Here is a 72,089-nt window from a genome sequence, read left to right as displayed (position 1 = left end):
CGCTCAAAGTGTATGTGGCAGCCATTGCAGCTTCTCATGCTCCGGTGGCCGGCCTATCACTGGGAAAAAACGAACTGGTCATTCGTTTCCTTAAGGGAGCTCGTCGGATGAACCCTCCCCGACCCCCTTCAATCCCTTCCTGGGACCTGTCTACGGTCCTAGAGGCCTTAAAGGGCCCCCCTTTTGAACCGCTTCAGTCTGTCGATATGAAGCTTCTTTCGTTCAAAACCGCTTTTCTACTGGCTCTGGCCTCAGTCAAGCGAGTGGGGGATTTACATGCGCTATCTGTAAGCGCTGACTGTCTCGAGTTTGGGCCTAATGACTCCAGAGTCATTCTCAGACCAAGACACGGCTATGTCCCCAAGGTGCTCTCAACACCGTTCAGAGCGCAGGTCATCTCGCTGTCAGCCCTTTCCTCGCAAAGCGACGAAAGCAACGCGAGCTTCATCTGCCCCGTCAGGGCTCTTAAAACCTATATTGCGCGCTCCGCCTTATTCAGGAGGTCGGACCAGCTCTTCATATGCTTTGGTGGGCGCACCCGAGGTCTCGCCACCACGAAGCAAAGCCTATCGCGATGGATAGTAGACACTATCTCGCTGGCTTACAAATCTAAGGGCCTTCACTGCCCGTTCGGCATCAGAGCCCATTCCACCCGAGGTATGGCCTCGTCATGGGCGTGGTCCTGCGGGATACCACTGGATGATATCTGTGCGGCGGCAGGCTGGGCCTCTCCGTCCACATTTATTAGATTCTATAATCTGCAAGTCCCTGCCCTGCAGGCCAGGGTACTTTCTATATAGACGTGCTAAGCCTTATCACGTCCCCCTTTTTTTTCGTTCCCTATATAAAGCTCACTAAGGTTGGCTGTTGGGACTGGGATTTCTCCTGCTATAAAGCCCCGAGCTCTCGCCTCGGGCTGTGACAGGTCGAAGTTCCCATCTCAGGGAACCGAGGTTACGTTAGTAACCGAGTACGTTTTCTGTGAGGGGTAGGCTTATGTAAGGTTGGTGTTGGGCGATAGAAAAAACAGTTTGTAAAATATAAAACCCATTAAACTTATGGAATGTCCCCATAAAACATGGAAACACAAATGTTTGTGTTTCTTACATTTCCCTTTTTCTTATGTACTGTACCTCATTTATGCCAACGGCAGCCACTTTTATCCAAAGCAATTTTCAATGCATTCAAGGTAAATGTTCTCAGTTCATGGATTCTCTGGGAATTGAACCCATAACCTAGGTGTTGCTGATTTCACTTAAGTCTCTTTCTTTGAAGAACTTAACATCAAATACCATGATTTACTTCAAACTGGAATTGCTGTTATCTTCCCTGGAAAGGTAATTTTAGTTCTTATCCACTAGTAAGCTGTTACACTGCAACTCTTGTGTAGGGCTGTATTTCAGAGTGAGAGAATCCATCAGAAAATGTCAGTCTCCAGTAGAATGTGTGCCATACTGGTGTTGGTCAGACTCATTTGGCACAAGCCTCATCTGTGACTCACAGGTGCAAACCCCAAATGAACCTGGCACAAGAGTTTGGCAAAAAATAAAATTGAACACTATTGTCCTGCTTTGCAATTGTGAAGAAATAAACGAAGCTCATCAATCAAACAACTTGGGTCGTTCAATTCACAATACATATATGATTGAGAGAAAAAATGTGTGAGGAATACAAATCACCACCAATACACAAAAATGTATGTGTAATAATAATTTATGAGTTTTTGTTTGTTTATGCAAAATGTAAATCATGTATCATGTTTTTTTTTTTTTTTGCAGTGACATCCGCTAGCCGGGAGATAATTAAATGGATTGTGGTGCATGAAATCAGAAGAACTTAGTGGGCTGTGACTTACTGTACCCTGACACGAGTGCTCAGATGTCAGCTACAGAGGGAGTTGATTATAAACTGGTTTAGATGGTATATTAATTGTCTGACATATTCTCCCCATCACTTTCTTGCAGACAAGTCAAGTTTTTCTCACTTCTCTGCTTTTCCTACTATTGCTACTATTGACTATTGTTATTACGACTTTTTGCTTTTTAAGCTAAAGACCTGGAAATCAAATGTAATGTCCAGAGTTGTGCAGCACTTGTGCAGTTTATATGAGAATTCAGCTTTAGTTCAATTCCTGAATTCAATTTGCACTGAGGTAGCAAACCAGATAATATAGATCCAAGATGGTGTTGCATGCACACGCTGCGGCTTCTCTCTCTCCCGTCAGAATGGTGTTTTCATGTTTTTCGTCTTGTTAGTCACAGTGTTTTGTACATCTTCATCGCGTCTACCTGTCTTTAAGTGCCCATACAGTCATGAGTTTCTGCTCAATGTTGGCAGAACCACATTTTTAGAGTTAAACTGCATGCCGAAGAGCTGTGGGATCACGGTCTGCTCTGGAGGCCTACACCATCACTGACCCCCACTACTACATCTCGCCCACAGTGGAGGCGCCACAAGTGGTGGGAGAAGAAGCAGAAGAGGGGTAAGCACGGAGGTATCCGGGCTAAGCTAATGGCTATCCCCATCATTGTACTGGCTAACGTACGCTCTTTGGGCAATAAAGTGGACTACATCCCACTACTATGCTTAACTCAGAGGACTGTGAGAGACTGTTATGTTTTTGTGTTCACGGAAACATGGCTCAGCAACCGCGTTCTGAACTGCACTATTCATTTCGATCAGCTGACATGCTATCGAGTGGATAGAGTTCCCGTCGCGGAAGAGGTGTTTACATTGATGATGCGTGGTGCCATGATGCTGTTGTGGTCTGCAAACACTGCTCCCCCCTGTTGAAGTTAGACAGCACAGCCTGATGCTTTTCTCATCTTAGCTGGGGATTTCAATCACGAGAGTGCTCCCAAAAAATACATCAACGCATATACTTTCTAACACAGGGAAACAACCCTTCAGACTTTGTTTACACCACCCAGAGAGGAGCTTACAAGACCCTCCCCCACCTTGGTGTCTCAGGCCACATCATTGTCATGCTAATGCCTGCATACAGACTGCTCGTTAAAGTCACCAAAACAGTTCACAAACAAAAACAATTGTGGAGGAAGGGTGGTCAGAGGCTCTTCAAAGCACTACTTTAAAGCCATGGACACACCAAGCCGACGATCGTCAGTTTGCCATCGTTGCGCCGATGGCCAACGATGGTCGGGCTAGTTTGTTTGGTGTGTTCCACTTGTCGGCTCTCGTCGGCTCTCATCAGGCTTATGTAGGCCCGATTCAGCATGTTGAATCGGCATTGGGACATCGACGAGAGAGCGTGCTCTGATTGGCTGTTAAGTTACGGTTCAGCTAGCGAATCAAAGCACAAGGAGAAAAATGGAAGTGGCAAACCAAGCAAACGACGAAGTCAAGAGGGACCACAAAGAAGCCGGCTGTCATTTTGTCACATTTCTCATTAAATATTTGCAAAGGACATGGCCGTGTGGAACAAGGCAGTTGAAGATGAACTGATCTGCTTGATACAGGAGAGGCCAGCTCTGTACAATATCACCGCAAAACAATATGCAAACTGAGTGGCAAAAGCAAACTTGTGGCATGAGATCGAAAACCTGTTATATCAGGTAAGAATTATTTTGAGCTATTATGTCTTTAGCAGAAATGTATTAATTTTGCTTTGTTCGCTTGGGCATAATACATAGCATTTCATGTATGTGTGTGCTTGCCAAAATTCATTTTTTACATAGGCAGTTGTTTTGTGTACTAGTGTCTAGATCCACAAATATAAGAGCCAAAATAACTCTTGTTGGTACAGCAAATGTGATATCAACATAGTAAAATTATACTTTATCTTTCAGAGAAAGAGCTCAGAAAAAGGTGGGATTCTCTTCGAACCCAGTATATCCAATACAAAAAACTTGCACCTTCCGGAAACAGTGGAGCTCAGAAGACAGGAATTGATCCTGACCCGGCTGCAGTTTTTGGAGCCACACACACACACAAAAAGGAGAGCAAATCCAATATAAATATTTGGGTAAGTTTACAGAATAATTAATTTATTTTTGAGTAAAAAATGTATTGCTTCTTTCATTTACTTAGTTTAACCTGCACCCCCCATTTTGGTACTGACAGCTTAAAATGACCTACCTAACATAAAAAAGAAGGAAAAAAGAAGAATTATTTGTGCAAAAAGCCAATTGCTATGCCCCTATCCTTATTGTTATACTTGGTAAACATTTGTAGTAATATAATTTATTTTAAGGAACTTCAAAATGTACGGGCCCAGATGCAGCCGACACGAGGCGACAATACAGTCGGCTTTCGTCCCCACTAGTTGGTTGACGTCGGTTTGGTGTGTTCCTGGCTTAAGCAGGCTGCCACATACAATAACACCACAGACCTCCAACAGTACTCAAGAGACTGTCACTGCCTACATCACCAAGTGTATTGATGATGTAACAGTCACAAAGACTATCACTGTCTGGGCCAACCAGAAGCTGTGGAAGACAGGGGAAGACGCAGAACGCTGCCTTAAGAGCTGGAGATGAGGTGGGCCTAAAGACAGCTAGGGCCAACCTGTCCCACGGCATTAGAGAGGTTAAGAGACAGTACTTCAGGAGGATAGCCCATCATTTTAGCGACAGCAAAGAACCTGTAGGAGATACAGACATTACGGACTACAAGTCCCCACCATGGACTTGTGACAGCACAATCTCCGTGTTGAACGAGCTGAACGCCTTCTTTGCTTGCTTTGAGGCACATAACAGCACCACTGCACAGAAGACTCCACCACCTCCCGGCGACCAGGTGATGATGCTGTCCCCAGACAGCGTGAAGAGATCCCTCAACAGGATCAACGCACTCAAAGCTCTCAACAACATTCCTGGGCATGTACAGAGAGACTCACTGATGTCTTCACAGACATTTTCAACATCTCACTAAGTCAGGCTGTTGTCCTCACATGCTTCGAAGCTACCACCATCATTCCAGTCCCGAAAAAAGCCGTCTCCATCTTGCTTCAATGACTACCGTCCAGTTGCACTTACTCCTATTCTCATGAAGTGGTTTAAACGGCTGGTTATGCACCACATCAAATCAGGAAGCTGAACTCCCTCCTGACCTTGCCCCACCCCTTTGCCCCAGGCACCATTGAACTCTGATTCCATTCTTTTGTAGAAGAATTGACAATAAAGCAAACTTTGACTTTGACAATAAGTGTCATTTGAATTTTAAGAAAGAATAATTAAAATGGAATTTAATACACATCAATTAATTATAATACTCTGTATATGCATTACAGTAGATTTATTTAATTGTTATTATATAAATGAAATACATTCACTTGAATAATAAAATATAATAAATTAATAAAATATCATATAAAATATCATAATATAAAATAATTTAATTGACAATATATCAATAGATTCAGTGTAAATATTTCTGTTAATAAACCTATCTGAAACTGATGTGGTGAACTTTTTGTGGTTTTCTTTATTGTGGTGTGTTTACTGTATTTTGATTCCTTGTATATTGTTTTGACAGTACTAAACTTAATTTACAGAAATGTGTCTAATCAGAAAAAAATAGGGGAATATTTTTGTTACACTATAGAACAGGACCCTTAAAATGACATATTTGTTCCTTTTTTACCCCTAATAGGTAGGCCTAAAAATTAGTACCTTAAGGGTATGAATTACTATTAATGTGTGCGGTGTACTGCTACGGTGTCAAGCTGTTGAACCCAAAGAGGTAACATTTTGGCCGATTTTTTCTGTGTGGCCTGGATGAGTGTGAGATTTCCCGGCCTGAAATTGCATCCCAGTCCGGCCCTGATAGTAATTCATTAAATCCCTCTGTCTCTCAGTGTAAATTGTAATTCATGAATTGTTTTTCGTGAAACTTTTAGTTTTGCTTTACTGATGCCAGTGATGTGGTGTTTTTAATGTTCCAAAAATGAATGTATGTAAAATATCTCAGAATACTCACATGATGATTTCAGGAGGTAAAATTTAGAAGGAAATCTGACCTGTTGAGTCTTGAAATGGACATCAATTATTGCTGCCTGGTGCTGTTCAAAATAATTTATAGATCTCATGTTGAGCAGACTTTTTGTCAGTTTCTGTATCTTTGTATCTCTGCTTCCCTGGATTCTGTTTCACTGTTCACTATTCCGAGTTCTGCCCTGAATTCAATCTCTTTGGCAGCAATTCATACCTGAGGTCTTTAAAACATCCCTCATCTGAACACAATGAAGCTCATAAGCACACAAGCACTCATCTTATCACATTCGCTTCTCTCTCTCTCTATCTTCCACTCATAGTTGTTTTGGACCCATATGACCTTCATCTGAATGGATAAAATGCTCTGCTGAAGTCAATTAACTCCTGAAACAGACCAAGCTACTTTTGTCTGTTTGGAGTTGAGCTCAGAGTGCGAATAATAAGCTCTTCAAAGAAAACCTATTGACAGTTTTTCCTCGCTCTTTCGCTGTGTGATTTACTTTAAATAGTTCTAATACAATTTAATCTATATTGGCAGTATTTGAGGCCTAATATCAATTACAACAGAGAACAAATTACATAACCCTATTTAAGGCTGAGTAATGGCAGGTGTCATAGTGACAACTTACCCCATGACAAGATTCCCAATGGGGCACATCAAAAAAGCTTAATGTGGTTTCATTCGACTATATCTTTTAAAATAATCTGTTTTGGATAAAAATGAAAAAGCTTTTAGCATCACTCGCTGGACATTTCACTTTGAAAGTGTAACAAAACATGCAAGAAGCAACAACGTAATGTAATTTGCAGAAATGTTACCACAGCCTGGATTGGTTTATACAGAAATTGACATTCAAAAATAAACCAAGAAATATTACATCAAAGTGTGACAATGGTGACAACTAGCCCATAGACATTGTTTTAAAAGCATATCGACAAGACTTAAATATCATCCATATTAACATGAGATTAGTGCGATAGAAATCCCACTTACTTCGTCTGTGTAACTCCTGTCCTGACCAAAAATGGTAAACCCTGTCTTTCACAGAATGCAAAAGAAGGACTGTTTAGGAAAAAAATCCAAACACACGGACTAACTGATGAATAACTAAAACTTCACTAGTCACATTGATTGAAAGAAAGTGGCATGGACTTTTTGATTTTGATTAAATTCTGAAAATTAATTATACATAAATTCATAAAAAATAAACAAATGTATTGATAAATTGTTCATAATGTCAGTATTTTAGAAAATATATAATGTGAATTTCATTTCAAGCAGAATTATTCTTACGTTTTGAAGCAACAGCACAAGTGGTGTCTAAACAGCTCACAAAGCGCGGGAATAGAATGTGTTTTATTATCTTTAAACTTGTTTTGCAATAACTATTATTAGAATATTTAACTTATTACGTTTTGTTATGGGATGTTAAACACTACTATGTGATCATTAAACTGTGACTTAGAAGTAATTATTCAAATTAAGCGAGTTAAACTAAAACAAACAAAAAATGAATAGTTTGTTTATGGCCTTACTTAACCCTTAAGTCGTCAGGAATGAGAGACATAAGAGATTTTTATGTTGGTCAGTGTGTCTGCGATATGAAGTTACAAACAACTAAATGCTTGGTATTCTGCCTTACATCTTTACAAATCAATACAATATTACAAAACACAGACAGCTGCATGGTTTTGGACTGAGAATATAAGTGTTTTGCCTTTCTAGTGTGACTTCATTTTAATATTTTATTGGAAAACATCAAGCTATTCGAGAAATCAATACCACACTGTCACTGACTTTTTACTCTTCAAACATTTTTCAGAGTCCTTTGACATTCACTGCTTTGTGAGTAATCGCTTCTGATCTGATTTCCCTGTTGTTAAGTTGTTTTGCCTCCTGTGGTAGTGATTGCCAGCCTCGGTGGAAGTGAGCTCCCACTCTCTTCCAGGAAATGAAAGAGTGATTTTAGTCACACCGATTAGAGGAGGACATCCAGCTTTCCTTGTCTCTCCTCTACTCTCTGCCTCATGCTGAGATCACATCACGCCTGAATGGCAGATCTTGGCATGTTATTCACCCCATCATTGTGTTGTGCTGCTGTTATAGACTTCCTGTTTTGATGAACAATTTCTCAGAAACTCCATAATGACTATTCTTCAGGAGAAGCAGGTACATGAATGACTATAATTTTGTTCTGTGGTACAACTTCTACATCTCCTTCTTGATTCCTTAGATGTTGCTTCTGGGTGATGCACTCATCTTTTCCAGTTGCAAGTGCATGAATTATATAAGCAATTACAGGGTTAATTATAGATGTAAGATTTTGAATAAACAAATGAAGAGCTTTAACATGGTCACACTGCATCCTGGCAGTCATTTAAATGAGATTAAATTTGTGTTAGCATTATTAGAATTTCTAAATTGTAATATTATTAGTTCACCCAGGACACTTATTATGTTTCAAAATTTGTTTTATTTTTAATTTTTAGTAATGATGTGCATTTTATGTGAGAAGAATGATATATGTATATATTTTTTCCATAGTGTAATAGTGTAATTTTATAATAAGTCATAAAATTAAAAAAATGTATTCATCATTTCTTCATCCTCGTGTTGTTCCAAACCCCTTTCTTGTGAACTGTTGGTGACCTTATATAAATGATCTTATTATTTTAGAATAAATGATCTTATTCTTAATTACTCAAAGATGAACAACTGATATATTTCATAATTTTACATGGAAGGAAGGAAAGAAAAAAATGAAGGACAAGGAAGACATTTTTCAAAATCTTTTTATCATTATAAAATATTTCTTTGTGTACTGTATGTTTCTAATAATATCCAGCTCATTTTAAAATCCCAATCCTACACCCTTGATATATATGTATAAATATATCAAATCTGTTGGTTCACTTCACTTGCTCATGCTGATATAGGTGTGAAAGGTGTGTGTGTGTGTGTGTGTCTTGAGAGCTGGTGTCAGAAGGGAACTGACTGTCTTCTTGATGCTCTCTAAGCTTGATCACTCAGTGACATATGGAGAGGCTGTTCTGTGTGAGATTGACATGAAAGACCTGACCTTCACAGCCAGCTTCACAGCCACCGGAGATGTCTAATGCCTTTAACAAAAGCTGCTTTGACGGTGACCATATGAAATGGGTGTTTGTTTGTGTATATGTGTGTCTTCAGCTGTATTGAATTTCATCATCTGATCATCTTTCTCTGTTTGGGGGAGTGACATTTATTTATGTCTGTATGCTTGAAATGGGTTATTTCTGTATATCTTGTATACAGAAATACAAGATGCAGAGACAAGTTTGCCCAGTTTGTGCATAACTAGAACGTTTTGTCATAATTACTGATGATTGCTCTAAGAATTTACACTCAGATCATTTTGCATCCCTTGTTTCTGTTTTCAAGATTTCACCTGTGACAGCTTGACTCCAGTTAACAGATTTAAACAATTCTGCTTGGAAAATGGAAAGCACTCCTGCCTATGTACAGGAAATAGTCTGCTGCTTCTCTGTTTGATGTTTACTCTATAGTCCATTCTATAAGTGCTGGCTAAAAGGCCTCATCGTGTTGAGGGAGAGGGGCTGATCACTGTTCAATCACCCCTGCTCTCTGTTCTCCTCCAGCAACAGCAGGGACAGTTTACACAGTGGATAAAACAGATGGCTGAGTGAATTACCTTAAAAAAAAATGACTCCATTTTTGTGAGGTGGTTAAGATAGATAGATGTGAGTCCAACCATATTACTTCAATCCCCTAACACACACAGAAGGATCTTATGTGATAGTGCATGAGTGTGTGTTTGTGTATGTGACTCTGTGCCTTCAGGCTAATGTTTCAGTGCTATCATGACACCAGTAAGGAATGTTTCAGTTCCTTCTATAAACTACTGTAAATGTATATTCTCTTAGGTACTCTTGAGTCTCCCTGTGCTATAAATCCATGCATATACTACATACACTACCTTTAAAAGAATGGAGTCAATAAGATACAGTGTATTTAAAGGAATTAATATTTTAAATCAGCAAGGGGGAATTACATAGATCAAAAGTACATTGTTACATGCTCTTCTTTGTACGTTCTTTTAGATCAAAGAATCCTTAAAAATGTATCTTTGATTCCATATAAATATAAAAAGCAGCACAACTGTTTTCAACAATGATAATAATACACAATGTATCTTGAACCTCAAATCAGCATGATTTCTACAGGATCATGTAACACTGAAGACTGGAGGAATGATGCTGAAAATTTAGCTTTGAAATCACAGAAACAATTACAGAATTAAATGTTTAAATAAATCATTTTCTTTTAAATCAAATAGAAAACAGTAATTTTAAATATAATATTTCACAATTTTATTGTTTTATTTTATTGTTAATAATAAATGCAGCATTTGTGAGCAGTTAATGTAAGATAATTGTGCAGTTAATGTAATGAACAAACCAATATTTAAATCATAATTCATGGACACTCTTCACTTCCAGCGACCTGTTGACTACTGCGAATGGATCACTGAGTCAGTTGAACATTTGTGAATGAATCATTTAGACAGTTTTGGTGAAGCAGTTCAGTTAATTAATTGAAAATAACTCAATATATATAGCCTCCTTCTTTGTAATAGAAATAGTAAAAATAACCACAGGATGTTACATCCTTAATCTATTTGTGTTTGACATTTTGGCCTTGTGTTTGACCTCTCTAATGATCTCTAGCATGTGCCTATATCTTGACAAGCTCATTTTCATTGTGCATTCTGTTATTAGGCAAAAAAAAAATCAAATGGACTGTCAGTGATTAAGTAGAACAGACTGTACTTTTTCACTGCAAGGATGCATTTGAAGACCAAATAAAACATGCACATACATACATGTACAAACTCAATTTATTTATTCATTTATTTTTTATTTTTTTGCAAACTAAGACTGCATTGCAAATCCCAGGGGAACAATAATTAGCAAATACTATACTATACTATACTACAGTATACATGCCAGCATCATTAATGATGAGCATTTCACTGATTGTTTGGATTAAGATAATGGATTGATCTTCATTAAATGTCTGCCTTGAGCAACCATAAGAGGTAAGCCTCTTATTTACAACAATAATAATAATTACAACAATCTTATTTCAACAATATTTCCTGAATTTGTGAAGATATTGTAGTCACTTGAAATCCACCTGGATTTAATCTTGGGCAGAGCTGTAATGACAGCCGTCATTTATTATTTAGTTTCACTAAGATTAATGGTTCTGTCGTGCAGACATATTCTCATGGACTAATCTTATTTTACAGTACGATGATCCATGACGAACAACTATGTCGGGTATTCCCTGTCTTCTGACCTCACATAAAGCCGTGCATTCATTAGAATGTAAATCTCAATTCTAGCCCTGCCTTTCTCATCTGAGTGTTTTCATTTGCATCTTAGCTTTTCCTCCACGGCCACGAAAGCCTCTCCATTCCTTTTGACATCACCTGAAACATTTGCTGTCCTCTAAAGATATTCACCTTTTATATTTATTAATGTATATTCCATGCTAATTGATTATTTTTAGCTTGAACATTTTGATGTTTTACAATTCAAGATACAAGTTAAAGATTTGCAAATCTAATGACAAGATGACATTTTCCAGCAGAAATCCTTATGTTTTGAGAATTCTCTTCAGAGCATGATGTTAAACCATCTATATCTCTGTGTTCACACAAGTTACATCAAATACTATCTCTTATTATTTCTTACAACCTCTTTTTATGAAAGAAACCTCGTCATTTCAGTTGTCGGGGGAATATTTACGACATCTAGTGGCAACAACAAACAGTGAAATGACCAGACGCACGTGAACGCCTTTAAAACTTTTTTTTTTTTTTTGCTCTATTTACTCGACGAGCTGAAGCAACAAAATTCTTAACCGTTTTGCAAAAACTATTTTCTTTATGTTCAATAAAATTTATTTTAAAAGTTCATCTATTTCAATTATTTTTGATGGCATTTAGCCTGCGAAGCTACTAACTGGCTTCTATTAACACATGTTTCCATCGGACTGGATAGGAAGATTAAAATGTTTCTGAGTAAACGGATAGACTTGCTAGTGCTGTTATTTTGGAGTGTTGTGTTATGAATTTTTGTGGTTAGTGTGCTGAACAGTTGTGCTATCAGCTACTTAGAGACTAAGGCTTATAGACTGTGAGCAGTAGCTGTGCTAATTAATTAGATATTGCATATGAAATTGAGAGAAAAAATAAAATTAAACCTGTAAAGTCTGATGAACTTGAAAGTGGCTAAATGTTTACATGGCTTTAGTACATGATCTAAATTGACCCAATCTAACTAAAGTAAGTTGACTCAAATAAGTTGATATATTCTAAATGAAAAACATTCAGTTATGTGTAAAATATATATTCTATATTCCAGTTGTTTAATAACTCTGCTTTAAAACATTCGGTGGGGCCTCAAAGTTTGATGCTGTATTTAAAAATTCAGTTTTCACATTTATTTTAAAACTCAAAATATATTTTTAGGATTTTAAAAACAAAGAATGTTTTGACCAGATGAACAAGAAATAAACCGTGCACTTAGATTCCTAGGTCACTAAAGCAAATTTGTTCATGTGTCTTTGTATAGACACTGTGTTTGTGTACATGAATAGACAGATAAAAAGTAGTTAGGAATAAAATATGAGTTTGCTTGTGTTTGTTTTTGGGTTGTTGCTTAAAACATCTATCGAAATGTCTGCATGAAAAATGACTTTATAAAGAAAATACCAAAACTTATTACAAGTGTTTTGAAACTGTGGTTAAAAATATAAAATAAAATAAAATACAGGAACAAATATCAATAAAGACAATAACAGGCCCACTTGCGAACTCCTTTTGTGACACAAGACACATTTCATTTCAAGTCATTGGAGTAAAAAATACACAAGAACCAACACAAATTCAAATACAAATATCATGTTACTCTTTGTTGTTGTATGTTCAGTTTCATTGTGCAAATCCTCAATTTCCAATCATCATAGGCATTCAGCATTTGTCATCAGAGATGTGATGTAATCCATCAAAATCCATTAAAGCAGGGAAAAAAAACAATATAATAATAACAAGAGACATTAGAAAATAATCCTAACAAATGCATTTAATAATAAATAAAAACCTCTACATAAAGTATCATTGGTGAGATGGTTTAGTAGCACTTAATATAAGCAAATTAGGTTCATGTGGCAAATATTTGTTATTTTTTATTATTTGGATTTAAGCAGCTTGGGGTACTTTTATGTAAAAAAAAAAAATTATAAAAAATTGCTGCATGATTATTTTATGAGCAACCGAGAAAGTATCCTTTGAGTAATCTCAAAGTGAAGTGCTTTTCAAAAATATCCCATCTTGGGTGGTATTTTTCAACCTGGTATACAGTTACAAAAAGTTCATTTTGTAAACTTGTTGCCTTTTCGTCTCTCACTTGCATCTCTATGAGACCTCACACCTTGAAGCCTTTCTGTCCTGCTCAGTCTTGAGCTACAGTATTTTGGTACATTTTAAAATGTTACAAATATTCAGAATTTATGAAAATCAAATACATGAATCACAAGTCATACATGCTTTAGATGGTATCAAAATGTGGACTAGAATTGTGTAATGTTGCATTGGTTTAATGGTATGTTGTTCAATACTGTACATGGTTCAGATGTATATTTCCATCAGTGAAGTGAGTTTAAAGTGCAATTTAGAGAGATTCAAGGGTTTGCAAGTTGAAAATTTTAATGGTTATTTTGTTTGTTTTTTCTGTACTATCTCTTTCAAACTGTGCTGACTAATGCAAAACTCATTTTAAAGGCACAGTTTATAATTTTCAGTTTTTTTGTACAACTGAGCAGCATTTGAATTCACTATATTTCATAACAGCTTAACACTTTATAACACCTGCACAGTTATATTACTCTCTTTCCATAACATTTATATTAAGTGCTCTTTTTCTATATCATCTATGGCTTTTTCTTTTAAAAAATGATCTAAATTGACATTTAAATTATATAAATATTATCAGTTTATACGCATAAATAATCTTTTGTCAAATTACAATTATGTTTGCTTTTGGTAGGTTCTGTTTATGTAACATATATGCTCTGATTTCACCTTTGACTTTTGGTCATTTATTGTGACATAAATGCTTTTAGTCCTCATGTCTGGGTTGGTAACTCTGAGACTGGTGGGCCAATGACAGTATATGGGAACATATCACAAATGCATGTTGGGAACGATGTACAGCCAGCAGGAAGGGGCACAGTCAACAGTGATGGTGTTGACTTTATACACAACACACATGCACACAGAGGCGTACACACACACTTTGAGCTGAGGTGACGGTGTATTTGTAGACTGAGGTCATAATTTGGCGTGCCGGTTGGGAATGATCTCAGCGGGGACGTCTTTGATTGGCAGGTCTCTGGCTTCGCCCCCTCCCACATCTGTGCTCTCACAGCTGCTCTGAGGAGTCTCGGGGGGCGGCTTGTAGAGCATGGCAGCCAGAAAAAAGAAAATAGTGCCTAAAACCTGAGAAAAAAAGCGTAGCTTAAGATTTGGCTTTTATGAAACTCTTAAAACTGACTTGTCAACATACAGCTGATATTTTCAGGTGTGTTTTTCTCTACCTTGTAGATGATGCCTGCGATGAGTGTATACTGGCTCATGTCTGAGTTGTGGTACAGGTAACAGGAGCCGTATTCCCCACACTGCTCCTCCCACAGCAGGCAGGAGATGTCAATCACAGAGCCGAACGCTATAGGCCCTGGGATCCCACCTAGAGTCCTTACTACGATCCACTGGATTCCAAGTCCAAACGATTTCTGACTGTCAGGAACACACCTGCAAGAGAAGACAATTACATTAGGCTATCAAGACAAACACCTGTTCTATAAAGTAAGCCATAAGAGATCCTACTGTCTTCTGTACATTTGGAATGGAATACTACAGTAGCTTACTACTTAATAAACTTTTATTATTTTTTATTGAAAAGAGTAGCTATTATTTTATAATACAGTTACGGTTTGAAACAGCAGTATGCTAATTTGTTGTCATATAACCTCATCACGTTTATTTAGCATTTTAATCTACACTACCATTCAAAAGTTCTGGGTCTTTTCTTGTTGTTATGATCACCAAAAGTACAAGAATGGATTTATTTGATGAAAAATACAGAAAAAAATGGGTTTTTAACTTTTTTAATGAATATGAACTTCAAAAGAACAACATTTATTTGAAATATAAACCTTTTCTAACATTATAAATGTCTTAACTGTCAGTTTTGATCAGTTTAATGCATCCTTGGTAAATAAAAGCTACATTTTCTGATCCCAAACATTTGTGTCACAGAGTATATACAGTGGTCATACCTGAGTGTGGCAGTAAGTGCAGGGATGCTGCAGAGGAAAGTGAAGAAGATGACGACGAAGAGGAAGGTGAGGAAGGCCGGCATGTGATTGCAGGATGACACACACCTCCCTTCTTCAGCAAAACCTTGTTCTCCCCATGATATATTTCCCACCACACAGCTGCATCCAGAGAACACCTATGAAAGCATAAACGCACCATAAAACCAAATATAAGATATACTGTAGATTCACATTTATTTCTGAGACCTCTTATGAAAGATAACTTTTTCAAAAACATTTATGCAGCTTCATTTTAAAGGGATCCCTGGGTATAAATACATGTATAGCTTAATATACCATAAATGATGTCTCTTATTGAAATATGTAATAGAAAACCCACGAAACATGTATGTTATTTTATTTAAAAATCACATAGTTTTTCTTGTGTTTATTTTCTGAGTTGTGTCACGGTAAAAAGCGCCAGTAGCTCACCGAGTGCAACCATTTGACATCATCAATGCAGAATGTACTGTACACATAAAATAATGGCGCCCCCCACAGTGTAAAAACGATGTAGATTTTTTAAAATAACATACATCTTTCACAGGTTTTCTGTTACATATTTCAATAAGAGACATAATTTCTGTTATATTAAGCTATACATGTCTTAATACACGGGGATCCTTTTAAAACCTCTGTGTAATATCGTGTTCTGAAACTTACAATATGCCTTCATAGTACAAGCTCATAAATATCAATTCCGTGACACTGGGAAAGTGTCGAACATGGGGTCTGTGTACCTGTCTGCCTCTGGGGCTGTCTGTGTGGCTGAGGGAGCTACAGCCAGCATGGCAGGGAGAGAAATACATCACTCCATCCGCACCACACACGGGGTTAAACAACTCCTCAACACAGTGACAGTCAATGTTACAGAATGCGGTCAAATTGCCCAGATCTGAGAAGCTGAGAGGGAGAGGAAAGGATTTTAGTTTTGAATTTCACCTCAACCAATCAATAACACATTGTCAGTCAATCTCTTTGTTCCTGCTCTGGGTATTAATTTAAACCATTAGCTTGTCAGCCAAACCTCTTTAACCTAATGCGTTTACTTGGAGTCCCCCTGACATTTTAAGATACTGTAAGTTCATTTCAATTAAGTAACACAATTGCATGGTCACAGTTCTTTGACATTAGTTAATGGTCACAGATAATTTGAATTTTTTTTTTTTAATTATTAGCTTTTCTTTAAACACATAAACCCCCTGCAATTTCTTTACGAACCTCAGTTTAGGAAAACTTGATCTTTAATGTACTTCATGTTGTTAATTACAACAAATGGAATATGTTTTCTTTTTTTATATCAAGATGATACAAAATCAATGTGATAAACGAGCTAGCTCAAAAGTAATCTAAGAGTAGTGTGCTTATATTACCTAAAATGTGTAATGTAATGGATTATGCTACAGACTACAATTTTTGTCATGTAATTTGGAATCAGTAACGGACTACAATTTGTAAGTTACCTACCCAGCACTGCTTATAACTCCTGCATACTGTAGATTAATTGACTTTTGTTGTTTGTATAAATATGACATATATTCCTGATTCTAGAAAACACAGGATGAGATGGAGACTCCCTGTGCGAGCACATGCGAGTAACTGGTGGACTTGTCGGTGAATGGTGGATGGTAGATAAAATTGAAAATGCATTGGTAGTGAACCGATTCTCTGCTGATTCATTCTATCAAGTCTGCGCAGCAACAGAACACCACTAAGTTGATGATCAGGATACAAAAAAACTTCCAAAGATTTAGGGCCAGATTTACAAAACGGGACAAATTAGCTTTAGAGCACAATTCCATAAAAGCACAAATGAAAGGGAAAAATTCTGCAGGTGATTTACTAACAATGCATACATTAAAGAACACAGACACAGCCAGATCATTTCCATAATGACCAGCGCAATCTACCAAGAGCAGTGCCAAATATCGCCTGCTTTAAGACATGCTTTTTTGGGCATTAAATAATGGTGCAAATGCCAGTAATTTGATGAGTGCAAATGTGAGTAAATCACATTGGGCGATTCTTTTTAATACTCTCCTCCCTTTTCAGTGCTGACATTACAATTTTAACGGCAAAAGAAGGTTTGTGTTGGAGAAAGCTGTAAGTAAATCTAGCCCAATACAGGTGCTGGTCATATAATTAGAGTATCATCAAAAAGTTGATTTATTTCACTAATTCCATCCAAAAAGTGAAACTTGTATAGTATATTCATTCATTACACACAGACTGATATATTTCAAATGTTTATTTCTTTTCATTTTGATGATTATAACTGACAACTAAGGAAAATCACAAATTCAGTATCCCAGAAAATAGGAATATAACTTAAGACCAATATAAAGAAAGGACTTTTAGAAATCCAACTGAAAAGTATAAACATGAAAAGTATGAGCATGTACAGCTCTCAATACTTAGTTGGGGCTCCTTTTGCCTGAATTACTGCAGCAATGCGGCGTGGCATGGAGTCGATCAGTCTGTGGCACTGCTCAGGTGTTATGAGAGCCCAGGTTGCTCTGATAGTGGCCTTCAGCTCTTCTGCATCCTTGGGTCTGGCATATCGCATCTTCCTCTTCACAATACCCCATAGATTTCCTATGGGGTTAAGGTCAGGCGAGTTTGCTGGCCAATTAAGAACAGGGATACCATGGTCCTTAAACCAGGTACTGGAAGCTTTAGCACTGTGTGCTGGGTCCTGTTGTAAAATGAAATCTACATCTCCATAATGTTGATCAGCAGCAGGAAGCATGAAGTGCTCTAAAACTTCCTGGTATACAGCTGCGTTGACCTTGGACCTCAGAAAACACAGTGGACCAACACCAGCAGATGACATGGCACCCCAAACCATCACTGACTGTGGAAACTTTACACTGGACCTCAAGCAACGTGGATTGTGTGCCTCTCCTTTCTTCCTTCAGACTCTGGGACCCTGATTTCCAAAGGAAATGCTAAATTTTAATAAGACAACATAACTTTGGACCACTAAGCAGCAGTCCAGTCCTTTTTGTCTTTAGCCCAGGCGAGACGCTTTTGACGCTGTCTGTTGTTCAAGAGTGGCTTGACACAAGGAATGCGACAGCTGAAACCCATGTCTTGCATACGTCTGTGCGTAGTGGTTCTTGAAGCACTGACTCCAGCTGCAGTCCACTCTTTGTGAATCTCCCCCACATTTTTGAATGGGTTTTGTTTCACAATCCTCTCCGGGGTGCGATTATCCCTATTGCTTGTACACTTTTTTCTACCACATCTTTTCCTTACCTTCACCTCTCTATTAATGTGCTTGGACACAGAGCTCTGTGAACAGCTAGCCTCTTGTGCAATGACCTTTTGTGTCTTGCCCTCCTTGTGCAAGGTGTCAGTGGTCGTCTTTTGGACAACTGTCAAGTCAGCAGTCTTCCCCATGATTGTGTAGCCAACAGAACCAGACTGAGAGACCATTTAAAGGCCTTTGCAGGTGTTTTGAGTTAATTAGCTGATTAGAGTGTGGCACCAGGTGTCTTCAATATTGAACCTTTTCACAATAGTCTAATTTTCTGAGATACTGAATTTGTGATTTTCCTTAGTTGTCAGTTATAAACATCAAAATGAAAAGAAATAAACATTTGAAATATATCAGTCTGTGTGTAATGAATGAATATAATATACAAGTTTCACTTTTTGAATGGAATTAGTGAAAAGCTTTTTGATGATATTCTAATTATATGACCAGCACCTGTATCCAATAGTGATGGATTAAAATGGTGTCATACCTGTTGTTATGGATCTCTGTCTGCAGGTAGGGGGCGTTGTAGTGGTTGTGTTTTAAGTTATTGTAGTATGGGGCAGTTACTCCTGCCATGGGCACATTAGGACAGTGTACCAAAAAGATGAAGATAGCCATCAGACTGACCACTGCGCACAGCATGCAGAAACGGATAATCCCGCGGCAGCGAAGGTTCAGCTTCTTTACAATGAAGCCACCCAGGAAGGTGCCTCCTCCACCAGCTGGTACCACCATATAACCTGGAATGAGAAGATGGAGTTAAAAACAACTCCGTGTAGTTGTTTCTGATACGCTAAGAGTAATTTGAGCAAAAGTGTGTGGCATTGAGTTTGAGTGACGTGATTCTTACCAAACCAGGTTGCTGCCTCTGAAGCACTCAGACTAAACTGAGACTCTAGAAATTTGGGGCCAAACGTGGACATTCCAGCTATGAGCGTGGCCTCTGTGGCACCAGCGAGACACAGAAAGATGAAGGTAGGGTTCTTCAAAAGAAGCAGCACTGACCTACAGTGAAAAATGATTATTCAGTCAGTTCAACGATTTCTTGCAAACAACACAACTTTCTGAAATTTACAATGTAATTCCTTGTAAAAAAAAAAGAAATTCAATCATTAAATGTACTTGCAGATAATATTGATAATAGACTGCTCCTTAATACTCTTAAGTCAAAAACAGTTTTTAATATAACTAAAACTGGATTCATCTGAAAGAAGGAAGTCATATATGCCTAGGAGGCCTTGAGGGTGAACTATGAACTTTGTAAAACATGCATTTTAAAATATTCTAACTAGCATTTTCATGATGTTCAGCTGACATCTCTTGGCCAACTATTCCAACATTTCAATTTTATAGATATTTGTGTGTGGATAAAATACAACAGCATCATCTGACAGCATTGATTTGTGCTTTTATTTGGGTCGAAAGAATAATTGATGAAATGAGGCAATTGTCTTTTAGTTGCCTTTGAATACTGGACAGAGGAGCGGAAACAATTGAAGGTTTTAATGATATCTTGTGGAAACTTGCAGCCAAATGAAAACTAGCAAACTAAATGAAAATCGACAACCCAATAGCTTGTACGTGGCAGTTTGTTGGATCTTTAAAAGTAGTGTCAGTGAAAAGTGCTAATTTCCTGGATCCTTAAAAATCGTCTAGGGACTCATCACTCTGAATTCGCTGAATTTGCCAGACAAGAAAACTACAACCGCAGCTACTTCCCATCAATGAAGTGTCTGATTATAAACATGGCAGTACAGAACATGATAATAGATGGTGAAATGTGGTATATAGTCACACAAATATGGCTTTTAATATATTTGAAGGTCCAGCAGAGGAAACAAGCCTTCCTCTCCATGTTTCATACCTGGGCATGTCCTTTACTGTTTTGCCAAACTGAGGATCAGCTGCAGTGACCTGACTGCCGTCCTTCAGCTGGTGGGCCTCTGAGACCCGCATGGCCACATACCGCTGAGAGCCTACAAGATATAGAAAGTGAGACTGTTATTCGCACTAATACTATACTGTACTGCAGTCACTTGACTTATTTTAAATTGCGCTTGTGGGTAGCACCTGGTAGCTGTCGTGGATAACCCAGTATAGGCAGAGCGATAACCAGAGCTGCCGCTCCTCCTGCCAGGAAACCAATCCACCAAGCTCCCACCCACAGCGGATTTTCAGGAGTTAGCTCTGTCCTAAGAGAGATAGAGAGAGAAAATTTAGCTTTAGAATGTGCAAAGTTTAGTATTTAAAACAACATTTTCATGTTTTTGTTATTTATATGGGCTTATGTTAGATTTTAATCTGTATTCTTCATCATGTAAATCACAAGGTCTAAACCAATCCTAGTCTGTTACAGAAATGTAAATTGCATTTCTGCTATGTAGTTTCTTATTTATGTATTCATATTTTGTGATATTTATATTTTGGACACGTGCAGGACAGTTGTAAGTGGTCAGTGACAGTTATATTTATATTAGTTCTGTCAATAAAAAAATAACAAAATAGAAAAACACGAATTAAACGTTAAAAAAATTTCTGAAATGAATCACAATTAATCCCACAAAACATTAAAGATTTTTATTGCAATAATTTCACATTCAATCTTCAAACTAATGTAGAAACAAAAAGATAGTGTATTTTTTATATTTGTTTAATGGAATCTTTTTTTCTGACTGAAGGCAAGTATCACTGAATCCAATACTACTGATGTCTATAGGAAATTTGTATTTTTTCATAATATTTAACCACTGACTTTATGTAAGGTTGACTATACTAACATTACAGTATAATTGAGAGCTATTTTTTTTTTACCATTTATAAGACGTAAAAAAATAAATAAATAAATAATTAAATGACCTTCAAAAAAATCTTCACATTAACCCATTATATATTTACCTGTGCCCTTCAGCAAGTAGGAAGCATAAAGAAATTGAATAAAGTTATCAAACACTAAATTCTAAATTAAATATTTATTTCCACTTTTTTTATTTTGTTCTTTGATTAACAGACATCACAGCAGCTGGGTTATGAAAAGGTTCCCGTGGTGTGAAAGGCCCTTATGTTTCGGGGTTCAAATAAAAATTAGATGCAATTCAACTACTTAACACTAGGAGTCTGAACCTTTTCAGGAATAATTCATCCAAGAATGCTTATTCTGTCACTGCTTATGTAATGCTGTATATGACATCTGTGAATTATAGATAAATATGGCCTAAAAATTAACTTTTTCAGTTAGCTTGAACAACTTATTTGAATAAAGTTAGTATTCATTTGATGAAATGTTTATTTTCTTACTCATTAGCCACTTACGTTTGGCCAATTTCTGTGTAGATGTTGAGAAAGAATCCACCCAGCAAGTATCCAGCCGCAGGTCCTACAATGGCAGCTGTGTAGAAGATCCCTTTGAAAACAGAAGAAAGCATATCAAGTCTTTGTGGCTCCCTCCTCTGCTCCCTGAGTTATATGAAAGCTGGTCTACTGGAGATTCATGTTTTTGATCAAAAGACTCAATAAGATGCAGTTTGTGTGCCTATGTCTGGAGAGGGGCAAACAGGGTAGCGATTGTCTTCAATGGGCTTTGAAAACTGGACGTTGGGGAAAAAACAATGGAAGGAGGTTTTATTGATGTCTGAGCTGGAAACTAGTGGCTCTCACTGATAACAACAAAGAAAATTACTAGGTGTGTCAAAGCCTGAGTGGGACAAACTGACAGGGTTCAATGAGGGCAAATATCAATTCTTGAGTTTTCCATGTAATGCAAAAGATAAAAAGATTTTAGAATATATATCTGAATGCTGAAGTACTTTTAAAATCGGCTACACATTAACAACAAAACCCTCTGACAAAATCAAGTCTTATTAATACAGGGATGCACTGATTTTAGGGGCTCCAATTTAATTCCATTTTAGTGCTGCAATTGAATGTCAACAACAATAAGGCCCTAGGAAATCTGTTTAGTTTTTCCCCAAATTCTGATATAATTTTTCAAGATTTCGGGGTTTTATCATCAAAAATGGTACTGATCAATTAAATTTTATAGAAAAATAACCACTTAATCAATCTTTAAGCTAGTGAATATTAGATGATGGAAAAGGTTATATAAATGTAAAAATATGGAAAATGGTCAAGCAGAACAAAGTTTCCAATATAAGCCACAGTACATATTTTCATGTTTTTATGGCGTCATCACACTCACCTATATATACAGGTGCGTAGTTTGACTTGACATTCTCATCTAGGTACGTGACCCCGAGGGTGTACAAAGGGGTTGCTCCGACCCCATGCAGAAACTGGCCCAGCATAAAGATGTAACGATAAGCCGAAAGCCCACCTTCCTCGCCAACACATGCCTCGGTTTGATTGGCTGAGCACAGTCCCATACGCTCCGGGACTCTCACCTGATAAGGAGGTGTGGTGAAATGGGGCAGGGCAAAGACCAGAGAGCCCAGTGCCATGATGAGCACACCCCAGCCCAGCCATCGAGGCTTATGACCAGTACCACCAAAGTAGCTCACGAATATCAGACACACACAAGCAGCAATGTCATAGGAGCTCGCAATGAGTCCCGCCTGCAACGGCAACAAAAACAACACAATGTGTTAAAAATGCTGAGGTGTACATAAATCCAAATTTGAATAGTCTATCCCATAATGTGTGAGTCTAGTATTACCCATAAACCATTGCAAGAAAGTTGCTTCTCTGATTTAATATTCAATTTAATTTATCAAAAGTGACAGTAAAGACATTTGTTACAAAATATTTCTATTTTAAATAAATGGTGTTCTTTTGAACCATATATTCATTAAAGAATCTTGAAAAAAAGGAGCACATTTCCCCCAAAAAATATTAATATTAAACATTAATAATAAAAGTTTCCTTGAGCATCAAATCAGCATATTAGAATGATTTCTGAAAGATCATGTAACAATGAAGACTGAAGCAATGACTAATGAAAAAAATTGCTTTTCACAAGAATAAATTAAAATAGTTAAAAATAGATTAAAATGGAAAACAGATCTTTTAAATTCTAATATTTAAAATATTACTGTTAATACAGTACTTTACAACTATATTATAGTAAGTTATTATACAACTATACAAATTACAGTTTATAACAGAACCTGGTAGCTGCGCAGGTCAAAACGTCTCTCAATGGAGGTGATGACAGTGTTGATGAAGCCATTGATGATCATGCCCTGGAGGAAGGAGGCCACACAGAGAAAGAAGAGAACCCAGCGTGGGGTGTTGAAGGTCTGGATACACCGTGGGGTCAGTGCTCCCCATCCACAAAGATTCTCAGAGTCTGCCGGAACAAACTTCACCCCATTGGGCGGCTCTATGAGGTCAATCCCCTTTTTGTCTGTGTTGTGGAGTACAGTGCAGGCATCTCCAGATGGGCTGCCTGGAACAGAGCCCTGGGACTCCACTGGGCTGGGAGTGTCCAAGCTGGGTCCCAATGGACTGTCATGTAGGACCAAGAGCTCTTGCTTGGAGCTGAAGGAAGTGTCATTGTTCAACAGGTGGGGCATGGCCCCAGAAGGGAGCACTGTGACAGACTTTGTGAAGAGTAAGAAAACAAAACGTTTCCACAGGAAACACAGATTGGAGTGATACGATTGCAGTCTTTGAAAAAAAGATCCCTTAATGGAGTTTCTTACAGTTTAAACTGAAGTCATACAGATTTTTAAAAAAATTCTGCAAAAAAGAGTGAGAAAGAGTAAGTTAGTCACCAACTTAAGTAAATTCACAGTAAATCATTTAACTCCGAAAACAAATCTATTCAAGCCTGTATCCACCACAAAAAAAATATAATTGTGACTTTTCATCTCAAAATTTGGACTGCTCACAATTCTAAGAAGACATCAGAATTTGTAAGATATAAACTAAGAAAAAAAGATCTGAGTTTAAATTGTGCAATTCTGACTTTATTTTGAGTTCAAATCACACTTTTTTATTCCATCACAGAATAAAAAATAAATAAATAAATACAAAATGATTTTGGACTGGCATCCTCGGTAGTTCGGACTTTGAGCATTCGACTCGGGAGTGTGATGTCCGTGACGACGCGAATCTGGTAAATCTGCAAACAGCAGCGTACTTGATAACATCCATCAGCTCGCCTTGGCCGTTTTCATTTGAACATAATAATAGCCGCAGAAATGTACTTAGTTCAGGGAAATGTGTATATATACAGTCATTACAATGAAACAAAATATTAGATCAATTTGCCTTTTTTATTTTCATTTTAACATATAGATAAATTGAATACAGACCAAAGATAACCTGTTAGATTTGCCCAAAACAATTGATATTTTATGTTTCACCACTAAAGAGACATCAGAGCCAGCGGCACATATCAGAAGGTCTAGCCGAGGTGAGGCTGCTCTCGGCGGATACATGAGCACTGAGCTCCAGCTGATCGCGTGGAGCTCATCGTCTCCGAAATCAGTGAAAAACATTTTTAAAGGTACAATTTGTAAGATATTTGCAGTAAAATATCCAAAAACCACTAGGCTAGTGTTATATATTTTGTCCAGCTGATTACTAACAATATCTCTAATGTTTTCAACTACTTGTAAATCATGAGAAAATTCCCATTTTAAACAGTGACACGGGGCAGTGCAGTCGCCTGTCAATGGTGTTAGTTACCCTTTGTTACCGCCTTTACTGACATAGAAACCACATGACAACAGTATGATGGGACAAATGCGGAACTAGTGTCTAGCCTCCAGCAAATCACTAGCTTGCTTCAAGCAGTTCCTTATTTACTTCTTGCACGTTTTATGGTGGATTGTGTAACTTATTTATGGAACATAATTACTGTTTACCATCGGCCGCTGGTTCTGTCGACAAGGACAGCTCCCATAAACGTAAGCGTACGATCCATAGTCTGATCGCGTCTTTGCATTGACTTTGTATGTAATCTTCTCACACAAATCGTTGAACTCGCGTTTGCGATGTATGCCCAATTATTGTGTTTGAATGTACACGAGTGTATATATTTGTTGAACAAGTGGAAATCGTTTTCATATTGTCTGATTGATGGCCGTCAGCGGTTGGGTAGAAGACAACAAATCCCATCATTCCACGCTCCTTCTTAGCATCATCAAACCACGCAATTGTTAGTGTTTTGGTAGTGCGCCCTCTAGTGGCAGGTCCTACAACCTGTACCTTTAAGTAGGTACTGTCTTTATGAATAAACCACAGATTTTAGTTTTAAACAACTACATTCTCACCTGAAATACTTTTCAAATTACATTTCATTTATAATAACAGTAATATTTTGAAAATTATCCAAAGAAATGGTGGTTGAAATCACAATGCTGCATGAACTCAACCAATCAGCATTTTTAGTGCCCAAGTCCCGCCCCCGAAAGTTCCTGAACTTTGAAAAAGTACTGCCTCGCCAGCAGGGACTTTCTGAGGGGCATTTTTTTTTTTACCAGGAACTTTATTTAATTCCTGGTTCCTGCGGTGGAAACACACCGAGTACCGGCCCAAAGTCCCTAGTTCCTGGGTAAAGTTCCTGCGGTGGAAATGCTGTTTTAGTATCAGCGCAGATGAACGGCCAGGCTAATAATCGGTCGACCCTTACTCACAATTCTAACTTTTTTTTCTTAAAAATGCAAGTTATATTCTTCTCAGAATTCTGAGTTTACATCTTACAATTCTGAAAAAAAGTATAAATTCTGAATTGCGAAGAGAAAAGTCTGAATTATGAGAAAAAAGTCACATTTACTTTTTTTTATTATTATTATTATGTGTCAGAAACAGCTTCCAAACTCTCTCAGAAAAAATGTGCAAAAACTGTACCTATATAGGCACAACAGCTTGTCACTGGGGCAGTCTCTTTAAAGCGACACCTTTGTCCCTTAAGGGAATGTTCTTTAACCCTTAAGGGTTCATTCATAGTAAATACCATGATGGTTTACTACCTTAAGGATACATATTAGTACTCTTAGGCACTAATATGCACCATTTATGACAGTGTACCAATTAAAAGGCATAAAATAATTTCTCTTTATCCAGTGAAGTCAACCGTGACCTCCTAGCAGACCACAAAAACTCTAATGAACAGTGATTAGTTCTGCATGCCATCTACAGTCCAAAAAACACTCTTTTGGGACAGACACGCTGTTGGCAGGCACAGCATGTTAGACTCACACTGTGCTCTCTGTGGCAGAGCCTTTATGTCACCTTCTCCAGAGTGCGGCAGACCTACGGTAGCCCACAGGACCGTTAAGAGATTTTGAATATTGAAAATTATGTTTCAATTTATGTTGCACACACACAGAAGTTCCACACATTGAGGGGTTAAACAATGCTGCATTCATTCATTACACATGTGCTACACCAAGAGACTTGTATCAAAATGTTTGACTAAAAATATCTGTACCGTTACAGTCTGAGTTGACATCAGAAGATATTATAATTAATTCCCCAATGTAGCTGATTGGACCTAAACGGTCTTAAAAAAGCATACAAATTCAAGGTGAACTATTTTAGGTAAGCTTTTACCTATGCAAGATCATTAAGTGATTTTCAAACTTGTAAGTCTTCAACTGTATAAGATCAATTTAAGTTAATAAGCTGCAGACATACAGTACATACTAAATATATGAAACTGAATACTCTATTTGTATGCACTTCCTTCAAACTTTTGTCAATTTTTAGATATAGACTTACTTGTGTGTTGGTTATAGTATAGTTCCTTGATCTTGCGAACAACTGATTAACTAAACTAAATTTCCTTGTACATGCAAATTAACCTGGCCAAACATCTCTGCTCACAGTCAGATTTAGTTTTTGACATACTTACCAGCAGCTTTGTGATTCATGCATTGTAAAATAATTTATGACCATTATCTGAACAAAGTTCAAAGTTTAAAGTTCCCACTCTAAAGAATTGCACCCATGCAAAACATGAGACAAATGAAAATACTTTTCTATTATTGCACTTTGCAGATGCTTTAATCCAAAGCAAGTTCCAGTGCAATAAAGTTACACTGTACATTTTATGAGTACATGCATTCTCTAGAAATGAAACTTAGGACATAAATGTTACAAAACATAAAAACAATACATACTACAGCCAATAACTGCATTACAGTTGTAACACTAAAAGACTAGCAACTTTGCCTACCTCAGTTCCTCAGATACTTCATTGGTGTTAAAGCGTCTGAGAGTTTGATTGTGCAAAAAAACAGAGAGAAATCAAGCAGTTTAAGAGACTAGAAGCAAGCAAGACAGCCCCAAAATGGGGAGTTACCCTAGCCTCTCACTCCTTCACATCTATCACTGAAGCAGCACAGTCCTGCCCACTGTAAAAAAATAAATGAAAAATGACATGTGGCCAAGTATGGTGACCCATACTCGGAATTAGTGCTCTGCATTCATCCCATCCAAAGTGCACACACAGCAGTGAACACACACCCAGAGCAGTGGGCTGTCACGTTTTGCTGCAGTGCCCAGGGAGCAGTTGGGGGTTCAGTGCCTTGCTCAAGGGTACCTCAGTTGTGGCATTGAAGGTGGAAAAGCACACTTCAAGCACATTCACTGCCCCCACCTACAGTCCCTGCCAGTACAAGACTCGAACCCGCAACCTTTGGGTTACGATTCCAACTCTCTAACCATTAGGCCACGACTTCCCACGTGGGAATGCCTAATGGTATCTACCTGACATACAGTAGGGCTGTTTATTGCCAAGATTCTGGCGATATGATACAGGGGTTGCGATACGATATGTTGTGATACATTGCGATACTGTAAGCAAGGAGATAAATTGGGATATTTCAAATTTTAGGAATAGTATATATTCTAAGAAAAGCTTTAAATAAAAACGCACCACCATATGCAAACCTTAGCATAAAATAAATAAATTAAAATTGTTTAACCAGAACACAGAGAGCATTTGCAATAATCAGTCCATGTAACATTCAACATTATTGAACCACTCTTTGTGTAGTATGAGTAAAGGGGATAAATTATAGTGTTTGCAGGATCCTTTAGTTAAATGTATAATACGTATAAAATGTGTCTAAACACTAGCTGTTTATATATATATTAGACCCTGCTTTAAAGGTTCAGTTTCAGTGTACAGTTGTCACAAAATTAATACAGATATTGTACCTTTCCACTTGGATTTGACAGGTTTTTACATTTACATGTAGTCATTTAGCAGACGCTTTTATCCAAAGCGACTTATAAATGAGGACAATGAAGGAATCAAAATCAACAAAGGAGCAATGATATATAAGTGCTAAAACAAGTCTCAGTTCGCTTAAACGCAGTACACATAGCAAGGGCTTTTAAATAATATAATAAAAAGAAAACAAATAGAATAGAAAAAGAATAGAGCAAGCTAGTGTTAGTGTTTTAATAAAGAATAGAATTAGAATAGTGAGTGTTAAAGTTAGAGGGTCTAATAAAGATGGTAGAAATGTGTTTTTAGCCGATTCTTGAAGATGGCTAAGGACTCTTGAAGAAGGTCATTCCACCAGGAGGGAACATTTAATTTAAAAGTCTGTAAAAGTGACTTTGTGCTTCTTTGGGATGTCACAATCAAGCGACGTTCATTTGCAGAACGCAAGCTTCTAGAGGGCACATAAGTCTGAAGTATTTCCATTTGTATTTATTTTCCGCGTGGAAATGCCTTTTAAGAAACGATACAGTATCGCCAAACAAAATATCGTGATACTCATGTGTATTGATATTTTCTTACACCCCTAACATACAGTATGATGATCAGCACCTCAGGAGTCTCTTCTTAACTCATCACACTTAACAATTCATGAATATATTTATCTATCAAACCAAAGATGAAGAAGTTTAATTTATGCTGTCCCAGTTAACAGCTTTCTCCAGGTATTATAGTTTCCCAATAACACTTTCCACATGCAGAGAAACAGAGCATTGCACATTGGTGGATATAATGAGATGCAAACAAGAGTTTGATAAATGCACAAGCTCTTTATATAAACCAATATGCCGAGTGTGATCACATTTTCTTTCAGTTAATCTTAAAGAGAACAGGAAATTGAACAAACAGCAAAAGCGAAATGCATATCCTCAAACCAGTATTGTCAAAAAATTTAGGAACTGGGTCTATGCTGTTGCAATCCCTGGTTTTCATTTGACTCATTAGCATGCATCTATGAATAATGAACACATGGTTGAAAAGCTGTGGGGTTACTATAGCGTTAAGAGGATTGGTGGTGCAGCTGAGACTGTGTGAGCGAATCATTTCACAGCTCTGTCTTCAAAAGAGCTTTGGTTCATGGTTTGTTACAATGAGATTAATAAAAAAAAAGCCTAATTATTTGTTCTTGTATTCTATGAACTCTTTCATTTCTAATTTTAAATGTGTGATCAAAGGAAGGGAAGATAACATCAGGGAGAGCTTTAGAGTCTCAGGGTGGGAACACGTGTTTGTTGTGGAGTGCAGGTTCCTTCCCTTTTCTTTGTACTGCGATGGATGGTCATACGGTGAGATATGAATTACACAGAAAAAAGGAACATAGAAACAAAGAAAGACCGCAAGAACAGCACTTTAACTCTTTTTTTAGGATTTATGGGAAGGAAACATTATCTATAAAGCATTCATAACTATTTTTAAAAATTGCATAATGCTGATTTAGATGCTCGGTACGAATGGTTAATCTGAGATGTGTTTCTTAGAATATGTTAAAAAAAAAAACCCACAAAAAAACAGCCCTTTGTATTTCATTTATGCATTTGGCAAACACTTTTATCCAAAAACATTGTATTCAAGGTACATGTTTTATCACTTAATTTGTGCATTCATTGGGAATCAATCAAGCATATGATATTCACATTGCAAGCACTTTTTCTCCTGTGTGAGTTACAGTACAGGAACAAGTAGGAGCACATTTGTATCAAATTTGTTTCAAATAGTTTAAGTACACTAAAAATAGTGTAGGATTTACTTTGAAACAATTGCTAGTGATTTCTACAAACAATTTAAAAAAGAAAAAGCATAATCTTGAAATTTTAACATAGAAAGATTTACTCCAACAATCTTAGTTTTATTTACAAGTTTAAAAAATAATGTGGTAACACTTTAGATCAGGGAACACATGTTCTCTATTTACTAAGAGTTTTCTTTCAATAAACTCCTAAATTGCTGATTATTGATAGCAAGTGAAGTAGTTATGTATTGGGCAGGGTTAAGGGATATCAACATGGTCATGCACAATGAAGCAAAAATATGTGCTTTATATAGTAAGTACAAATAAACAACTAATATCCTAGTAATATGCATGCTAATAAGCAACTACAGTACTTCAAGTGAATAGTGTTCCCATTTACAGTGTATCAGGGCTGTACATTTTAATTTAGTGTAATTAATTATATTTGTAGGTCAGTCAGTAATATCCTTATGTTTAATAATACGGAAATACAAAAATATAATAACTTTTTCTATGCTTTTATCTGTCACGATAATGTATTGCCTACAAGGCTATTCTTAGCAAAATTGATGTATTCTATTAATTGTGAATAATTGTGAACTAATCTGCGAATACATATACAGTAATTTATTCATTATTTACATGTATTCATTTATCCAAAGCGTCTATAGACATACAGTCAGATGATAGATAGATAGATGTGACTATGAAAAAATATTAAGGAGCACCAGTGCAACTGACGTGATTAGCAGCATATTTTTGATTGTATCACAGACATATCTCACAAATCCTTTCATGAGCAAAGTGTACAGGGTGTAAGTAAGAGATTTCATGTGCAGTGTAGAGAGATTCGTTGATTATAAATGTGAGATTGCTTAGATGATTGCTTTTAATGATTTTTAAGGGAGTTTATAAATATGATATAATACAACAGTTCAATAAATAAGTAGTTAATATTAAGTGGCTAACACTGTCTGACTATAACACTATTGTCTGGTTTAGCTGTATTTCTTCATCAAAAATAGTTTGAAACAAAGTCACAGCTGAGCCGCTGCGCATCTTTATTCAATCACAGCGGTGTTTCATTTATGAATGAACTGCATTTTTAAACAAATCTAGTGAGTCATTGATTCATGATTATCCATTCATAAATACAGTCACTTGCTTCATTCCTGATTGAATCAGCCGTTCAAGTGAATCAATTGAATAAATGATTCAGTGATAAAATCAGTGACTTTTTTTTTATTTGACATAAAAGATGACATACTTTCAATAGAGTTAGAAAAATGTTAAATTCCTAAATTCCACTGTAAATCACTTTAAGGAGTCAAATATCACATTGTAATGGGACAGCTACGGTAATTTTTTTTTATCAAATTTTGGATTATTGATTAGATAATTGATTGGATTATTCCACTGAACAAGGAAATAATCTAAATAATACCTGCACTCAAATACGTGCCTCTATATAAAATATCATCTTTCTATCTTCCACTGAGACTTGCATTATCAGGGTTCTGCTGCATGTCCTTGTGGAATGCAGTCTAGACCTAGTGACGTGATGGAAGCAGACAAGGGAAGCCTCTGACCCAGCAGCGAAAAGCTGATCTTACTCCATCGTGCATAGATATGGAAACCTTTTAATTCATGCATTGACCACAGAGGGAGACGCATGCAGCATACATACAGACATGCAAATATAAAGTCATGCATGCAAAGCAGGTAACCATGTCAAACTATCAGTTACAAAACTATGCCAAGTCCCTACTGTATCTACTGATCTGAACCTGTTTGGTTGGTTGGATGAATGGATAGATACTGTAGATGATTTACATCTGTATCATTAACTGGAGGTGTGTTGTATATGGTGTGCTGTATAGAGGCATGCATGCAGACTAAGTGTCCCATATCTCCAGGGGCTTGTCTCATAATTAAGCTGCAAACGTATCTGTGCATAGGTGTAATCAAGTGGAATGAATGACCTACAGAAGCAGCCAATCAGTTTCTCTGCTCTCCAGGTTTCGCCTCTGGCACAGGAATATGTAGGTTAACAGACTGTCATAACAAGACAGCAACAACTAGCTTTGCTTGGATTGCAGTTTGACCAGAGGAGTAAAAAGTACTCAAAAGTTTTACTCAAGTGAAACTACAAGTACTCAGTGAAAATGTTACTCAATTAAACGTACAAGTATCTGGTCAAAATCATACTTGAGTAAAAGAAAAAATGTAAAACTTTAAATTGTAATCAAGTATTAAAAAAGTAGAAGTACTTTTTTTCTGACAGACAATACAGAAGAATGGTTAAAGGGAGAGAACGAAAAAAAAAATTCACTGGCACAGGTCAAACCTGTATATTTAGTTCAACAACAACAATTAAAATGAAACACACACACAAAAAAATAAAAATAAAATATAGCGAAAGGGATTAAAAGGAAACTCCATCCTTTCCACCCTCATGCCATCCTATATGACTTTCATTTATCAGATGAACACAAACTAAGAGTTTTAGAAAAAAAAAATCTCTTTATATAATGCAAGTGTATGGAACATCCAAAAATGACACTTCAAAAACTATACAAAGAGAATATGACAGTAACTCATGCAACCCCTGTTAATGAATCACTGTCTTCTTAAGCGAAACGTTTTTAAAAAATAAACATATTTTAAAATGAAATTTTATTTAGTAATTAATTAATTTATTGGGTCATTTTAGTTTTTGTTACTTATGGTTATAAAAAATAAAAAAAATTCAAATTCTTAAAATGTTATTATTTGCTTCCCTAAAATTGAGCAAAAGGGAACTATATATGGTAACAATAAGTGAATGTTCTGTGGTTGTTGTGTAGGCAAAAAGACAACTGCTTGTTACGGATCACTCAGAGACAGAGGAGTAACAGATGAAAGATGTAGTTTATTAAATGGACACAAGCAGAGGAGCAGGAAGTAAGGAGTGGATGGGTGCTGGGATCCGTGCCGGGAAGGAGGGTACCACACACACGCACCGTGGGGTCTTTGGGAGGATCTTGGAGGTAATCCTTGGAGAGAAGACGGAAGAAGAGACTTCGGAGGTTATCCTTGGAGAGAAGGTAAAGAGGAGTTAGTCCTAATAGTTAGCGCAGGAATGATCTTGTCGCGAACGTGACCGGACAATGACTGAGTGCGTGTGTGTGGCTTTTGTGGTGCTGAGGTGGATGAAGGTGATGCGGATCAGGTGGTGGTGATTAGTACTCAGGTGAGGGTGTGCGTCGTGATTGTGTGGAGGAGGAACCTGGCGTGTTTGTGACAGTACCCCCCTCCCCAGGGCCCGCTCCTGAGGGCCGGGGACCCCGACGTCGTGGTGGGCGTCCTCTACCCCTGGGAGCTGGTCGGTTGGGGTGTCTTGAGTGGAAGGTATCCAGCAAGGAGGGGTCCAAGATGTCGTTGCGTGGGACCCAGGAGCGTTCCTCTGGACCGTAGCCTTCCCAGTCCACTAGATACTCAAACTGCCCACCACGCCGCCGGGAGTCCAGGATGTCCTTGACCGAGTAGGCTGCGCCGTCATCTAGGAGGAGAGGAGGGGGGGCTTCCGTCTCGCCAGGTTCTGTGGAGGGAAGAACAGAAGGATGGTGAGGTTTCAGGAGTGAGACATGGAATGTGGGGTGAATCCGGTACTCGGGAGGAAGTTGCAGTTTGTAGGTGACCGGATTGATCTGCTGAGTGATAGTGAACGGGCCAATGAATCTGGGACTAAGCTTGCGGCAGGGTAGACGCAGGCGGATGTCCCGGGTAGACAGCCAGACCTTCTGACCGGGTTGGGGCCTCGGAACGGCGAAGGTCGGCTGCCGTCCTGCGTCTACGGAGCGCCCGTAGAAGTTGGTGATGGGCCGCGTCCCAGACCCTCTCGCTCTCCCGGAACCAATAGTCGACCGCGGGAATGTCAGAGGGCTCTCCAGACCAGGGAAACAGGGGTGGCTGGTAGCCGAGTACGCACTGGAAGGGTGTGAGTCCGGTGGTGGGTTGACGGAGGGAGTTCTGTGCGTACTCGGCCCACCCCAGGAATTGGTTCCAGGAGTTCTGGTGGCCGTGACAGAAGGTACGGAGGAAGCGTTCGATCTCCTGAACCTTCCTTTCCGTCTGCCCGTTGGACTGCGGGTGGTAGCCGAAGGACAGGCTGATGGCCACACCTAGGAGGGAGTGGAATGCTTTCCATACCCGGGAGATGAATTGGGAGAACTGGAAGCGGGTGAAGAATAGCGCCCAGCGGGCTTGTCTGGGGTTGAGTCTCTTGGCTGCCCTAAGGTATTCCAGGTTTTTATGGTCAGTGAGAACTTGAAAGGGGTGTTTGGCTCCCTCCAGCCAATGTCTCCACTCCTCCAGGGCAAGCTTGATGGCAAGTAGCTCCCTGTTGCCAATGTCGTAGTTCACCTCCGCCGGGTTGAGTTTCCTGGAGAAGAAGGCACATGGATGGAGGCGGCTGGGCGTCCCCTGCTGCTGAGACAGGACCGCACCCACTCCGGTGGTAGAGGCGTCCTGCGTCTACGGAGCGCCCGTAGAAGTTGGTGATGGGCCGCGTCCCAGACCCTCTCGCTCTCCCGGAACCAATAGTCGACCGCGGGAACGTCAGAGGGCTCTCCAGACCAGGGAAACAGGGGTGGCTGGTAGCCGAGTACGCACTGGAAGGGTGTGAGTCCGGTGGTGGGTTGACGGAGGGAGTTCTGTGCGTACTCGGCCCACCCCAGGAATTGGTTCCAGGAGTTCTGGTGGCCGTGACAGAAGGTACGGAGGAAGCGTCCGATCTCCTGAACCTTCCTTTAAAGTTCTGAATGAATCGTCTGTAGAAGTTTGCGAAGCCCAGGAATCGCTGTAGTTCCTTGATGGTGGTAGGAACGGGCCAATCCCGGACGGCGCTTACCTTCCCCTCGTCCATCCGGTTGCCACTGCGGTCGATGGTATAGCCAAGGAACTGCACTGAGGGCTGATGGAATGAGCACTTCTCTGCTTTTAGGTAGAGCTGTAAGTCCCTCAGGCGTTGCAGGACCTCCGCAACGTGGCGTCGATGTTCGGCCTGGCTCCGGGAATATATCAGGATGTCATCGATATACACTAGGACGAATTGATGGAGGAAATCCCGGAGCACCTCATGCATGAAATCCTGGAATACGGAGCTTGCGTTTACTAGCCCATACGGCATCACGCAGTACTCGTAGTGGCCAGTAGGGGTGATGAAGGCGGTCTTCCACTCGTCCCCCTCGCGTATCCGGATGAGGTTATACGCGCTGCGGAGGTCCAACTTGGAGAATACAGTGGCACCACGGAGATGTTCTAGTGCCGCTGGGACGAGGGGAAGAGGATAGCGAAACTTCTGAGTAATTTTATTCAGGGCTCTGTAGTCGATACATGGCCGCAAACCTCCATCCTTCTTGGCAACGAAGAAGAAACTCGAAGCAGCAGGGGAGGTAGATGGGGGGATGTATCCTTGAGCCAGCGCCTCCCTGATGTAATCGTCCATGGCCTTCTCCTCGGGAACGGATAGGGGATAGATCCGTCCCCTAGGCACTGGTTCACCCGGCAGCAGATCTATGGCACAGTCCCATGGCCGGTGTGGAGGCAGCTTGGAGGCCCGCTTCGGGCAGAAAACATCACTGAAGGGGGCGTAGCACTGGGGTATGGAGATGGATTGGTTGACGAAAGGGCTTTCCATAGAGGTGGTGTAGACTGGTAGTGATTCGGAGGGACGTTCCACGGGAACTGGACAGCCTGAGATACAGGATTGAAAGCAGGCTTCGCCCCACTTCAGGATTTCTCCGGTCTTCCAGGAGATTACCGGGTTATGCTGCTCCAACCACGGGCGCCCTAGGATGACGTCAGCGGTGGAATCCTCCAGAACCAGCAGATGAATGTTCTCATGGTGAAGGAGTCCAGTTTGGAGAGAGATTGGACCCACGCAGTGGCGTACATACTTCTTGCTTAACGGCCTGCCGGTGATGGTGTGGATTTGGTAAGCGGCCGCCGTGGACGAGGTTGGGAGACTGAGTTCACGGCAGAGGGCGCCGGAGATGAAGTTGCCGGCTGTCCCAGAATCGAGGAGTGCGGAAACTGGAAGAGACACATCAGCCGCAGTAAGTGTCACAACAGTGGTGAGTGGTTTCATAGAATATCGTGAAGGAAGGATGGCACTCACCATGGGACGAGGAGGACGGACGGGGCACCCAGCTATGGTATGCCCCGGAGCTGCACAGTACAGACAAAGATTCTGGGCCAGCCGTCTTTGACGCTTCGCCATAGTGAGGCGGTAGGAGTCCACGACCATGGGCTCGCTGGCTGGTTCCGGGGAGCTGACGTTCTCTGGCCGGCAGAGCGGAGAGGAGGAATGCGCCTGGCCCTGGTGCTCTTCTAAGCACGACTGCATACGAGTGGCGAAGCGGATGGACAGCTGGATGAATCGCTCGAGGCCGATGGTATCCTCGTATGCAGCGAGATGCAACCGCACTCTGGGCTCCAATCCTTGGCGATAGGTAGTGAGAAGGGCCTGTTCGTTCCATCCACTAGAGGCCGCCAGAGTCCTGAACTGCAAGGCATAATCATTGACAGACATATTCCCTTGTTTCAAGTTGTATAATCTCTCACCTATAGAGGAGTCCCAGGCAGGTTTGCCGAAAACTTCCCGGAAGTGTTCGATGAAGCTAGAATATGACTGGGTTACAGGATTATTCTGGGTCCAGAGAGAGTCTGCCCATTGTAAAGCCTTGCCTTGTAACTGGGAGATAATGAAAGCTACCTTGGCTCGATCCGTAGGGTACGAGAGCGGTTGCATCTCCAGGACCAGTGAACACTGAAGCAAGAATCCGCTGCATTCCTCCGCCGCACCAGAGTAGGGCGCTGGCCGTGCCATGGGACTGGCGTGCACGGCAGGTGAAGGAGGGATGATAGGATCCGCGGAAGTGCTCGCTGGTGGTGGTGATGCAGGTGCTGACATAAGTCTACGGCGGAGTGCATCTACTAATTCCTGGAAGGGATCCGTGAGGCTCATGCTTGTGTCTCTCGGTGCAGGTCCGGTCATCTGTTACGGATCACTCGGAGACAGAGGAGTAACAGATGAAAGATGTAGTTTATTAAATGGACACAAGCAGAGGAGCGGGAAGTAAGGAGTGGATGGGTGCTGGGATCCGTGCCGGGAAGGAGGGTACCACACACACGCACCGTGGGGTCTTTGGGAGGATCTTGGAGGTAATCCTTGGAGAGAAGACGGAAGAAGAGACTTCGGAGGTTATCCTTGGAGAGAAGGTAAAGAGGAGTTAGTCCTAATAGTTAGCGCAGGAATGATCTTGTCGCGAACGTGACCGGACAATGACTGAGTGCGTGTGTGTGGCTTTTGTGGTGCTGAGGTGGATGAAGGTGATGCGGATCAGGTGGTGGTGATTAGTACTCAGGTGAGGGTGTGCGTCGTGATTGTGTGGAGGAGGAACCTGGCGTGTTTGTGACACTGCTCCTTCAGCACCTTCACTAGACTACGTTTACAAGCGCACGGATAATGCATGAACAAGATTGAGTGACTACTTTAAACGGCTGTATTGAGCTAATAATAAAAAGAAAAAAGAGGACAATTATTTTTTTCTTGACTTTGGTTGTAAACTATTTACAAGATTTCAGTTTGACGTCATAATACAATGCATCATGCTGATGTAATTATAAGGATTATAAAAGTATGAAATGCTCATATCAGAAAGAATAGTTTACTGTTCTTTTCTTTGTTCTGCAAAGAAGGAAATGCTTTATTAGAATAAAATAAGGAACTGCTATAAAAATATGTTCACTGGATGAGATTCCTTTAATTTTGAACAGTTGCACAAAATATCTGAAAATGTAGCACATATTGCTTTTTTTGGTCAGAATTTATAATGCAATTCTCTTGAGTGTTAATTGTATAGATAAAACCAGATGACTTCTGGGACAGCTGACCATGGGTGAGACAACGGGAGGAAAAGAGACCAGAAAGCTGTGGCTGTGGACACTGGAAAGAGCTGATGGGCGATCGGCTACACCCCCCTAAGAGGAATCTGACACTTCTGGGAGGGGCAGGAATGGAGAAAGTCTAAGAAAAATTGCAGATATGAAAAATCTGCCATGAGAGGCAGAGAGGAAGATAACTGCGTCCCGAGTCAAAACTCTGATGCCCCACCAGATCCTCATCGCCAAATGACAGACCGGAAGACACTGCATGAGGAGAAAGACACTAAAACAGCCCAAACGTGTTCAACTGACTTATGATATCAGAGACTTTCATCTTTTCCCTCGTGAGCAGGTACTGGATTTTCCAATGACCACTACAGAAACCGCCTCAGATTTTGATTTGTCATGTTAATTAGCAACTTGATAATTCACTTGTTTTATAGCAGTTCTTTGTAAGCTGTTTAACTAACAACACACTGTTTCTATTCTTCCTTTTAATAGGCACCAGTCCAGCCCTATGAAAGAAGTTAACTGTTTACTTGATTTCTCCATCAGCTAAAACTTGGACCGGATTTAGTAAAGAGAGGAGTTACTGTGAAATACAGAGAGTTTAGACTCTGATTTAAGACAGAGCTTCTTGTAAAGCTGATGAATACAGACGTTCCAGGATTCCTTATGAAAAAAATACAAATAAGGGAGTAGAAGGGCACAGAGTTTCCAAGATCAAATATGAATGGTAAAGCAATGATACTGGTCACTCCATCTTGGTTAAATAGATATTTCTTAGGGCTGAATTTAAGTTTTTAAAAATTCCAAACTTGTCAAATCACAAATACTGTCATACCCGGGGCCTGCGGTTACATGATGTAAGTGTTTTTGGCCATGGATCCAAGATTATGTGGAGATCTCCAATCTTTTTAGAGCAGCTCATGAGCAACAGAACAACTAGTAAAGACAAAACTAAAGTACACAGATGATTTATAGCTCAGAAATTAAAATTGGTTCTTTCAATAATGGCATGCCTAGGCCTAAAAGATTATTTTGACAAAATATTGAAATTTGTGGGGTTCATGATCGCGATGTGAAACTCAACACCATTGTGATGGACATCGTCCAACTGTTTTAGTCAAACGTTTAGATAAATTGCCATGAACAGCTGTTTCCAAATTTTCTAAGTGGGCACACAGGGTAGATTATGCCTGAGAAAATAATGGCTATGGATTAATTTGGCTAATTATCCTGGCCTGGGATATTTGGCAGAAAGAAAAACTGCCACACCTGTGTAGGGGAAAACATTGGAAACCAGAGTATGAGGACCTGTCCACTCCACACTTATCTTTTTATTTTTTGATTTCAGGATGTCATGACAGACTTCATCAAACTGATTCTGTGTCATATGCATGAAATACATTGTGCTTGTTAACATGTTACATGTGGGAGTGTTTCACAGAAAAACTGGTATTATAAAGATGCTTGTAAGTGCCTTGATGACTAGAATTGTTAAATGCTCTGATGTTAAGATGAATGAGAAAAATGTTAAGAGAAGGGGAATTGTGCAGAGAGCCTTTATGGTGTTTATTAAATAAACAAATGTGGGAAATGTTAGTTTATATCATGCTCTCTGCCAGAAGTTTCTGTAAGTTTTCCTCTCTGCAATCCCTTCTCACTCCTTTTCTTCTGTCTCACTCCCTCCTCCCTTCTGTTTTCTCTCTCTCTAGTCTTACCTCTCTCTATCTCAGTGTCTACACACATGCACGCACATGTATATTCTTCAGGAGTTCAGATGTTCATAGGAGGATGGGGGTTTTAGGTCTGAATGTTATTGAGTTTAGACTGACCGAACTGTATAGTTCAGATGAGAAAAGGTATCCTTGGCCCAGTGTGCTCCTAATATGTCCAGAACTTCCTTGCCATACTTCCATTTTATACAGGATACAGATATAATCTACAGTACATACTATATGGGCTCTAGAGGTAGCAGGAAGGAAAACCATTTGTTTGCTTTCCTATATGATGTATTTTACAATTCTTATTGGATAAACCAGTGCACCACACCTTGCAATGCAACTATATAATGTATAAATGTAATAATAAACTTGAAAGTAGTTTGTGACAGACAAACAGACAAAAACAGACAAATTGGCTTCACATTCATAATTCTTTCCATAGGCCCATGCAAGGACTAATAATAGTCAGACGGCATTGAACTTTATGGTGAAATATATTATTTTAACACTAATATTATCCAATGGATAATACATTTTCAGATTTTACTCAGCAGTGTGTGAGTTGGAGGCTAAGTATAAGTGTAGCACATATATTTTCACTCGCCGAACACTCTGACTGAGCTCTTCAGAGTTCCACTCTTCATTAAGCGTTTTGTGCTGTTTTTTATTTAATTTTATCTGAATGGATGGTCAACGCACCTGTATTTGAAGTACCGTAAACTCTAGTGTGAAGGCGCACAACTCGCCGTCATTTTGTCTCACACGCAGAGAGAGAGAGAGAGAGAGAGAAAATTGTCGCACAACATGTGAACGATATTCTTTGATGTATTTTCCTGTCAAATAACAGCGTTCCTTTGGAATTCTTCAGTTTTTAAGAACTGCCGGGTTTTTCAGTAGTGGGCGGAGCTAATGCACAAATGGCAATCTCATTGGCTGGCGCTCACCTATTATCGTCCCTGTTTTAATTTTAAACATTTCAGTTCAAGCGAACAAACAAAATTAATGATTAATATTCATGAAGCCAGTAGCTCATTAGCTATAACTTTCAGATATAAATGTTAAACTTTCTTCCCCGCCATAGTTTCTAATCTGCATATTACTGCAGGTGCGCGTCACGTCATTCATGATAAGCACCTGCCCACTTTGGTCAGAGCGGTAATAGCCTACTGCGATAAAGGTGTTTACATGCCTGTTTCGATTAAAATCAGCGTACGCCACCTATATTAATACGATTATGCTTGCTGCGATTATGAGTTTAATCGCATTATTTAAATCGTAAAAGTATTGCGTTTACAAGAGGTAAAGTTCAATCGCAATATTGCCCAAATCTAATTATAATCGCATTAACTGATGAGTGCAGGGCCACAGTGGCACGTGGATTTGAGATTAGGTTACTTGCTTTAATCCCAATTACCAGTCATGTTACACGACCCATGTGTAATTCAAATAGGCCTATAGTCTAACAAATGAACAAATATGAATCATCATATTTTTCACGTTACATCTAGGAAAGCAGAATTAAGTGATGGCAATTCCGGTTTGGCAGATTTTTTTGAACAGTTCATTTTAAAAAACGATTCGGTGGTTCTATACGTCACCATCCGAACAAGACCGATTGCGCGATCCGGTTCATGAAAGAACGTTTCCTTCGAAACTCGGCCATCGCAAAATGTTGTCGTCAAATAGCCTATCTGATGTTGGAGACTGCACTGACGCCGATCAGATGAACCAACGGTGAAATATTGTGCACCCCTTCTGTCATACCTTACGCCCATACTGAAGCTTTTTGAGGATCAAACATCACGCTGTTGACTGTAGATTTCGTGACATAACACATTAAATTCACCGCTAGTCGAAATATCATCAATATACTTTAAAACGCTAACATTATAGCTCTATTTTAGGGTGTGTGTCAGCGACCTGTGAGCATGTGTCTCCACTGGCGTGCTGGAAACGTGGAGGAAATAGGCTACGCAGCAAAGACTCATTTATGAGTCTTTGTCGTCTGCATTGCACTTCATCTCTGAGCATTTAATACAGTGTAATAACCAGACCTACCGTTTCTTCGGCCATATGGCTGCCTGTGGTTTCAGATAGGCTACTGTCTAGCCAGTGCTTCTTTATGCATGCCTTTACACACCGTTATCATACTGTTCATTCATCATTGTCTCAACATGGAAATATCATGTAAGCTAATTTACTCACGTTCTCACACTACTGAGGATTTAGACTCCATTTCCGACAAGTCTTGTCATTTCGTTTCACGTTAATTCGCGTATATTGTCTCTACCAGCGTAAATCCATAAATAACTGCTTAAACCGGAGCTGTTACAAAATATTGAGCTCTCAGATTAAGCAGCTGTCACCCAATGAGAATCCGCCCCCCCATGGCGTTATGCTGCTGGACCAATAGTGTCATCCGTAGCCTATAACCGCTGAGTACGTGACAACTGTCTTTACCGCGCTCTTTATCGCAGCAGCATCCTCTGTAAACCGGTAGGTTTGGTTTGACTGGTGCATGCAGCGCAGGTGCCACGTTTCATTCATATGTTTTAATGCTAAATTAATAAAGTCTAAACACTGAAAAATAAAACAAAGTGTTTTTAGAAGGAATATGAATTAGGCCTACTTCAGCGTATGGTAATAATATGCTATTATAATGTATTAATTTAATTTAGCCTGCTATTAAGTAAATAATAATAATAATAAACCTATTTTATAAAGCGTCTTTAAAGTGACTTCTCATAGCACTGTACACAAAATAAACAGACAACAAGCAAAAGTTTTTAGTTTTTCACAATCCATTTGAGGCATTTCTGTATAAATACATCCATAAATACACTCCAACCAATTCAACTTTACTGCAAAATTAAGCATTGCATTTATTAAAAATTAAAAATCAAAACTACATATATTTCTCTATCGATTGGGGGCAGCTGTGGCCTAATGGTAAGAGACTTGGACTAGTTACTTGAAGGTCACTGGTTCGAGTCTCGGTGCTGGCAGGAGCTGTGGGAGTGAATGAAAGCACTCTTCCACCCTCAATACCCACGGCTGAAGTGCCCTTGAGCAAGGCACTGAACCCCCAGTTGCTTCCCGGGCGCTGGATCTATAGATGCCCACTGCTCCCACTGCCCAATGTTCACTTCTCACTGCTGTGAGTGTGTGCAGGTGGATGGATTAAATGCAGAGCACAAATTCTGAGTATGGGTTACCATACTTGGCAAATATCATGACTTTCACATACTCTGATCGATGCACAAATACACTAATAACAATACATGTTTGTAAAGAAGTTCTTCAACAGGGAGTTTTGTTATAGCCTGAAAAAGCAAAATAGCGCTGTATAAATAGAGGGCTGTGAAAAGTGGTTTCTTGTGCTGTGTTTATAAACAAAAAACAACCCTAAAACAGAAGCCGCCTGAGTAAATATTCTTTCTTATTCATTCATTTTACTGAAGCCAAAAAATTATCCAGCATCACCCATGTAAAAAACAACAACAACAACAACTGCTTTACAACAACAACAAGTTTAAACCAGTCTTTCACAAGAGTGGGCCAACATGCACTACACTCTTTTTTGCAGAATTGCTTTAGTTCAGCCACATTGTGGCAAATACATTTTCACAGCACTGTAGGCTATATTGAATGTTGAGTCCATGCTTGACAAGCTGCTGTCTCAACATCTCCACAGGCCTCTTGCTTTGTGACTGATGTTGTTCGGGACCACAACAGTGCTCCTGTACCATTTAAAATAAACTTGATTGCCCACCTGAATGTACTCAAACTTAAATTCTGAAAAAATTCTAAATTCAAAGAACATAAGTTGTCCTAGGACTAGCCTATTAAAAATCAAAGTACAAATAGCCTATAGTGTATTAACATAGTAACTCTTTAGATCTGCTTCCCAGCTTTTTTAAAAGAGAGGCTATTTCTTACATGGTCAGTAAGGGTAGGCTAACTCTGATTTATTCTTCTCTTACAGCCATGCTTTCCACTGCATTTAGTGCTGTGTTTATTAACCAGACATTATCAGTCTGGACACCAACTGAAAATATACCATGAGCGTTTCAAAGTTTTGTTTGTTGTGACTGAACAAATGCTACAACATAAGTGTTTGTGATTTGTGTTTTGATCTGGTCTTGATATATTAAAAATTTTGCTGGCTCTATGAACTATTATGAAAGCAGTGTTTTGAGAAAATGATTCACATGATCTGTAATTTGAATTTAATTAATTTATTTACGACAAAGTGTTCAGATCACTTTGTTAAACTTGGTAAATTATGTGTCCAGGAACACAGTGGAATATTCTGGACTCCTTGCTCATGTTTGGCTCCAGTATATTTCATAAATGCAAAAAAAAAATAAAATAAAAAAAATAAAAGGGCATATATTCATTAAGGTATTACTAAAGACAATGTGGGCGGAGCTACTGTAAATAGCATATGTCAACAAGCGCGCTATTTGCACCTAATGTAAAGACACTCAGAATTTTTTTCTTCCCCTCGCTTGGGCCCCAAGTGCGCATGGGCCCCTGAGCCTGTGCCCATAATGCCCATTGGATAATCTGGCCCTGGTTTAAGAAGTTAAGAAGGAAAAGATTTCCAAAGGGTATAGGAGCAGAAAAAGCCCTGTGTCACACTAGATTTGGGAAGGGTTTGAGGAACAGCCAGCAAATTAGATTACTTAATCTGTAAAGGGGTGTAAAGAATTACCAATGCGGATACATGTGAAGCCAATACGAAACCTAACTGGGAAACAGTGCAAAGACTCGAGAGAGAAAAAAAACAAAAACAAAAAAAAAGTATTTCATGGTCCCAGTCAGGATCCTGGTGGCAAAGTTTTGTACATATTGCAGCTTGTTAAATGTGGATTTATAAACTTCAGAAAAAATGGCATTACACTAAGCTATCTGAGACACAATAGCCTATCAACTTCGCAGCTACAGAGAAATGTAGCAGTCATACTACAGTTCTGAGATGCAAGTTTGGAGGGTTGGATATTGTAAATTGTAACTCAGAAGGCTTATGCTCATTTTCTGGAGGTTCTTGAGTCATGACCTATTTCGGTGGTATACGAGAGATGTATAAACTCTTTAGTGGTTTCACACTCGACATTCTTTTCTCAGGACGTTAGCGATGCTTACTGCTTAACCAACTACCGACTCGATGCAAACAGATGACTGGTTATAAATGTTGTCTGTTTCCTATAGTTGGTAGCCTATGTTTTTTTTTGCAGAGAGGAAAAAGATGTGTGGTTTACCGAGCTTGTTAGATTTATAGCAGCTTTTTACCTCAAGTGACAGAAAACTCTATCTATCTATCTATCTATCTATCTATCTATCTATCTATCTATCTATCTATCTATCTATCTATCTATCTATCTATCTATCTATCTATCTATCTATCTATCTATCTATCTATCTATCTATCTAACAATGTCTTTAAGAAATAAAGGTTTTATGCATACTTTTATTTCTAGTCTAGCAAATGGCACGCGTACTGTCATAACAGCTGTATTAGCTAGTAGGCTATGACAAATACTTCATCGTTTATTGCAATTGTTTGAAATGAACACCAATGCCATCTGTCGGCACAGATTCACAACTGCAATATAATTAACTAGTCAAGTCACATTTTAACAAGTAGCCTGTTAGATCATTATCGAAGGTAGTTCTGAGAAAAATACTGAAACAGACATAGAAATACTGTATAGGCTATTCGATAGGCTACAACACTTATTAACATAAGCAAAATTATTTTTTTCAAAAAAAGTACAGTGACCTCCGTCAGTTTAAGATTTCAGAAATGCATTTTATTGATGTATTTGTTCATATATTGATTTTTGGCGTAGAGTAAATTTTACATGCGATGTTGCGCGAGGTCTCAATTTAATGACGTCATCGCCGATCAAACGAAACCTCTGCGAAAACAACGTCAACAAACGGTAAGATTTAATTGCAAGATTTAACTCATTTTTGGCCGTTTTACTTGTGTAGAGTTTTGTTTGATTGTAATTGTGTTGACATTCCCCATCGATTCGGGTTTGCTTATATTTGCTTGTGCAGGTATAAACAACACAATAATAAACACATATAAGTTCAAATTCAGTTAAAGACCTCAGTTTAAATAAATAAATATAAAACTTTTATAAATGTAAAATGTTCAAATCCGTTTTTAGGGGAGTGAGATATCCTCTTCACCACTAGAGGGTGTTATCAGCAAGGTTTACTACTGCTGACATGTGTTAGGAAGTTTATCATGTTTATGCCAGGGGTTTTCAAACTCTTTTGTCAGCCGAACCCCTAAATTATGTAATTTAAGTACCCCCTGAGATTTTAAGTAAATATTTCAATTATTTAATGGCACATTTGCATGTTTAACTAAAAAAAAAAAACTAAAAAAAACATTCAGATTTATCAGTTTTAATAGTATTTTAGTAGTATTTACATAGCTATTGTTATTATTACCCTCAAATTATAATTTACATAATTTACAATGTAATTAAATTTTTTATAATAATAATACAAAAACATTTTTTATACAGGATTTCCCCAAAAGAGAATTATTTTTATCCATTTAGGATTTTACATTTATATCACATTTGTATAAACCTGTAACATTTCTTTGCGAAAACATTTTAAGCATTAATTTGTTAATGCTATCAACTCACAGTACCAACTCACCAACCCCCTGGAATTCCCTCAGGAATCACCAGGGCACGAACCCTACTTTGGGAAACCCTGGTTTATGCAAACCAATCTGTAAACTTGAATATTTGCATTAAGATTAATTGCATGAATACTTAAAACGTCTTTAGACTTAGTTATAGGAAAATGGAGTTGTAGTGAGCAAGGAATGAACTTGGAGAATGTAGAACATTTAACATTTAAATGTTATTGTGGTTATTATGTTATTAAGAACAACAAGAAGGGCTCGGTTTTGTTGTCTCATGTATTTATTTATTTTCTGTACAAGACAATAAAAAATTGAAATGACAGGCAGCAGTAGTTTGCACTACATGTGATGATCGGCATATCTTCATTGTGACTCTGTTGTGTTGTTTGTGTAGTCACCACTAGAGGACTCTCTCCATCGTCCATCGAAAGTTTCGCACAGGGAAAGCTAATGAATAAAGTGTTATTTCTGTTTGTTCACTCTGGTGAATCATGCATATAAGAGTATTGTTGTGGAAATAATTGAGTGTAAAAGGAAAGTGGCTGCAATACTAACTAGAGACCAAAATGAACTCATGTTACTGTGATAAACTAACAGACGTTTAAGTGGCTGTCAGTCGTGCTAATAAACACCTGAATGCCTAAATGCAGAGTACCAGAGCATTACAAACAGCATAAATGATATCCTCAGAGTGCATCTGAACAGAAGAACAATTGGTGTCAAAATCAGAAGTGCTAAAAAAATAACTAAATAAGGCCTTTGGCTGACCAGATGGGACTAATTTTGAGGGGTAGAGTGCCCAAGAGCAGTCTTGGGAAATTAAATCGTCTATAATTGATTTGCTCTGCTTCTATAATTATGGATATATTTATATGTTTATATACTCCTGACATGTTAAGGTTGTTTTCTTTGCTGTTAAAAAACAAAAAACAAAAAACCTTTGAGACCTTTAAATGACCGGTAAAACCTTTATTGTGACTTGTTACTTTAGTAATTAAGCACAGACTGCTCATTTCTATCAAACTGTCGACCTAAACTCTTTCAGTTGAAATGTTATAGTCTGTTATAGTAAGTTATATTTGTTTATTTCATTAAGTATAACTACAAAATATTACAATTATTACTGTATTCATAATTTCAGTAGTCTATATGTACAAAGTGTGGTTGTTATATTCAGTATCATTTGTGGACTATTACAGTATTTATTCATATGTAATTAGAATTTTTTATTATTTTTGTGATAATTTAATGATGTAGTAGTAACTTTGTGCTTTAATCAGTTTTATTAGTTTTAATATTTCTATTTAGATTTTCAGTTTTAGTAATTTTTGTACCTGAATTTTAAATTTATTATTTAAATTTGAATTTATCATGTTTATTGTTTCATCTAATATTATTATCAATTAGTGAAAATAATTTTAATGGTTCTACTTTAAACAAAAAACAGTAACAACACTGGTTCTATTATCTGACAATAATTGTGGTTCCTTTTCGCTTGGAATGCCTATTTTTTTAATTAACTTTATTATATATATACACCGATCTGCGTAAGCTCAAGGATATTATTTTTCCTGATAAATTTCAGCAATTTTAGTGTGTTAGAATCAGAACTGATACCATTTTTGCAAATAAATCACATTTTGATCTAATAATTCACAACAATACCTCACACTGAAAAAGAAAAAAGATACTGTACATTACAAGCCAGAAAACAAAAAGATATTTACCAAAAATACACTGTAGAAAATTAAACCTGCAAATGTCTTATCATTTTTCAGCAGTGAAGCAGCTTGACTCTGCAAAGCCAATTATAAATATCAAAAATACAAAGTCAAAAATACTGGGACAGTGTTTTAATGGGGACCTGTGCTCTGTTCTGATGAAAGTCTAATAAGAATCACCCCTTATATAGCAGTATATGGTAACAATATGTCATGTTAGTTGTGATTGGGCTAGGACATCATAATATACTTTGTGTTCAGATTGCATTGCTGTTGTATTTGCTTGTCTGCCGCTCTCTCATTTAAAAGCCTAGGGTGTGCTAGTAGCATACATTGTCCTCTCTCAGGCCAGATGGTGTGCTGTGTTAAAGGCAGACATTGATCCAGAGCTCTGCTGCAGTCTTTTAAACTTATAGGCCCTCAGCACCACATATTCAGATTGAGAGAATTGTGTTTGCCTTTAGATGAGAATTTATGTCCTCGCCTCTAGATTGGTCAGTGTATATATGTATGTGTGTGACTCAGAGTCTTTGCATGGGTAAATCTGATTGTTTCCCTTTGAAGCATGTGTTACTTTTATGTAAAGTGTGTTAGTGACTTGTGAGCTAATTTGTCTGGTCCCCCTTTCTCTCTGAGTCTTTCCTCGCTCTCTCTGCACTGAAGGAAGGAGGTTATCCTTAAACTTATTAGTGCAGGTGCAGTGCATTGAAAATCCATTCAGTGCTGCTGTCACAGCAATTCTGTTCCATTGAATTAAGTGGGGTCAATCCAGCAAATCAAAAGATTACATACGGCTCTATAAAGCGCGGGATGACACAAACATACTCACACATGCAAACACACCAGCAGACAAAGGGAATGATGCATTCAGTTGTTATGTGACCAGTGTAGCAGAAGTGAATAAGTGTGGATGTAGTGAAACGGTAAGACTGTTGTGTTCAGTATAGTGACCTTGAGCGTAAATGTTGGGTTAGCATCTAAAAAAACAAAAGCTTCAAAATTTGTGTAGTTTACCAAAAAAAAAAAAGAAAGAAAGAAAAAAATCTGTTATTTACTCATCCTCATACCATTTATAATCTGGCCACAACACTAGAATTAGCTGTTGTTGAATACATTATGTATTATTAGCCTTATGCCCCAGCTAGATATAGATATTGACACTGACTGTTAAGCTATACCATTCATAAGTTTGAGTTTGTTTGCTCTTTTATTATTAATTAATTACTTTTTTTTAAGGAAGTCTCTAATTCATTCAATTAAAAAATATTGTGAAAACTGCAATATTGGGAAATATAAATCAGTTTTACAGTAAGAGTTTATAATATATATATATATATATATATATATATATATATATATATATATATATATATATATATATATGTGTGTGTGTGTGTGTTTCTGTGTGTGTGTTTCTGTGTGTGACCCTGGACCACAAAACCAGTCTTAAGTCGCTGGGGTATATTTTTAGCAATAGCCAAAAAAACAATGTATGGGTCAAAATTATCGACTTTTCTTTTATGCCAAAATCATTAGGATATTAAGCAAAGATCATGTTCCATGTAGAAATTTTGTAAATTTCCTACAATAAAATATATTAACACTTAATTTTGATTAGTAATATGCATTGCTAAGAATTCATTTGGACAAATTTAAAGGTGATTTTCTCAGTATTTTAATTTTTTTGCACCTTTAGATTCCATATTTTCAAATAGTTGTATCTCGGCCAAATATTGTCAGGTGTCTCTAACAATGCATAAAGTATCAATTTCCAAAAAAAAAAAAAAAAGTTTAAAATGCAAATATCTGTTCCATACTTCCACTATTGAGAGTTTGAGACTAAATTTAAATGATGAATTTAAATAATTCAAAATGTAAATATGCTAATAAATAGTAAAATATAAAAAAATATATATTCTTTTATTCTTTGATAAAATGAAGTCCAAAAAAAAAAAAACATCATTTATTTGAAATAGAAAAAAAATGGTAGACTATAAATATCTGTACTGTGTACAGTGCTGATCCCAAACATTTGAATGATACAGATTTTCTTTCGACTACCTATTTACATTAATCAGTTTATCTGCAAAGTAATATAATTCATTGATTGGTTCGTTGTTTATCTGTTTTAGCAGTTTGCAGCATCTTGGAGCATTAATCTATATGTAGCCAGTCACGTGTGTGTCTGCTGCTATTTCTTTGGCTCTGAACATGGCTTGTACATGCTTTTATAGTTTTAAACCTTCAGGTAGTTAATGGATGTTTAAATGTTTAAATACTTACATAGAGGCTGTAAACTTTTCTCTCTGTAGAGACAATAGCATGGAGCTGTTATTTAGGTCTAACAGCATGTTGATTAGTCTGAGTGTGAGTTCACCGTGACCTTTAGGACAGCGCCGTTAGCAGAAACATCCCCCTGTCTGATTATTGCCCCTGTCATTTCCTAAAACTAATGTGTTACACTTCAAGAGCTGTTTGAAGGATGCTGTGTGGCACATGTGTGTTTCGTCTCATAATTCTAGATCTATCTATGTGTATAAATCAGATGGTGTGTGTGTGTATATATGGGCATAATGGCTGAGCAGGTTTAATTAATTCAGTGTCCTACCTCATTGATCGTGTGCTAATTCTAGGCTATTTTCATATATTTATTTGCCTGCCGATAGCACAAATGAAACAATTATTACTAAATGATTTTATATAGTTTCTCGGTGTGTGAGCTGTACACATATTTTTTTGTCATATATATTAATAACATTTAGGGTTTAAAAAATACAGTACAGTAGATCCTGAAAAAGCTTTAAAACTGGCTGGTTGTGATGCCTGGCTCATACAGTAGCTCATGAATAATAATGACCTTTATTTTTCAAAATACATTTTTTTTTGTTTATAAAATTTGTGTATATAATGTGAACTTAGAACTTGTCCCACTTCAAAAGAGACGTTTTAGACAACAGCTCAAATAATAGTGTTAATAAGTGCTTTGTACATGGACTATTTTGCTGCATATTTCTGTTATTAAAACTCTGATAATATTACAGTAGCTTATTTTCATAGTAAAAACTTTCCTGTGAATGTTTCTTTGGGTTTTAAGGGTAGAAAATGTTCTTTTTTTTCATCATTTGATAGAAAGAATGAAAGAGGAAAAAGAGAAAGAATGGATGAGAGGAGCGGAACACTTTGTCGTCTCGTTGGCAGAGTTGTTGTGAGTTTGGATTAGCTCCCAGGGACTTTTCCATCAAGTGTTTCCCAAATTAGTCTCTCTTGCTGTAATTTCTACAATGCATTTGGGTCCCACTTTATATTAGGTGGCCTTAACTACTACTATGTACTTACATTTAAATTAATCATTTGGTACAATGCATGTATTGCACACATACATGTTTTTACATTGTACTTATATCTATAAAAAATACCTATATGTAATTACATCTATAGGCTAATTACTTTTATAATTTCACTATTGACCCATCCCTTACACCTTAATCCACCCTTAAGCCTACACATACCACCAAACCTGTCCCTAAACTTACCTGTATCCTTCCGCAATAGCCACAGAAGCATTTTGCAATTCAATATGAACACAATAAGTACATTGCACTTATTTTTTTATGTAAGTACATAGTAGTTAAGTCCACCTAATATAAAGTGTGACCCACATTTGACTACTTTCGCTTTTTTTTTAACCTATTTTCTTTCTTTTTTTTTTGATATTCAGTCTGAATGAAATCAAAGTAATGTTTGTTGCCCATCGATAGTGATGTTTATTATCTTTTTTTTTCTTCAGCACATTAAGCCGAGTTCAGAGTGCACAATTTTAGCCCAGTTTTTGGCTCGCCGACAGGTTTTGAGAAATCGCCGACAAATGCCCGAAATCACAGGCAAATCGGTGCTCGTTCACACGATCTGAGAGAATCGCCCACGAGTCGGCAAAATCATGCTGTGTGAAAAGTGTTCTGACTGAAAACTACATCGGCGATGCCCGACAGCCAATGAGAGAGCAAGATACAGAGCAGCGGGGAGTTCGGCGAGGAGTTATAGAGCACAATATCCTCGCGTCTCCCCAACCATTTCCTCCTCCATATTCTTATTTTCTTTTTCTTGTTTTCGCTGCAAATCAGCAAACAGGCAATTCGTATTGCAAGCTTTTTGCGGGCTACCAATTTTAATAATAATCTCAGTCTCACGTCAGAACTCCGGTCTTGCATGCGTGATATCGCGTTGTTTCCTTGTCACATATCGCCTGTGTTTGGTTGTGAAACGTAGTTTGCATGCCAGACAGAGTTGTCGGTGATTCTTCCTATTGTAAAGTCATGCAGTGTGAAACATTCTGTCGCCGATCCATCGTGCAGTGTGAACACAGCAGTGACTGAATGCTGGCTTAGATAGTCATGCAGTGTGAAAACAACAGTGACCCGACTACTTTGAAAATCGTGCAGTCTGAACTCGGCTTTAGGTGCTAAAAACATTTTTCACTAAAAACATTACGCAAATCAGCTGCAAACATGACCAGAATCTTTGGAGGGGAAAAAGACCAAAAACCAAAAAAAGCATTCAGTTTGCACTGGACAGTTTATCTTGTGCATGTGCTGCTTCTTAGTCCTAGATTGTGGAAGGTGCAGCAGACTGCCGTGGAGATGTTCTGTGCTTGCATTGAAATTATGCTACTGTTTAGTGAATTTTTCATAATCACTGGTCAAAATAACCTAGTCATCTCTCTCTTCCAGTAATTGACAAAATTCTGACAATGATTTCGATTCAGAGGAGTGTAACTGGCACAGAAGAAATGCTCCCACTGCTTCCTCTGCTCTCCTTTCTACTGTGCGCCTAGCTCCCATAGAGACTGAATTGGAAAAACCTGCTCTTTTTTCCAGTCGACTCTTTAGCCTTTTGAGAAGTAGATTGGATTTACTTCCCAAGTAAGAGCAGCCCAGTGGAGCAGTCCTTTTCAAATGGCACAGTTGATTTGGCATTCTTCTAAAAGTTGGTTCTGTTCACAAAATATTTTAAAGCAAAACACAAATAGAGCAAAATGTGGCCTCTGTGTTTTGTGATATTCAAAACATATTTTGTTAAATAAACATGAATATATTTACATGTTTTTATCTGTATTCGTAATGTGTCTTCAGGAGTATCCAAATTAAATATAAATTTTCTCTTTCTCTTTTGTTCTTCTTGTCCTCCGGCTGAACTGAACCAGTCTCTTCATGAGTAGTTTCTGGGGTGGATGCGTGAAAGTTGCAGCTCTCAAACAAGGTAGGGGCAGAATGGGGTAAGGTGTGCCAGTATTACTTAAATTGTCCTTTAGGCTAAATGAAGTCAGAACAATTTATGTACAGTACTTACATTTTGTGCAATCTGCTCGGGCCAACTGTTAAAGGTACTGGTGGGGTTAGGAATTGACCTTTGTTACTTTCATTGTAAAAATGGTATGTTTTCGTACTAATCTAATCATAATTTTTCATACGAATTGCCACCAGTTTGCAAAATCTTAAAATAGAAGAAACAAATAGGGATGAAAAGGTTAACAGTTTGACGGTTAACCAAAATAAAATTTCCAAATTCATATTTCAATTGTCATTCAAACTGTATTTGATATCTGTAATTTGAAGGCAGTGTGAGGTTTTACAACAGTTTAGTGCTGTCCAATGCTGAGGTACCTTAACTCTTTCCCCGCCAGCATTTAAAAAAAAAAGTTACCAACCACTGCCAGCGATTTTGATGATTTTCACTAAAATTTGATGGCCTACAGTATATTTTGCTATATGAATATTTGAATATGAAATACACCAAAATAAAAATCAAAGCCTCTACTTTTAAACAAAAAATATATTTATATATATTATTCTATCTTAAAGCATTATCTTTTATGAACACTAAAATATAGGTAAATGTAATACAAATGTATACTTTTGAGCAAAAAGGTGAGAAAATCTGATTATTATCAAAAACTACATTTTTATAATTCAGTATGATTATCAAAGCATAAATCCAGTAAATCGCTTCCATCAACACCTCCAAAGCTTGCACAGACATATACCACTTCTTGGATCAACATTTTACTCTGTAGTAACATTATGCAGTTTTCATTTATATGCTGTCTATTGATGATGATCGATCGCATTATTTATCATATACATCTGTTTACATAAGAGATCGCTAGTTTTTCCATCCTGTTCATGTGTGTTTTTATTCATTCAGAAGATGTGTAATAGCGCTGCTATTTTCTATTATTTAATTAATTCATGACTAGTCTCTAGCCTATATATATATATATATACTGTATATAGTACAGACCAAAAGTTTGGACACACCTTCTCATTCCAATAGTTTTTTATCTCATTTATTAAGAGTTCTTTATTTTCATGACTATGAAAATTGTAGATTAACACTGAAGGCATCAAAACTATGAATTAACACATGTGGAATTATATATGGAATTATTTACATAACAAAAAAGTGTGAAACAACTGAAAATATGTCATATTGTAGGTTCTTCAAAGTAGCCACCTTTTGCTTTGATTACTGCTTTGCACACTCTTGGCATTCTCTTGATGAGCTTCAAGAGGTAGTCACCTGAAATGGTCTTCCAACAGTCTTGAAGGAGTTCCCCGAGAGATGCTTAGCACTTGTTGGCCCTTTTGCCTTCTGTCTGCGGTCCAGCTCACCCCTAAACCATCTCGATTGGGTTCAGGTCCGGTGACTGTGGAGGCCAGGTCATCTGGCGCAGCACCCCATCACTCTCCTTCTTGGTCAAATAGCCCCTTGATGCCTTCAGTGTGACTCTACAATTTTCATAGTCATGAAAATAAAGAAAACCCTTTGAATGAGAAGGTGTGTCCAAACTTTTGGTCTGTACTGTACTGTATATATATATATATATATATATATTATTATTATTATTATTTTTTTTTTTTAATCTGTGATGACTTTTCTACCTTTATACTGTTTATGTGTATGCATTATATTTGAGAATAATGCATCAGTATCATTAGGTCCATGTTAATGCGAAGCTGGAGTCTCTGGATTATCGAGCGCACATAATATTAGATTTGATGCTGGAGATTTTTCCCAATTGAAATTGATGAGCCTCAGAATTGGTCTGGCTGACTGATGGAGTCGAACTGCTGTGTGTGAGTGTGTGTGAACAAGCTGAAGTCATAAACCTCTGTGTGAACCACACCATTGTGGCTTTACATTTAATTCAAACTCAATTGATGTCTTTTGGAGAGAAAAAGTAAAACATGATGTTATGTCACACAAACCTTAAAAACCTAAATACAATCACAGTACAAGAAAAGAGACAACAAACCGCCTGTTTGTGTGTACCTCCTGGTACAAGAGGATAAGCTGGGACTGGAGCGGTATCAGTGATGCAGTGTGTGGAATGGGAAACAGGGAGAGTAATGGGAGGAATTTCTCCAATTTGGTTCCCTATTGATTTCTCCTTCTCTCCTTCCCCTGTCCTCTCACAGTCGCATGGCAGGAAAATCACTAACATACAAGACGTCTCCTGGTTATGGGTGTGTGTTGACAAGAACCAAAGGGAAAAGACAAAGAGGCCATGAGGAATTTGTAAAACAGCCTGACGTGAGCATTAAGGTAATTTATCGTGTTAATTGTCTCAAAAAGAAAAGGTTTGTCTCAGATGTGAGGTAACTAAGACCCGCTCCTTGGAAGGAAGCAGAGTGTCTTAAAGCTCCCTTGTCAGCAGTCTTGTGGTAAAACTGCTAAAATAGCGGGTCAGTTCAAAATCTTGATTAATTTATCATTAGATTAGTGAATGTGATGCGCTTTGGTGACAGAGTTTAAACACACATCGTGACCCGCTGCTGTCACGGCCGGGATCCAATGAAGCACGGAGATTGCAAGTAAGTCTCCAATTGCAAGTAAGTCTTTTATTAAGGGGTAATCCAAACAGCATATACAGTCCAGGCAGGGGTCAATAGGAAACATCCATCCAAAACATAAACTAAATAAGAAGACAAGGCAAGGGCACGAACTGACGGACATGAATAAACATCAACATTAAACAAGGACTCCGTGACTAAGACTCAGACAGACCAGGTATAAATACACAAAAGGATGATGGGGAAACAGGAGACAGGTGGGGAACAATCAATTAACTAAACAAGGAGGAAGGTGACCAAATAAGGAGACAGGAAGTGATAAATGATAAACACTGTGGGAACTGAGGACACCGAGTGGAAACCCAGGGAACACAACCCAGACACTGTGACAGTACCCCCTTACTAAGGAGCGGCTCCCAGACGCTCCAAGACAGACACAAAACAGAGACCAGGAGGGAGGCGGACAGGTGGAGGCTCAGGGGGAGGGACGGAGGGCCAGACTAACAGAAAGGAACAGGGACCGACATTAACACAAAAACAACAGGAGAAAAAAAACAAAAAAAAAAAAAACAACATGAAGCCCCCCAGGGCGGAGCAGAAGACCACCACACCCTTGTGGTCAAGGCCAGAGTCCTCCAGGGCGGAGCGGAAGACCACCACAACCGTGTAGTCAGGGCAAACGCCCCCCAGGGCGGAACGGAAGACCACCACGTCCGTGTGGTCAGAGCGGAAGCCCCCCAGGGCGGAGCGGAAGACCACCACACCCTTGTGGTCAAGGCCAGAGTCCTCCAGGGTGGAGCAGATGACCACCACGCCCCTGTGGTCGATGCCGGAGTCCAACAGGGCGGAGCAGCAGACCACCCAGTGACTTGACTTAACTCTGAAAGTTCAACGGTGACTGGCCCTGACTCTGGAGAGGTCACTGGCACCTGACTCGACTCTGGAGAGTTCACTGGCCCCTGACTCGCCTCTGGAGGGTCAACTGGAACCTGACTCGACTCCGGAGGGTCCACGGGCACCTGACTCGACTCCGGAGGGTCCACGGGCACCTGACTCGACTCCGGAGGGTCCACGGGCACCTGACTCGACTCCGGAGGGTCCACGGGCACCTGACTCGACTCCGGAGGGTCCACGGGCACCTGACTCGACTCCGGAGGGTCCACGGGCACCTGACTCGACTCCGGAGGGTCCACGGGCACCTGACTCGATTCCGGAGGGTCCACGGGCACCTGACTCGACTCCGGAGGGTCCACGGGCACCTGACTCGACTCCGGAGGGTCCACGGGCACCTGACTCGACTCCGGAGGGTCCACGGGCACCTGACTCGACTCCGGAGGGTCCACGGGCACCTGACTCGACTCCGGAGGGTCAGCTGAGACTCTCATCCTGTGCAGCGGCGCTGGGCAAGCAGCCATCTTGGGCCATGACTCTGGACAGGCGGCCATCTTGTACTGTGGTGCTGGTCTGGCGGCCATCTGGGGTTGTGGTGCTGGACTGGCGGCCATCTTGTACTGTGGCGCTGGACCGGTGGCCAATTTGGGCATTGGCGCTGGGTTAGCGGCCATCTTGTGCTGTGGCGCTAGGCTGACGGCCATCTTGGGCTGTGGCACTGAACCGTTGGCCAAAGTGGGCATTGGCGCTGGGCTGGCGGCCATCTTGTACTGTGGCGCTGGACTGGTGGCCAATTTGGGCATTGGCGCTGGGTTGGCGGCCATCTTGGGCTGTGGCGCTGGAACGGTGGCCAATTTGGGCATTGGCGCTGGGTTAGCGGCCATCTTGTGCTGTGGCGCTTGGCTGGTAGCCATCCTGGGCAGTGGTGCTGGACTGGCGGTCATCTTGGGTTGTGGCGCTTGGCTGGTTGCAATCCTGGGCAGTGGTGCTGGGCTGACGACCACCCCGCCGGAAGAGACAGAAGTGGCTGGGGCATCCCACCGAAGCCGATGCTGCAGGTAGCGCACGAATTCCCAGAATTCCAGTGTCTCTAACTGCGCCATCTCCTCCTGAGACACTGGATCATCCAGCCCGCCATTGAAATAGTCCTTGAGGGCCGCATCATTGTAGCCCATGCCCTCGGCCAGGGACCAGAACACCTGAGCCAGGGCACCCACTTCATTTCCCTCTTGGCGGAGGGCGATCAACCGAAGATACTTGGCTCGCCGCTCCGCCATCTTGGCTGGGGAACGGAAAGACGACATACCGCTGGTTCCTAGAATGACGGAGTCGTTCGGTCACGGCCGGGATCCAATGAAGCACGGAGATAGAACCAATTGCAAGTAAGTCTTTTATTAAGGGGTAATCCAAACAGCATATACAGTCCAGGCAGGGGTCAATAGGAAACATCCATCCAAAACATAAACTAAATAAGAAGACAAGGCAAGGGCACGAACTGACGGACATGAATAAACATCAACATTAAACAAGGACTCCGTGACTAAGACTCAGACAGACCAGGTATAAATACACAAAAGGATGATGGGGAAACAGGAGACAGGTGGGGAACAATCAATTAACTAAACAAGGAGGAAGGTGACCAAATAAGGAGACAGGAAGTGATAAATGATAAACACTGTGGGAACTGAGGACACCTAGTGGAAACCCAGGGAACACAACCCAGACACTGTGACAGCTGCGGGTTTGAATCCCTGCCCAGGTCTGGAGAAACTCGATTGGTAATTTTCAGAGTGGGTGAGCCGATCACAGCTAATAAAATCAGCAGTTCTCAAAGCCATTACACCGAGGAATCTGAAGGAAAAAGAGTGGACCTCTTGATCTGGATGTTTCCTTCAAGGTAATGATCAAGATTAAGGAAAGAAGGTACAGTATATGGCTACCTTCATCAGTTTTGTTTTTAGTTTGCACTTGCACTAGTTAATGAATTCCAAGTCTGCTGTCACTGATGTGTAGTAATATATGGATAATAATTAGAAGTTGCTTTAGGAAATTGGAAGTAAAGGATAAACTGTCAGTTTAAATTTCTTTTATAGCCTTAGGCTGGGATCTATGAGGGGATTAAAGATGTTGATTTTACTTAGCTTGAACTTAATGCTTTTACATGATCCTTATCTCTAGCTCAATAGCTCAGGGTTCCTCATCCTCAGAATTTAGTTCAGACTCTAATTAAAAGCACCTGAGTCAACTAATAAAGGGCTTTCAGTTTACTTCAAAATTACAGCTGGGTGTGTTGGAGTACAGGAAAGTGGTTGTACTCAGGAATGAGCAACCCTGCTATAGAAAATACTTGTTTTAATATAGTAGAGAGCAAACAAACAGCAAATCTGCTTTATATCAACTCAGCCAATAGCAGTGTTGAAGATTATTTTAAAGGTTTTTAATGGGAATGAGAAATTCCATTTTATTTTTATTTCTTTATGTCTGTGTTCTGCTACAAAATAACTTTTTGGAACTCAAATCATGGCAACATTAGTAGCACATGTTCTTTATTGTTTCAAATAATAAAAGGGGAAGTTAAACTTTTATTGAAGAGATTAATGAAATTTTGTATGTATGTATGTATATATATATATATATATATTCTAATAATATATTTTCTTTACTATCACTTTTGATCAATTTAACACATCCTTGCTGAATAAAAGTATTGATTTTATTAAAAAAAAAGAAAGAAAAAAATTACTGACCCCAAATTACTGACCAGTAGTGTATATTGTTATTACAAAATATTTATATTTAAAAAAAATAGCTTCTTTTTTTTTTTTTTTACTTTTTATTCATCAAAGTATCCTAAAAAAGAATCACGTGTTCTGAAAAAAATATTAAGCAGCAGAACTGTTTCCAACTTTGATAATGAATCATCATATTAGAATAATTTCTAAAGGATCATGTGATAATGATCCAAAAAATTCAGCTTTGCATCACAGAAATAAATGATAATTTAAAGTATAATAAATCACAATGTTAATTTTTTTCTGTATTTTTGATCAAATGAATGCAGGCTTGATGAGCAGAAGAAACTTCTTTCAAAAACATTAAAAATAGTAATGTTTCCAAACTTTTGGTCTGTACTGTATATATATATATATATATATATATATATTAGTGGTGGGCCGTTATCGGCGTTAACGTGCTGTGTTAACGCGACACTCTTATCGAACGATAAAAAAAATATCGCCGTTAATCTATTCTCAAAGTTGGGTTGGGAGCTGGGTCTTTCAACTTGATATTTATATAACCGACTGGCTGAGGCCAGCCTAAAAAGATGCTCAGGACAGTTGACGGGCCACTGCTGTGCATCGTCATGAAAGCTTATCTTTTTCACATGTTTTTAAGCCTTACCGCTTGTCGATTTAAACATTAAAGCATCCAAACACAAGACGCGGAAAAGCTGAACAGAGCTGGTTACTCGCGCACTGTGTTCAGTGCGCACATGGACAGCGACAATGAACCGAGCTCTCTTCTGCGAAGTTCTCTTCGAAGTCCCTCCTGCACCTGAACGAACAAATACAAATCGCAGTTTGAACAAACAAAAAGATGTGAAAGAGCCCAATTCAGTACTCGCGGTGTTCTGTTGTTCAGGGCTCACGCAGAGAAAGGCGACTTAAAACACTTGAACATCGAATTTGATTATTTTTGCTCTTGTGCCGACAAATACATACAAAATATGTCAAAATATCCACCTTGAAAATTATGCTCGAAAAAACTGTCAGTTATTTCTTAAGTGAAAGTAAACAGTTGAGGAAAAAAATGGGATGTATATTATATTGGATGCGTTCATCGTCTCTTAAAGTGACCGCGCCTAATTTAGCTACTGGCTGCTGTAATGTTAATCCAAGAAAATGAAAGAAAATCACACACTGCTCTTGACTGAATTACTTTGTAGTTTTAACACTCAAACAAAAAAATTTTCAGACACCAGATATAATTTTTGATATATATAGCAAAACTGTAATAATGTGAGAAATGTTGAAGGTGTCTGAATAAATGTAGGTTTGATTGTATATTTCATTTTTACATTGAAGACTATCCAGTGCTATTTTACATTTAATTATTTGGTTTCTTGACACCTACAAACTTGAAAAAAACTTAAACATTGTGTAAATAGCACAAATAAATAAAAATAAACGAACATACAAATTATATAATTTCAAACAGGGTCCACTGGTACAACCTTCACCAGGTCCCCGCTGACCCCAGCTATGGCCCTGCTCACGCCTGTTTCACACATACTCCGTTTGCAGTGCGTATGCAGTCCGTGTGCGTTACGTATGTGGTGCAGCACGGACCTAGCTTGATAAACCCCTTCTCAAAGACTTACTGTTTGTCAATTTTATTTGGATAAAACACATATTCTGAATGCCTTCGGCAGAATTCGAATGAGCCATTTTAATCTAGATTAATTTCAAGATCACAGTGAGATTAATCTAGATTAAAAAATTTTATCTATGCCCACCACTATATACATAATACATAAATACATAATATAAAACATAAATAGTAAGACGGCTATTTTATTTTTTTAAACATGCTATTTGAGTCTGATTAGTTATATTATGAATAGGCTTGTATTTGCACTACATATTATACATGTCCTTTTAAATGTTTGGGGTCAGTAAGATTTCAGTTTGTGTAGAACATTTTTCTTGAGCACTAAATCAGCATATTAGAATGATCTAGATTAGAATGTCTGAAAGATCGTGTGACACTGGAGTAATGATGCTGAAAATGCAGCTTTGCATTGCATCACAGGAATAAATTGCACTTTTAAAATACATTAAAATAGGAAAGTTTTTTTAATTGCAATATTTCACATTACTGATTTTACTATATTTTGTATCAAGTAGTTGCAGCCTTCTTTCAAGAATGTTAATCTTTCCGACCACAAACATTTAAACGGCATATAAAAATATAAAATAGATAGATGCAAATAGTGATATATGCTAATCACATAATGATTAAAAAGTAATAATTGTACTAAATATCTAAGCAGTAGTGGATAGAGTTAGTCTTTGCCAACAAGATTGGATATTTGCACACTGTATAACAAGACACTGTCTATAATAAAACTGTGATAATTATTTAAAATAGTCATTGATGGGACAGTGAAAAATACAGCATTTGCTCACTCTCATGTTTGTCAAAAGCACACAATTTCAGAATTGTTTACAACCTGGTCTTTGTCTGTATTTTGTCTTGTCTCTAACTCTCTTTCTCTATCTTTCTGTGTGTGTTGTTTAGTGTAACAGTGTTCCTCTAATAATTCACGTGGTTAGGTGTAACAGAGGCTGCTTCCTTCTGCATAACTGATATTTTTCTATGCTGATGGGATAGTCAGGGTGTTTATACAGGTGCTGGTCATATGAATTAAAATATCATCAAAAAGTTGATTTATTTCACTAATTCCATTCAAAAAGAGAAACTTGTATATTATATTTATTCATTACACACAGACTGATATATTTCAAATGTTTATTTCTTTTAATTTTACCGTTACACCCCTAGTATACACAGATAGTCCTGTATGGAAAGGGCCTACTATTGAGATTCAGGATCAGATTTAAGAAGTGTGTGTTTGCTGTCAGTGGCGGAGAGCAGCTGGTGTGTGAAGGAGGACGGAGACAGAGGACAGGCAGCATTAGGGGAGTGGAGCGGCAGAATTTAGTGCTTGGTTAGTTCACCAGCTCCCTCTCTCTGCTCCTCGTTCCTTTAGGGTCCCGTTCTCTGACTCAGAGAGGGAGTGAGAGCAGTGATAAATACAGTGTTTTTTTTACATTGCCCAACCTCCGTAATGCAGCGCTGTGTGACTTTAGTATATAGAGCTTAACCATGCACCTCCAACACCTTCAGGAAATTTACCATGCAAAGGCAAATCAGAAACTCCTAGCTGAACTAGCCTAAATCCACAAGATTATGCTTTCCTATAGGTGCAGAAGTCAGACTTGATTGTTTGATGTGTACATTTTTATTTATATTTTTTTAAGTCTTATGCTGTATTTTTATCCTACAGTAAAACAGTAATACTGTGAAATACTGTATTACAATTTAAAATAAAAAAAGTTTTTTTTGTGATTTTGAGCCTTTTCTTTTACAGAGACATAGGAAGTGTCCTTATAAACCAGGTTTACTTTGTAGTACCCATGTCATTATATACATTTGTGTTCTCATAAACCATACACTCTTAAAAATAAAGGTGCTTCACGATGCCATGGAAGAACCTTTTTGTCTAAATGGTTCCATAAAGAACCTTTAACATCTGAAGAAAGTTTTTTTGTGGTAAAAGAAGGTTCTTCAGATTATAAAAAGGTAAGAAAGAGATGGTTCTTAAAAGAACCTTTGATTGAATGGTTCTTTGTGGAACCAAAAATGGTTGTTCTATGGTATCCCTTGAAGAACCTTTTGAAGCACCTTTATTTTTAAGAGTGTATATACAAGCACACACACACACACACACACACACACACACACACACACACACACACACACACACACACACACACACACATATAAACATACATAGGGCACCCCAAAAAAAAAGAAAAAAGATTTTTTTAGACTTAAAAGTGTAACAATGTCATTTAATTGGAAACAAAATATCAAACCAAGTGGCATCTTTAAACACATAAACTTTTTCTGCATTTCTGATTTTTTCTTGGATATATACCTTTATTTTTTCTCATATTCACACAGGTGTCCTAGCAGAGTAGCCATTTGTGTATTTTATCACTTATGTTGCACTATCATTTGACAACCAAAAAGTTGCCAGAAACTTTTTGTTATCTTCTAAACTGTATTTCTTTTTTTCCACTATTTTGTTACTCTTAAACATTTGTGAAATGTTTTGATTGAAATGCATGCTTGTGCAATCTTACATTCAACTTTACAACGAAATTCCTGCAGATGTTCTGGATTCGTTTCCCTCAGTCTCTCACTCTGTTTTATTCTCATTCTCTGTATCTTTTTCTCAGTATTGTCGTTTGGCTGCTGCAGAGTTCACTGTGTGTCCCTGCCAATGTCACTGTTCAGTTCTTTAGCTTTCTCTCTCTTCCTCTCTCTCTCTCTGTCCCACTTGGTCCCAAGGGATGCTTTGTCGGTGGCGGTCGGCTGAAGGGCGTAACGTGGTGCTCTGCTCTTTCTCTCCTGTAGTCTGGAGGAGCTGTGTGTGTGTGTGTGTGTGTGTGTGTGTGAGAGAGAGAAAGAGAGAGACACGATTCTCTGCTCTGTCAGGACCAGCTGTAGATGTACAACTCGATGATTGCATTAAGCATAGTCAAGAGGGTTTGTTTTCAGCTGTGTGTGAAGTTGTGATGTGACAGTCAGTAAACACGGGCTCAGCAGCATGTTTGTGTGTGCGCACGTTATAAAGATGTCAGCATTTGAAGAGCCTTGTGATGTCAGATGCTGTATGTCGTCTCAAAGTTGCACAGAAGTTTGTTGTTGACCTCCGTAGTAAGGTTGAATTTTTATTAGAGAAAAAAAAAAGAGTATTGTATTTTAACACAAAGAGAAGAGAATTATATGGGGGGGGGGGGGGGGATGAATTGCTGCTGAATGTTTTTGTGGAAACCATGATGCATTTTTCAGGATTCTTTGAATAGAAAGTAAAAAAATAAAATAAAATTGAAATACTAAAATCTTACTAACCACAAACTTTTGATTAATTTGTGTTTAGTGTAATTTGTGTAGTTCCTAACTTTTTTTTAGGCCTTGTGAGACTTTTATTCTGAGTTACATAAGCTGTATCCAGCCTCCCCTAAATCTCCTCATTTATTTTCACATTAAGCTAATGCCTAATTAATTAATATGGACTCCAATTACCATTCATGCAAAAAAGTGTATGTGATGTACTAAATTACACTGCAGCATCATGTCCGCCACACTGAGAGGCTAACGGAGGTTAAACACGGTAATAGAATTGACTGAAAGAAACATTAATGATGGCAGTTAAAGCAGGCAAAAAAAGAAAATTATTTTTGTATTTACTTCTGATGGTTTCAAACACTCTTTTCTAAGATTCGCATACTAGCAGGCTTTCTTTTGCTAACGTTAGATTAAATCCCAGCAGGCACCGTGTACTTGAAGTCCTGGCACTGGGACAGTTAACAGTCTCATGGGTACAGTACTTAACCTCAAATGACTGCAGGGTAAAGGAAGAGTCTATAAACCTCTGTAATGCTTATAAAAGTTTGTTTATAGTTTGGAGACGTCTTCAGATTCATAGAAATCAGCAAGAAGCTGTCATAAAGCTGATTAATTATAACTATAAAGACAGAGAACAATAACTACAATGAGAACTATAATCATAACTATATATGCGTTCACACCATTGGTTCATCATTATAAAATTATATATAGTTATCAACCTTGGTGTGAACAAGCTTTAAGACTGAAAGAACAAATGTGTGTTTGTGTGTATATAATATATATATATATATATATATATATATATATATATATGCACAAAAAATATGTAAATTATAAATAAATTTATGCATTAAGCAGAAGCTTTTATCCAAAGCAACTTACAGTGCATTCAGGTTATCCATTTTTACATATCATGTGTTTCTGGGGAATCGAACCCCCAACCTTGCGCTTGATTACACAGTGCTCTACCAATTGAGCTACAGGAACACTATGTATATGTATATGTATATTCTAGATTTATAAGTTATTTAATTTAAACCTGGAAAATTGGAAATAAAGTAATTAATAAAGTAAAGTAATAAGGAACAATGTAAATAAAGTTATTATACTTATTAAACAAATAAGTATAAAAAATAAGTAAATCAAAATTGAAGCATTTCTCACTGGTCTCAGGCTTTTAGTCCCCTCTAAGATCTTCTAAGTAATGTGGTAAACTACCAATAAACCACCTCCTATGTGACTCTCCATGTATCTACAGTAATGTTGTACATTTTCAGCTGAATAGCAAAAACCTGAACTTTGCAGAAATAGGGAAGTTCCCCATCCTGGATTGAAACCACTATGATCTTACCTTCAAAAATCAGAGGATCCCAATGCAATCAAACTGCCCATGCTGTTGTGATGATGACTGGAGCATTTGACCATTGCCACCTCAGCAACTTTGACCTATTTCATTGGCCAAGCTCAAAGTTCTTTTCCCCTCATGTTTCCTAGAAGACCCAGCGATGTGATGGCTAATCCTTGAGCTAAATGCAAACACTTATCTGCACCGTCCACTGCTTTGTGAGTCCCAAAAGCATTCATTTCATTCACTTTTTTTTTTGCATTGTCTGAGCAGTATCCATTTCTAGAGAAATATCTTTAGATCTATTCATATGATGTGTGCTTATCTTATTAGATTTTAAAAAAGTCTTTGTGTTTATGGGTAAAACAGATTTTTTTACTTTGTGGTTTTGCTTACAGAGCATCAGTGTTGTTCTCTCCCTAATGTTCTTCTGTACAGCTTGTTAATTGATTTTCTAATTACTTAATTTTTAGGAATAACTATTTGATGTCTCACAAAGCTCTTGCTTTCAATAAAACAAACAACAAAAACAACAACAAACCCAATTACTTCATGGTATGCATTTGCAGGCAGCCAAACAAACAATAGAGTAAATAATGTGCATAAGGAGACATTGTGTGTGTGTGTGTGTGTGTGTGTGTGTGTGTGTGTGTGTGTGTGTGTGTGTGTGTGTGTGTGTGTGTGTGTGTGTGTGTGTGTGTGTGTGTGTGTGTGAAAGAAAGAAAGAGAGAGAGAGAGAAATAGAAAAACCGAGGCATATATAGGCTGGCACGGACAGAAGATCTTCTGACAGCATTGACTTCATTGATTTCTGTTGCTCTGGTATGTCAGTGCAGCAGTCGATCTGGTCTCTAGCAGGCCTGTTTTTATGACAGTGGAAGTGCTGTTCTTTAACTTTGAGTTGTAGAGGAAGCTGTGGGGAGACTTCTAGATAATTGAGTTCTTACACACGATCCTGCTGACAGTTACATTTCTCAATGAAGATACGTTGCAGTTATTTTATTTTGACAGATACATAGTAGAGAAATTATTGGGGGGAGAAAGGAGGCTGGATGAGACTTGAACCTGAGTCAAAGTTAAGCTCAATCAAAAGCATTTATGCTGTATTGTAATGTTAATGTTGATTGTGAATGTTGAAGAAAAACTGAGGTTATGTTAAGAATGTAGCCAGTTGTTTTAGGAAATCAAACTTGTGTAGCTTAATCTTTTCATAATTTTATTGCATAGCATTGTCATGGCAAAAAACATTTTCAAATTGGATAAAACTATACACACAAAAGCGATTTTTCATATGTGTCTCATGCTATAGCCTACTTTTGAAACTATGTATTTGAATGTTTATGGATTCGCCCCATTTACTGCAATTGCAAGTATCCAACTATACAGGACAAGTCAAAATAATGCCACAAATGTTGTCGACTGAGATTAACTTGTACTAAACACGAATATTCCTTTATTAGGCATTAAGCATTTGTGTTTTTTTTACAAACATGAAATAGGCAATATTCGAGACTGAGAAATTCGGAGACACCAGAGGGACAGTAAAAGTGTATGTGTGTACAATTGCTCCCATGGTTCACTGGGCCGTGCTGTAATGCAGGTGATGAATGTGTTCAAACATCAATACGGTGTAAGTAACGAGGCCGGACTCTTCAGTCTGCCATGTTTTCTTCACCATGTCCCGTCCCACCCTTCCTTCCCTCCCTCTCAATCTCAATATTAAAATGTCTGCTATTGTTTTATGTTCCTTGGCACAGCGCTCCCGACTTCTTCAATGTCACTTGCTTCATAAATCCATGTTCTGCAAAGAGCAGCCTTATCATAGTATATTATGGCAGAGCTGCAGTGTTTGTAAGCGTGTGTAAGAGTGGTGTCTGGTTGCATGCTGAGGTTAAAGAGAGCCATTCTGGTATTTATAGCTACAACCTTAATCATGCAAATAATGAAAAATATGCTATGCAATGAGAGGATTTTATTATTGGCTAAAAGAGTATAAATTTGTTATGGCTGTGTGTATGCGTTTGTATGCATATTCACCTGTTTCTAGGTAGAATATCTTCTGCAAGAAGAATGTGTAGGTAAACTCAAAATGCATTTTGGATGAGGGTGTGTTTGTGACTTGTTTAAGGGTGTCGTGTGTCATTTTTGTGCCCCTAGTGGAATTGTGGCCTGTTTGTTTGAATGGGTTGATACAATGTACATAACTGTGTAAATATAGTGTTTACACAGACTTTTTGCTAACTTGTTTGGTGGTATTAGTGGTTCAGAAACCTTTAAATAAAGCATACAGGCCTGTGCTCATCTCTTCCAACACGTATTCATACATTTTTCTTTGATTGCCCACATAGTTATTCTATAATGGCCTCTTTTTGTTATGCCATAAAAAAAGAGATATAGCAAAGCTAAATCTCAGACCATCTATCAAGGGATCTTTTCCATGCTTTGTGCAGGCTGTGATTGTTAACACAATCTCACAGACCATGAGACTAAATTATACTATGGTGATTTGTCAGTGTGGATCACATGACTTCATCTGTGCTTGTTCTATATGGCCATGATACTATAAACACAGCAGGAAAATTATCTTTATGTTTGTAAAACTTGATTTGGCATTTTGAAAAAAATACAGTGCTGCTCTTAGCGTAAGATGAAAAAATTTCCAAAAACATCCATTTAAAACTTATATAGATACACACCAACAATTAAAATATTGCAGATGGTATTTTAACATTGACAAATAATACACACTTTACCTTTTAAAGGTGACCTTTTGCACCACTAGCAGAACCAAATCAAATTGCAGTCTGTTTGTTCATGTAACAATCACATTTTACTCCTATGAAATGAATTTGCTGCTGATTTTTCGACCATGTGAGCAGGGAAAATAATACAAACCAATAATATTATAGTAAAGTGTGTTTCAGTCCAATCAATTCCCAATGGATAAAATCATGTCCCCGCCCTACATTATTTCCAGCTGAATAGTCTGTTTCATTTCAAAGCAAAAACCACTTCAGCAGTTTATGAACTTCAGGATGAGCTTTTATTGATCAGCCATGTGCATTAAGAATCACGACAAGTGTAGAAGGAAAAGAGTGAGACAAGGAACAACTGTTTTACTTATTCAGCAGCTTGACACACACACACTCCCTCGTTCACTACATCCATCCAGCCCAGCTCACTCTCCCATCTCCTCACTCTTTCAGCTAAGAGACAAAAAATCAATGGGCGGCCATAAAGAGCCCAGAGCCCTCTTTCCAATGATAGTGATTTGGCTTGAATACATAATCAAATATTATAGCACATGAATAATAAGTGACATGACATATATAATGCTAACCTGGGCTTTAAGAGGACAAAGAGTGTTTAATCATGATATTAGTACTTAAAGGAACATGCATTCAACAGCTGGTCCTGCACTCTGAACTTCACGGGCAATCAAATATTGTGTGTTGTGCTTTTGAACACCTCTCTTTCTTCATCACAGCTCTACGGGGTGATCAATGCACAGCTACAGCTGGTTGAAGGGGACCAAATCCATAAAACAGTTGATTTGGTTCCATTTTACCAGCTTTAGCAAAGCATTTTAGGACAAGACTTCTGTGTGTGCCAGAATCCCAAGCTCAGGACAGGAGAAGGATATCGTTGAACCTGTAGAAGAAGAACAGGAAAGTTGAGTGGATTTTTTTTTTCTTAAAAGAAAATCAATTAAAAAATGTTAATGTTCTCAGGAAGCAGCAACACAGATTTGTACTCCAAAAAAAAGTATAGAGCAGAGGTGTCAAACACACAGGCAGGATGAGGAGGTGTCTAATAGGGCCAGCTGGGATAATATGAATGCAAAAAAGCAACTTAAATTAGTTACAGTTAGTTATAATTTACAGTATGTGCTTTGGTCCAGAATACGGCACTTGGGCATACTGTATACACACATTTGCACTTTTCAGCTGAAACTGGATCTGTGGGTGACACAGCTGTCCAGAGCAATGCAGTTCACCCCTTCTCACAGACTCACCCACAGCAGGTACAATATGTGTGCAAAGAAAAGTATTCGGTGTATTAAAATTACAAAATACAGACATATAATGCCATTGCATGGAGCTTTCCCATTTGCCCCCCACCCACACTTTCTCTTCTTCTCTTTAACATCTAAATAATGTCCTACTACAATTTATTAAGGCAATAAGAGGCAATACATTTATAAATCTTAAAAAAAGTAATAAACAAGTTAATAGAATTAGCTTAAAAAATTACAAACACATATCACAAAAGGACTAAAACATAAACTACAATTAAAATGCACTGAATAAAATAAAAGCTACATATCAATTAAGTCTAATAAAATAAATAGTATTGCACTTTAATACTGATTCAATGCTGTCCGAGTCTGATTGTGAAACTTTTCCTTTTTTCATTATAGCTAATTTTGTGTTAATGTACAGATTTGGCTGTACTAATCCGGCTCGGGACCTAGAATAAGTTTGACACCACCGCTTTAGAGACTATTACAGCCAGTATCAGTTTAGACAACACAAGCAAACGTGAATGAATGCAGTCAGGATCAGGTGTTTTACTATTATAGAATGGAAGTGGATGCATTATTGTTGATAGAGAAAGGGCAGAAATTGAACTGAAGATGTTGAAGAGGAAAACAGGAGTTACCACTGATGACAGAAGAAACCGTGTAAATGATGACTGCAGACAATCTTGAGAAGATGAATTCATCACAGGCCTGTCAATACGGCTAATGAAGCCAGAAGACAACACACTGCTAGAATTAACTCCCATTTACCCCCCTTACTGTCCACTCTTCCTTTGTCTCTCTTTGTCTTTTTTATGTCTCATTCTCCCTCGTTGGCTTTTAAGCTCTCTCTGTCTGTTTTCTCATTCTGTCTGAAGTCTGTGCTTTTACAAGGCAGCTCTTTGCAGTTTAGGCCAACTCATTGTGTTCGGTTCTTTATGTTTGTCCTTCAGGCTCCTTTCCTGGATCTTTAAATTAGCATGAGCTAATAATTTTGCCATTAGGGAAGTTTGCTGCCATTAGCCTGAATAAAAAAAAGAAAATAAAAAAAGCATGTATTCATAGTGTAAGTGTGTGTTTGATCTGGCTCAAGGAAAATGTGGCATTATATTTTTTTATGATGGGCTATTTTTTAAATCATTCCTGCTACCAGCTATTGCTTTATACCTCAGAGCAACCCACACACCCAGTCCACATACCCATCTCCTCCCTCCCCTCTCGTTCGTTCTTCCTCCACTTCTCTGCTATTCATATTTGAGGACGAGTGACGTATATAAGGTCAGATGGTCACGTACTGTATAGTATTGTAATTGCAATTAGAATTCACAATACAATACATGTTTTGTTTGCTATTCCGATTATTCTGTTCTATAATAATAAACTATTATAATTAGAAAAGTATTATAAACACTTTATAATGTACACCATCTGCATCCTAACTATAGAACCAGATTTTTGCTTTCAGTGTGGGGAAAAAATAAATTAGGCCTAGTTGGGACACAGTGTAGGAGAAGAGAGGAGGAAGAGGGCGACAAGAAATCAGGAAGTAGAACACAGTGTGAATACATGACCCTATTGCAGATTTACTGCATGATTGTTCTATACAAATATGTTTTGCCTTTGTGTGTAATAATAAA

At 38.3% G+C, this 72,089-nt stretch overlaps 1 protein-coding gene and 1 long non-coding RNA gene across 2 annotated transcripts in view; both read right to left on the bottom strand.

Moving 5' to 3' along the window:
• Positions 1-12,702: 12,702 nt before the first annotated feature.
• Positions 12,703-42,621, bottom strand: slco4a1 (solute carrier organic anion transporter family, member 4A1). Its single transcript, XM_059527510.1, has 12 exons — positions 42,443-42,621; positions 23,779-24,352; positions 22,854-23,226; positions 21,968-22,058; positions 20,729-20,850; positions 20,523-20,634; positions 19,509-19,663; positions 19,146-19,398; positions 16,137-16,299; positions 15,358-15,533; positions 14,617-14,830; positions 12,703-14,518 (listed from the first exon to the last, which is right to left on the bottom strand). The coding sequence occupies exons 2-12, from the start codon at positions 24,184-24,186 to the stop codon at positions 14,351-14,353; spliced, it is 2,235 nt and encodes a 744-aa protein (XP_059383493.1). The 5' UTR covers positions 24,187-24,352; positions 42,443-42,621; the 3' UTR covers positions 12,703-14,350.
• Positions 42,622-69,451: 26,830 nt separating this feature from the next.
• Positions 69,452-72,089, bottom strand: part of LOC132117696 (uncharacterized) — a 21,807-nt gene continuing 19,169 nt past the window's right edge. Inside the window, exon 2 of the long non-coding RNA XR_009425826.1 lies at positions 69,452-70,082. This is a non-coding gene — a long non-coding RNA (uncharacterized LOC132117696). The remainder of the gene's footprint in view (positions 70,083-72,089) is intronic.

Source organism: Carassius carassius, chromosome 37 (genome assembly GCF_963082965.1).
Source record: "Carassius carassius chromosome 37, fCarCar2.1, whole genome shotgun sequence".
NCBI lineage: Eukaryota > Metazoa > Chordata > Actinopteri > Cypriniformes > Cyprinidae > Carassius > Carassius carassius.
The sequence above is the reverse complement of the archived record's forward strand: the minus strand, read 5'-3'. Positions and strand labels throughout refer to the sequence as shown.

What these genes read in the sequence shown, in the direction of transcription:
- slco4a1 (XM_059527510.1), bottom strand. Translation starts at nt 24,186, where the DNA reads ATGCCCCACCTGTTGAACAATGACACTTCCTTCAGCTCCAAGCAAGAG. An exon ending in CTACGCACCTGTATATATAG is followed by an intron (nt 22,059 to 22,853) that starts GTGAGTGTGATG and finishes CTGTTTTCAAAG; the next exon opens with GGATCTTCTACACAGCTGCC. An exon ending in ACAGCCCCAGAGGCAGACAG is followed by an intron (nt 15,534 to 16,136) that starts GTACACAGACCC and finishes ATGCTTTCATAG; the next exon opens with GTGTTCTCTGGATGCAGCTG.